The sequence below is a fragment of the Lepidochelys kempii genome, chromosome 7 (genome assembly GCF_965140265.1).
Source record: "Lepidochelys kempii isolate rLepKem1 chromosome 7, rLepKem1.hap2, whole genome shotgun sequence".
Lineage (NCBI taxonomy): Eukaryota > Metazoa > Chordata > Testudines > Cheloniidae > Lepidochelys > Lepidochelys kempii.
In genome coordinates, this window is record NC_133262.1 from 10,719,920 (window position 1) to 10,792,008 (window position 72,089).

General features: G+C 43.7%; 2 protein-coding genes and 1 non-coding gene across 3 annotated transcripts; 2 read left to right on the forward strand and 1 right to left on the reverse strand.

Moving 5' to 3' along the window:
* The first annotated feature begins 4,107 nt into the window (after positions 1 to 4,107).
* On the forward strand, positions 4,108 to 6,804 carry GPR27 (G protein-coupled receptor 27). The gene has a single exon (XM_073354810.1). It carries the CDS (start codon positions 4,860 to 4,862, stop codon positions 6,003 to 6,005), a length of 1,146 nt encoding a protein of 381 aa, XP_073210911.1. The 5' UTR covers positions 4,108 to 4,859; the 3' UTR covers positions 6,006 to 6,804.
* Positions 6,805 to 23,580: 16,776 nt separating this feature from the next.
* Positions 23,581 to 23,769, forward strand: LOC140915408 (U2 spliceosomal RNA). Its single transcript, XR_012160149.1, has one exon. It is a non-coding gene; the product is annotated as a U2 spliceosomal RNA (small nuclear RNA).
* Positions 23,770 to 25,967: 2,198 nt separating this feature from the next.
* On the reverse strand, positions 25,968 to 39,314 carry PROK2 (prokineticin 2). Its single transcript, XM_073354811.1, has 3 exons — positions 39,091 to 39,314; positions 32,217 to 32,342; positions 25,968 to 26,858 (listed from the first exon to the last, which is right to left on the reverse strand). Exons 1-3 carry the CDS (start codon positions 39,163 to 39,165, stop codon positions 26,733 to 26,735), a joined length of 327 nt encoding a protein of 108 aa, XP_073210912.1. The 5' UTR covers positions 39,166 to 39,314; the 3' UTR covers positions 25,968 to 26,732.
* Between the last annotated feature and the right edge of the window lie 32,775 nt (positions 39,315 to 72,089).

Below are 72,089 nucleotides of genomic sequence, written 5' to 3' on the forward strand. Positions count from 1 at the left end.
TGGACTGTAAATTCCTTGGGGGCAGTGACTGTCTTTTTGTTTTGTGTTTACATAGCGCCTAGCACAATGGGGCCCTGGTCCATGAACAAGGCTCCTATAATCTGAATCCTGCCCACTGTATCAGATGGGTTTAGATTATGGAAAAAGCTTCACCATCCCTGTCTAGCCTGGGCTGCTCTTTTCATGGATCAAGTCCTAGATATTTTCCTCTCAGAGTAGTTTCTGATAGAGTTTATTCTTTCAGTACGTCACTCCAGTTGCCCAATTATTTGTATTTCGGTAGTGTCTGAGAGCACTGGATAACTTCGCCAGTAAAGTTATCCCGGATTCCTGGGTGCTACCCGAATATAAATTATTCTTCTCTCTGAACTAATCCAGACAAGAAGCTGGAAATATCTGGGACATGTATTAAGGATCAAGCCAGATCATCTGCTGTCCTGGGAGGACACAACTGTGTGACTCAGGATGAGATATAAATTCTCAGGGCCAGAGTCTGTGCCAGTGGAGAGGCACCGCACAGAAAGCAAAACCCAGAAGAAGAGGAGACACAGGTAGCTTTTTAAGCCCTGATGACTGCTGTAATTCACACCAGCCCCCAACAGATGGCGCTACAGCCCAGACTCCCCTTACTGCTCTGTGCTACAGGCATGCTCTCTCCAACCCACAATCCACCCCCAACACCAGGGTAACGTATGGACTCTTACACCATGGAATTCTCCCCCAGCCCTCTGTGGCCCCTTTGCAGCCCCTATACACCGCTGGAGTGGCGTGTAGCAGTGAGGGCCAGAATCTCCCCCTCCATTTTGCCCAAAGAGAAAGTCCCACCCAATTCCTTCCCTGTCTCTCCTCTACCCACCACGTGCTTCATTCCAGGATCACTGAGCACTATGGGGATTCTGGACTGCAGTGCCACCCATAGGCATTGTTTGGAAGCTGGTGTAAATGACAGCAGCCATCAGGGCTGCTCTAACTCCATGTCAGCCCCTGCAGCCACCAGGCAGGGCTAAGATATCTTAAAAGCCACCTTTGTTTCCTCTTCCCCGAGCTGAGCCGTCTCTGCGGTGCCTTTCAGGAGGTGTGGTAAAGAATCTGGGCTTGAGAATTTACATCTCACCCTGTGTAAGGGGCAGCACGTAGCTGTGTCATCCCAGGAGCAGCAAAGGAAGGAATTGTTCCTCTGAGAACCATAATTCCTTTCCTGCCTCCCCCTTGCTCTGGGGGAGAGAGGCTAGCAGGTGTGTGGCATCCATTTACTCTTTAACCCTGAACCCAAGATTCAAGTAGCCTGCACAGACACCAGAGGTTTTAACTCCTTCTTACTCCCCTGCCTAGCCCTGTAGTTGCACTTGGGAAAATGTTTTGTTTATCTTCTGACAGCCTACACTTTGTTGTGCCAGAGTCCAATAGCTTAGCCCTTTGTTGTACTGTGGAAAATTAGGATATCAAGTGCCTTAACTCCCTCCTGGAAGGCACTGCTTCTGCTAACTTTGGAGCCAAGGAATGCAGGACCATTTAGGCTCTATAGGGGAGACTGCACACCATATACTCAAGTAAACTGCCTGCTGTACAAATATGAGAAATGCCTTGAAACCTGTGCAGAATACTAAATGACCCATAGGCACAGTAAAACTTCTGTGCAAATGAGAAACCCAACAGCTGAAAACAGCTTGGATGTATCGGTAATAAGCAAAACGCAGACTTAATTACCTGCATTTTGCTATCAGGGTTTCTCTGCTTGCCTAATGATAGCAATATATAAAAATACAAACCAGAACAAACCCACGGGTCAACAAAATCTATGTGATGAATTAGTGTAAATTGCCCCGGCCACTTCTTTGGGTGAGCTTAATCTCAGTTTCACCAATCATGGGATTTCAATGGAGTTAATCCAAATGTACAGTGATGTAACTGAGATCAGAATCTGATCCTCTGGCACTAAACCCAACAGTAAAATTTTAGGCAGAAAGTTCTATTCAAATAGATTATGTCTAGCCTAATATTTCAATTTTCTTGGGCTGGTATGAATGACTAACTATTTTCTATGGTTTTTGACAGCCTGAAGAAGAAATAATACTGAATAAAACTGAACTGTTTTAGTATTATTATTTAGTACTATTATAATATAATAGTATTACGTCCTATAATTTGTTTACACTTTTCAGGAAGACTTTGACAAAGGCCCTCACCAGAGGCCATTAATAAAACTACATAATGTTGTAATTATTTATATTAAAGTTGAACCTATAGGCCCCACCCGAGAACAGGGCTTCACTGTGATAGATGCTGTACGAACACAAAGTGAGAGAGAGAGTCCTGAAGCTTACATTAAATAGGTGAGACAGACAAAGGGTGGAAGAGGAAACAGAAGCACAGCAACTTGCCCTAGACTACACTGGCTCCCCAAGACAACACTAACCGAACTAGTACACATTTTATATCAATTGTCACCAACAGTTCAGTTGTAGCAGTGTACGCACATCTAAGGTGTGTTCACCACCTTGTCACAAAAAACTTTCTGTGACTATTCTGAGCTGGTGGATGGCTCCAAGGTTGCTGTAACTTAACTCTGGAGCTGAGCAGAACCCTAGACATGAAAACAGCAATCATCTAGGTGTTTTAACGCCACTTTTGCCCACCATTCCTGTCCCTCAGTTCCTGTGAACAGAACATTAGCCCCAAGTCTTTCAAAGAGCACTTGAGCCAGATTTCTGAATTCACTCCCATTACTAGGGAACAGCCTTTATTTTGTACCTCCATTTACCTATTTGCCACACAAACCTGCTGTAAATCTCACTGTTTTTTACCAGCCAATAAGTAATGATGGGCCCCATTCTGCCAGCCTTACTCTGGTAGAGCTGCAGTCACTGTCAAAGGTTCCATTGAAGCCAATGGGCTATCCATGGAGTAAGGTACTAATCCGTGTGTGTAACGCTAGCAAAAGCTAACTCAAGAATATTTTGCATGGATATGCTTTCATCTGAAATGGACACTTTATAAACTATATGTACATTAGGGATTACTTCACCCCTCTCTGACATGCAGCTATGTCTGGGGTGGAACCTGGAGGCTATTAACAGCCCACAGCTGTTAGGCCAAGAGGGGAAGCATTTTCTACTCAGTATTGTATTACTGGGAATGGGGATAGGCGGTGCCTCAATTGGAATTTGGCCAGGGCAGTGGGATTAGCATTCCTACACCCATGTTTCATTTCAAACATTATTTATTTTGGGCCAGATTTTGACATTCCTACATATTGAATAGTACCATATTCTTTGCATGGCCCCAGAGAAATCAATGGGGCTACCTGAGGAGTCAGATACTAATCAACATGTGCCAGGGCTGTGGAATCCAGACCTGTGGTTATTAATTGTATTTGTATACTTTCTTTAATGTTGCAAATGATTTCTGTCAGGAAGCCATGAAATCAAGGTTCCTGAAAGTATTAGCTATCATATTAAACAAATGTACCCCATGCTACTTTACATTTCAGGAACCATTCTTTTCCATAGTGTCCCTCATTTAGGATGACCAGACATCCCAATATTATCGGGCCCATCCTGATATTAGAGACTTTGTCTTATATAAGCAACTATTACCTGGCCCCCCCCAAAAGTGTCCCGATTTTTCACACTTGGTCTCCCAACCCTCATTCTGGGTCTTTCTGTCCCCACGTTTGAATTATGGCAGGCAGGCGCTCATTAGTAATCGATAAGGATCATGTTCCCTTGGGAGGAGAGGTAAAATCCACGCTGACGGGGACACCCTCTGAATTTAAGAGTGGGTGGGTGAGTGGATAGGGGGGAAAACGTCTCCCCCCTTTTCTCCCTAGAGATTTTACATGACAGCTGGTCCCTGCTGAAGGCAAAGGAGCGCCAGGGAGGGATAACCTCCCGCACCCCCAACAATTTATCCGCTGGCAGGGAGGGGCGCAGAAAGGTCCAAGCAGCAGGGTGAAGCCCCGCCAAGCCTTCACTCCCCACGCACAACTCAGGACACGACTCAGCTGCGCCAGGCGATAAGCGCCCCTAAAGAGACGAGGCCCATTTCACCCCCTCGTCAACGCCTTGCCCCACGCGTGGGTCCCCTCCCACCCCGCTGGCCTGATTGGGGCGGCGGCGCAAGGAGGGCGCGAGGGAGCGGACAGCTCCGCCGGCGGCTGGGGCGGGCGGGGAGCCCCCCTCCCGGTCCCTTGGCTTTCATGGCTCCCGCTCCTCTGCGCAGGCTCAGCCTGCCCCTAAACTTGGCTCCGGAGAAGCAGCTCGCCGGAAGTTGAGCCCGAGCCAGCCCCCCCAAAAGGTAGCGGCCGCTCTCGCCCCCCTCCAGCCCCAGCAGGTAGCGGCAGGTCGAGCCCCGTGGGTGGGACAAAAGACGAGGGAGCGGGGCCATGCAGCGGCAGCCTGCGGGAGCCGAGGCGCCCCCGCCCGCCGCAGCAGCCCCCGCCCGCCCCCGGCGGCGCTAGGAGGCCGCGGGAGTTGGATGTCCCCCGATGAGGATCCCGCCCCGCTGCAGCAGGGACACCGGCGGGGGGCCCCGGCGGGCGGAGGAGGCGAGGCGGGGGCAGCATGCCGGCGTGGGGGCGCCGCAGCCGCGCTCCGCACCCGCTCAGCCTGGCCTGCGCCTGAAGCCGCGGCGCCTGCCCAGCCGCGGGACCGATCGCGGAGCGAGGTGATGGGGCCGCAGCGCATCGCGGGGCGGGGGCTGGCAGGGAGGGATGCGGCCGCCGCCGCCGCCGCCTGGGTCCGGGGGGGCGCCGTGGGCAGCCCGGCCGGGCGGTGAGCGCTGGGACCGGAGCCCGTGAGCGAAGCCCGGAGGAGGAGGAGGAGGAGGAGGAGGGGAGGCGCCCACACCGCACCCGACCGATGGCGAACGCCAGCGAGCTCAGCAGCAGCAGCAGCCCGCACCTGCCCAGCCCCGGCGGCCTGCTCAGCGCCTCCGGCCTCAAGCTGGCCACGCTGGGCTTGATCCTGTGCGTCAGCCTGGCCGGCAACGTGCTCTTCGCCTGGCTGATCCTGCGGGACCGGCACTTGCACCGCGCCCCCTACTACCTGCTGCTGGACCTGTGCCTGGCCGACGCGCTGCGCTCGCTGGCCTGCTTCCCCTCCGTCATGCTGGCGGTGCGCAGCGGGGCGGGCGCCTGGCCCCACGGGCCGCTGAGCTGCAAGGTGCTGGCCTTCCTGGCCGTCCTCTTCTGCTTCCACGCCGCCTTCCTGCTCTTCTGCGTGGGGGTGACCCGCTACATGGCCATCGCCCACCACCGCTTCTACGCCAAGCGCATGACGGGCTGGACCTGCCTGGCCGTGGTGTGCATGGTCTGGACCCTGGCCATGGCCATGGCCTTCCCGCCCGTCTTCGACGTGGGCACCTACAAGTTCATCCGGGAGGAGGAGCAGTGCATCTTCGAGCACCGCTACGTCAAGGCCAACGACACGCTGGGCTTCATGCTCATGCTGGCGGCCGTCATCGCCGCCACCCACCTGGTCTACGTCAAGCTCCTCTTCTTCATCCACGGCCACCGCAAGATGAAGCCAGCCCAGCTAGTCCCAGCCATCAGCCAGAACTGGACTTTCCACGGGCCGGGAGCCACCGGCCAAGCTGCTGCCAACTGGACGGCTGGCTTTGGCAGGGGCCCCACCCCGCCCACACTGGTGGGCATCAGGCAGGCCACCCACAGCCAGATCAAGAGGCTGCTGGTGCTGGAGGAGTTCAAGATGGAGAAGAGGCTCTGCAAGATGTTCTACATGATCACCCTGCTCTTCCTGCTGCTCTGGTCCCCCTACATTGTGGCCTGCTACCTGCGGGTCTTCATCAAGGCCAGCACCATCCCCCAGGTCTACCTGACTGCTTCGGTGTGGATGACATTCGCTCAGGCTGGAGTCAACCCGATCCTGTGCTTCATCTTCAACAAGGAGCTCAGGGTCTGCTTCAGAGCCCACTTCCCTTGCTGCCAAAGCATACAGAGCACCCAGGGCACCATTCTTTGTGATCTCAAGAGCTTTGGGATTTAGGGTGGCTTTTCTTTTAATGAAAAAATAGATCATTTTCCATATTTCTGCATATGCACTCGAGTTCTGGTTCTGAGGAAATTCAAATCACCACCCTGCCCCCAAACTTTCAGCTGTAAGAAGCTATTTTGTTTATTTTTCTATACTCTGCATATGCTGTCTTCAAAACATAAGAGATTGCTGCCTATGGGCCACTTACATGAACAAAATACCCCAAACCTTAGGCTGTAAGAAGCAGTTTTATTTATTTGTCTTTGTGTAGTTTTTAAAAAACAAAACAGGGCTCCGAGTTTCTGGTCTTGCTTCTAACCTTTGTAGGTGTGACTGCACCTGATATGGATAAAATTCTGTTCCTGTCTGTTTTGATAAAGGCTTAACAATTTTATTCAAGATTTGATAAAGGCCAAGACAAAATTTTATACTAAAGTTATTTTTTGATGACCTCAAAGGGTGTTGTTTTATTATTTGTTTTGAAGTCAAGAAGAGGAAGTTCCTAATGTGTTCAGAAGCAGTGTTCAGTTTCTATGGGGAGCTGTTGGGTTGACATTCTCAAGTGATTTTAAGTATTGAAAGTAGTGATGTAATTTTTGCCTGAAATGCAAACACAGTGTAGAACTAATTTTAATTTTTCTTGTTGCACTGCTCATTTGGTAATATTTCAGAATTCTTTGTGAAATGTGCTTTTAAAATGAATATCAACTTTAAAAATGATCAATTATAGCAGTTTTTAAACTAGGTTGAATTCATATTTTACTGACTTTGTAGGAAGTTATCTACAAAACTGGGTCACATACTTGTACATTTTGACTGTTTTCTTTAATAAAATACTGAAACTTTATGAAATTAGAATGGCAATAGTGCTTTTTGACATAATTTGTGTGCATACAAAATTGCATGTCTCATGTCTGAGTATAATTCGCAGTTTAGGATATCATGGAGAAGTACAGAGTTCTCCTTTGCTGTTCAATCTCATTTTAGGTATTTATACCAATAAAAGTCACTAAAGTATTTTTAAAGAGACTTAAGTTCATGATGGGTGGCAGGTTTAAATAGCACAATTCTTTTTCTGTCTGCTAAAACTAATTACTATGTAAAAAATTGCTCTATTAATGATGGGAAAATTCTGGATAATTATGTATCACTAATTTTAGTAGGCGAAGGAGTTTAACACAGTTGCTTGGTTTAACATTGTGCTCATCTGTAGGCTCCACTTATCAGGAAGGTTATTTTGAATTATTAATGGGCTAGGCATTTTTATATTGTGGGTTATGCTGTAAAAGACTTACCTAAAGGTATTAACTGAGTTGCTGGGAATGGGATCATGAACCAACCTATCCTGTCCATGCCAGGAGTTAGCTTCTTCAGAGATATGTAGTTAAAAACATTTGTTTGGCAAGGAAGCTCTCTCTGATGTAAAATTTAGCAAACAGTAATATTTTCACTGTTTTATAACAAGTCACATACATGACAAATAAGGGACTTAATTTCTGCAAAGAAATTTCAGTGACTGCTGTAAGAGTATTTCCATAAACACTAGTCCAAAATTATTATACATCCCCTAGATGAGATATATCTGTCCTGAGTGTAAAGTTACTGCATAGATGTATTTGCTATATCTTAACAACTTGTAGTCTCTTCCATTAAGGTTAGGTGTGACAGTTAAATTAGAGGGCTGAGAAGACAGCCTCAGATTTGGATAATTTGGATACACCAAATTTTTGCTGTAACTCCGAGTCTAGAAAACTTGAGACAAGATTTCCTGAAGTATGTGGTACAGGCTTTAAGAGTTGAGCTTTCACTTCAGTAGTAATGTACAGAAAGCAGATGAAAAGGTTCAAAAACAGGAACATGAATTTAAATAATCAAAGTGGCTGGATTTTGCCAAAGTTTGAAAAAGGAGCCTGATAGCAACTTAAATAGTTCAAAGGTTTGAACTACAAAGTGAAACTTAATCGACAGTTACAGAATTGCAAGTGGAAATATATTGGGGTTTTTAGGGTTTTTTATGTTACAATTCTTACTCAGTTAAGGCTTATTCACAGAATAAGTTGTTCTTTTCAGTTGTATTCAGGTTTTACAGAGTAACACTGATGTTGGAAAATTTAAAAAAGTCTTGTAGAGATACAAGAATGTGACAACCGGGGATACCCTTTAAGGACACATTAACAGTCTGAAAATGCACATCCAAGTTCTCTTCCCTTTCCATACTAAGAGAAATAAGAAACACGGCATTTTTTTTTTCCCCCTCTAAGCTTGATTTAAAAAGCTTTTCTGGTGAGTGCGGAGCGGTGGGGAGAGGATGAAGAGACCGCTAAACATAGCTTCTAAACTCTTAGGGGGAAGATCTCTGCTTTTAAAAAAATATAGTGGTAAGATGCAGTTATTTAAAAGTGTTCTTGCCACTGCAAGAGCCAGATTTCACTTCTTGAAAGACTAGAGGCATGAACAGAAATCTATAGTCAACACTGGTAGAAATTAAAAATCACCTCCAGGAGAGTGGTGGTTCTATTAATATTTAGGAACTCAGACAGCAGCATCAGATCCTTCTGCTGTAAAGGACAATGTTGCTGTGTGACAGTCTCACTAAAACCAGAAAAGTTTCCACCTCAGTACATGAAATCCCATGTAGGGACAGTGAGCCTGATCCTGCACCCTTTGAAGATGATGGTGGTTTTGCTGCTGACTTCAATGACAGCGAAATCTGGCTGTGATATACTAAAAGGCTTGGATAAAACAAAAGAATGTCAACAAATACATAAGGCTGTTTAGTACTCCTTATTCTTGTAGGCAATTCCCAGTGCTATCTAAGGGAATTCTGACATGGACCAAGGGCAGAGTGTGGAAATGCTTAATATATTTCATTCTTAACCCACCTACACAAAAAATACTGAGCTGGATCTCAGTCATACAGCTGTAAGACCGGAGTGACTCCTCTGACTTCAATGGAGCTATTTTGGACTTACATCGTATTCCATAACAGAATATAATTTAGGTCCAGAAAATACAAAATTAAGCACCAAAGACTGACACAAATGAAGAAAGCTGTATTGTTCACAGTTCATGTATACCAACCAAACCGCCTTCACAAGTTATATTCGATTGGCAGAATCAGTCACTGCCCTAATTATACACAAAGCAATTTATCAGGAAGTAAAACAGAATAGCAAAAGAAATGTAAAAACAGTGAGATGAAGACTGTTCTTCCAGAGATGGTTATAAGGGTGAGAAAGTTACTAAAATCAAATGCACAAACCATCATATTCAGTAATAATTGTAATGAACACCTTCAAAGCACTTTACAATGTTAACTAACTAGTTTTCACATCGTTCCTAGGAAGTACTATCCCCAGCCTACATATGGGGTAACTGAGGGAGAGAGGTTAAGTGGCTTGACCAAGGTCACAGAAGGAGTAAGTGGCAGCAAAAGGACAACAATCTCAGATGGTATGCAAGAGTGGTAAGCGGGCTAACAACTGGATACCGTCCCTCTGAACAACCAGATGAGAGAAACATACATAAGGCAGCGTGGGTTAGTGGATATGGCACTGGACTGGAACTGAGGACCCTGGGTTTTATTTCTGATTCTGTCACTGGCCTGCTGGGTGACTTTGGACAAAAACCTTTCTCTGTCTGTACCTCAGTTTCCCCATCTATAAAATGGGGATAATTATGTTTACCCCGGTAAAGGTTCTTTGAGGTCTATGGGTGAAAGGCAGTAAATAAGAATTAGCTATTTGTATTACCTAGCCTCTTCTACCAAAAGAGGTATTCGGTTTCATGGCGTTAGTACTGCATTCACAACAGACATTTCAGAGGTCCTGCAAAGTAATTTAAGGGATTTGATGAATGGCAATGGGGCTGTGTTGACATACTGTTGCTTTCAAAGTTAATGTACTTAGGTAGGATTTGTATCTAGCATTCTTTACTTGATTAATATATACTGTATACAGTATATTAAAATAGCTTTCCTTTTCCAGGGAACATTATTGTTCAGTGTCACAGACAATACCAGCATCAGCTCATGGTAGCATCTTACTAGCCAAGCTCATATACTGTAGTATACCTTATTTTGCATACATTATGGCAGGTTAGTTAAACTTATTTGTTTATATTGGCAATAAATCCCTAACTTTGACGTATTTCATGCATTCTTTTCAGATACTCCCGGTGACATCCTCTCTGATGAAGTCAGTAGAAGTTTTGCCAATGACTTCAAGAGGGCCAGGATTTCACCCTCTGCATGTAAGCAAATAATTGGTCTGAAATCTAAACAAATACTGAGTATAAGGATCTCGGCTCTGCAAGACAAAGTGCGGTCTTGCCCTCAGAGGCCTGCAGTATTACTGTGCCGAGGGTCTGATGCTGTCAGAAAATGGCTGTACCAATGAGGAAAATGTTCTCTAGTAAAAAAGGGGGGAAAGTTTTGCCCTAGCTGTCATGCTGGGGAAGAGAGGCCCCCAGCCTTGTGTGGCCACATAAAGGCTGCCAGGTTTGCAAAGCTGGAGAAAGAGCAGGGGCTGTACAATCAGCACTCCCCTCAGGGCAGGGACTAGGAGGAGCAAAGTCTCTGTTTCCCCACTCCCAGGAAGCAGAGCTGGCCAGCTACAAAGGGAGAAAAAGATGCATCCCAGAAAGTGGGGAATAACTAACAAGAGGGCAGGAATTATGACTGAGTCAGTGCTTTCCTGAGGCTTTGCCTGCGTGCAGTGCAGTTTACATGAGACAAAGGGTTGAACCTACAGGCTGCTCAGACTTATGCTGGAGGATTGGCACAGCATACTCCTCTAGGATCACCGGTGTGCAAAAATGAGCTTCACACCACGCCCCTACTCTTCCCTCTCACACACCCCACCACTATGCATGCAGCTCAGGACCCGCTGTACTTACATTTAAAATCCTTCCACGGCTGGGGCCCCATCCCACAGCCAGTGCTTACCAAGAATTCCCACTGGAGCTTCTGACCACAGAAGTGGCCTCACGCCTTTGACAGTGGAATATTTTTGCCTTATAGAGCATAAATCTAAAATATCTCAGGATACTGTATTTGTTTAGATTTCAGCTCAGTTGGTAACAGAGGTGTATAATCCCACCTTAAAAACCCTTATTTAAAGTTGACAGCTCTGTTTCAAAATAAAATATCATCAATCTCACTAGGGCTCTAATTTCTAATCCTTCCCGCGCAAGCATACACAAAAATAGACTATTGTGATGCATAATCTGAGCCAGAAAGCTATGATGCTGGCACTGTTCAGAATGTCAAAGAATATAATGAAGCCCAGGAAAAATGAAACCTGTCTTAGCCACCACTCAAGGGAGTGACAAAAATCGGTTGCTCAGCAAAAGTGGTCTCTTAATAAAGATGGAATAGAATTGTACTCAGTGGGGGAAGCAGTAATTTTGAGTGGTCTCTTAAGACAGGCGGTTGCCTAATAAAGGTGATTACTGTACATTTAATAAAGATTACTAGATATGCAGCCAATCAAGCTAATTAAGTTTGAAAACAGCAGCCTCTAAGTGAGGCAAGTTGCCAGAGTGCAACACAGGTCAAAAGCTTGGTTTCATTATGTCATAGTGCACTTTTGGACCTTTACAAAGATTTTTCCTTCCGGAAGACTGGAGTCAGTGTATTTCTTTTATGAAGTCCCTCGGGCTAACTTTTTCAGAAGCAGTCACTGATTTTTGAGGACCCAACTTGGGCCTGGGTTTTTTTTTGTATGCTTTTTTTTTTTTTTAAAGAGGTAAGCATCTAAGACTCCAATTAAAGTCAGCCTCAGAAGAATCAGGCCCAAGGTGTCAAAATTGGAGCATCCATAATTAGAGAATGATTTTAAATATCTGTCTTGAAGTGCTTTGTTCAAAGCCATGGGGGAATTATTGTTTGAGACCATGTATTAAAACTCACTAGTTCCTGGCTCCCACTCATGCTCAAACCAGTCTTCTCTCACTGCTATTACACTAAAGGACTGAACTTTTCAAAAGTACTTAAGTCCCATTTTCAAAAGTGACCTCAGTTTTCAAGCTACTTTTGAAAATGGGACTTGGGTAATAATTTCAAAAGTACCAAAGACCTGCTCCTGTAGTCTTTGCTCACCTAGAATTGCCACTGACTTGGGGCCCAATTCCATAGCCCTCATATATTGAGTGATTCAGTAATCCTTACTCATACAACAGTCCAAGCTAAGGGTTGCAGAATTGGACCCTAAAAGTCTGATTTTCAGAGTCTGAGCAGATATCTGGGTGCTAAGCGCCTCTGAACATCAGGCCCTATGTGACCTTGTACAAGTCAATTAACCACCCCATGCCTCAGTTTCCCTATCTGTAATTATCTTTACCCATCTTTGTATAAAACAGCTACTGATGACAAGTACTACTTCTTATTATGGGTGAACAGTCCGTTACTATGCAGGATTTCATCAATTAACTATGGAAGTAAAGCTAAATAGTTTTTAATGTGCATTTTTCTGCACTCTATTTGTATGTAATGACCTCAGTACTTGGAGCTCCTTTGATTTTGTGGGTCAGGCACATTTGTACTGTGAAATTTTACTGGATATCTCTTGAAGCCAGCACTGCTCCCTTTGGTTCACACTTTTCACCTGTGTTGTGGCCAGGTTGATAACACTCAGCAGTTAGCGTGGGAAAGTTTTAAAATCGTCTTGTAAGGTTATGAGGAAGTTATGAAGTCCCAGCTGATCTTAGGCAGTCAGCATAGTACACTACAAGGAAGTGGAAATCTAGAGCCAGAAACCATTGGAACAAGCTGCCAAGGGAAGAGGTGGATTCTCCGTTTCTTGATGTTTTCATATCAAGACTGGGTGCCTCTCTGGAAGATCACTTATGTTTACCTAAGAGCCTATTGGACTCAGGACAGGAGCAACCTGGTGCAGTTATATGGGCTCAGTTAGACCAGATGACTGAGTGTTCCCTGCTGGCGTTAAAATCTATGAAAAAATGTCACAGGGCCAGATCCTCAGCATAGTCACTGGAGCTACACTGATTTGACCCAGCTGAGGATCAGGCCCATAGTTTTCATTTCCCATACTCATACAGTGAGGAAAGACCCATGATGATGGCCTCTCCCATCAAGTTTGACAGATGAGCTATGGTCACTTATTGTGGGTCCTGGGCTGGGGCCAAAGACCAATTTTGGAGCTGCAGCCCTGTCTGCAATTGCCAGAGGTGAAGACAATTGTTGATGAATGTGAGCTGCTTCCAGTTTTATGCCTCACAAGTCTCTCCTTCGTTGTGGCAATCTACAAAGTCCATCAGTACAATCTCAATCAGTACAAAGTACAATCTCAAAGTCCATCAGTCTCAGGTGATGGAGCTGCTGCCATCAGGTCTTGTCAGGGGCTCAAAGCTCCCAGGTGTTGAGATCAGCACTGCAAAACTGGAGGTTAGTCTTGAGAGTGTCTGTGGAGCATTTTCTTGGTCTGCCCCTAAAACAAGTTCCAGTCTCTAATTCTCCGACGGCAATAAATATAGGCAAAAAGAGAGCAAACCCCCTTTTTCCTCTTGAACCCACTGTCCTGGCTTCCAGGCATCTCTTTAAAGCCAACCAACCTGAGGAGAGGGAACAGATTCTTACTATGTTAATGTAATTAGCCTGTTTACGGTTAACAATGTCATCTTCCCTGACTAGCTGAATTATTAACAAGGCTCTGCTGTATTGCCTCTGCTCAGCCCAGCTAGGTCCACCACCTGCTATTTTGGTATTCTGCTTCCAAGGATGCACAAGACTTAAATTAAAGACAACTCTCCTCTCTCTCCAAAAGCACAAACAGATCTCCTATCGCAGGTGACAGAGGCTTATAAACATTCCCGTCTATATCTATTACATGGCCTAAAAGGGTAGACCAGGCGTAGAGGGCAAGGCTGGATGCTGCTGGCTCATAAGAGCTCCCCATTGAGATTTAGATGGCAATCCAGCAGGGGCCTTGTAATTTCCTGTAGTGATCTATTTCCTGAAGCCTTTCAGGAATTGCTCGGTCCCCATTTTGTCTCTCTTTTTACAGTGGTCCATAGGTGCTGGAACTAGGGGTGTGGCTGCACCCCATGGCTTGAAGTGGTTTCCAACATATACAAATTAAATGACTTTCAGCATCCCCACTGTACAAATTGTTCCAGCACCCTTGCAGTGGTCAGTGCCATCCACTCAAAGACACAGCAGAAGAGAATGCGCAGTGGCTTACTTTAAAAGAAGTGTGTTTTGGTGTTCTGATCTCTCACCCCAACGGAGAGAGAGTAAATTCCCAAACACGTAAGACAACCAAGAGACCATGAAAAAATAAATCTTGTTTTTTGTTTATAATTTGTTGCCATTTTTTAGAATCAGGAAACAACACTCTAGGGCCTGATCCTCTGCTGGTGTACATTGGTTGAAGTCACTGACGATCTGGCCCATTGTCTTTGGTTAGGTCAATAGTGAGACATGCTCCCCGGCCTGAAACCATGAGAAACACAGAGAAAAAGAATAAGAGGGACATCAACAAACATTAGTTCTCAAGGCATCGATAGCTCTGATTATGCAACGAATCACCCTCTCCTTTTTGCTAAGTTTTTAGAACACTTACTCATCTAGTATAAATATTACTGCTTTTGCTTCTTAGTCATTTTAACAAAAAAAATATCGTAAAAGAATTCCAAAGGGGAAAAATATGAAGGCAAAGATTTGAGGATTGAAGGCACGGTGCTTTCTGACACTGAGAGAAAGTGGAATGATTTAGCGGAGTATTACCTCACTCCATCAGACTATTCAATCTGTTCCCATCTGTCACCTCGCACTAGGAGGAGGAGGGTGGACGGGAAGCTGTTGAGCAGTTTGATAGAGTGAAGTAGATCAAGTGGGCTTCCCTCTCCCTGCATTAGGCCTGACATACTAGTGCTGAGCAATATTGCTGTACGCCTCCAGTGTATTACGTCACACTGGAAGGGTCAGAAGTAACAACCATCCCTCTCTATCCAGCACTAGTGAAACAGCCCCTGGAGTATGGTGTTCGGTTCTTTGCACCATATTATCAGAAAGACACAGCCCAAGTGGAATGAGTTCAGAGAAGAGCAGTCAAAAGGATCAGGGTCTGGACACACTGATCGATGAGAGCTTGATATGTACAGCTGAGCTAAACTTTGACTAAGGGGAGAGACTGTGGGTGTAAGTGCCAAGAGCTATAACTAGGAGCAATGGTATGAAATTAAGAAAGAAAAAAATGTAGGCTGAATATCATGGAAAAAAAAGAAAATCTTCCTGACAGCAATATCTATTAGGCTGCAAAATAGTCATTTCTCAAGGGAAGTTCTGGATGCTCAATCACTTGTTACGTTTAAAAGTCAGCAGGGACATAACTCTGAAGGAAATGGTCCCACTGTGGCCAAGAGAGGGACTGGATAATCTAACAAGTTGTTTCCCTCTCCAATCTCTATGGCACACGTTGGATCAAAATCTCTCCTGCCCTTGGGCTGCTTCCTTTGGTCAGACTGTAAGCTCTTCAAGGCGAGGACTGTCTCTTTACTACGTGTGTGTAGTGCACATAACACAAAGGAGCCCTGGTCTGGGCTGGAATCCCAAGGTGCCAATGTAATACACACAATGTAAAAATGAGTTTGATCCACAGCCCCCTGAAGTTAACGGCAGTTTTGTCATTGACTTTAATGGGCTTTGGATCAAGCTCTGCGGGTGAAATCCAGGCTCCACTGAAGCCCAGGAGAGTTTTGCCATTGACTTTAATAAGCCCAGGATTTCACCCTAAAAGCTTCACCCATGGGACAGAAGAAGTGAGAAAAAAAATTACTGATGTGGAGAAATCACTAGGAAAAAATAAGAGCGAGAGAGAGAGAATGCATGTAAGCAGTCACCAAAGGTTCCACCCCTGAGTTTGCCTTCCTGGTAGATTGTGCTAAAGACCTCAGATGCTCTATCTCAACACAGCAGTAAATTGAATATGGGTTTGATTCTACAATCATTAAAGTCAATGGCAGTTTTGTTTGCAAACTTTCTGTATGACCACGGGCAAGTTGTCTCTGTGCCTCACTTCCCCATCTGTGAAATGGGAATAAGACTGTCTTTCTCCCACTTCGTCTTGTCTAGTGAAACTGTAATCGTTTTGTAATCTTTTTGAGGCATTACAGAAATACAAATAGTAATAATTGGATTCCTAAGCATGTTAGTTTTTGTCATGTCGATGGTACCTTGCCTCCCTTTTCCATAGCGTCTGCCAAGTTTTCCGGATACCTTTTAGGGAATTTTCCCCCTACCCCATGTCTCCTTCAGCTATTTGAAGGTAATACTGTGATGCACTTAGAAGACTTAGAACAGACCTGGCTTTTCTTCCCTGTAGTTATAGGAATAGATAATACCCCTTTCATTTGTGAGTCTTTTAATGGTGCTCTCCACAATTTTTGTGTTAGAAGCCACCAGACCCCAACCAGAGCAGCAGTGCGTATATGTAGCTAGGCCTCGCACATTGTGTATTTTCAGTAGATGTGGTTATTTGGATCCAACACTGCCCCTCTATTTCCTTCATATTTGTTGCATAAAGATCACGAGACACAACATTTTCTATCTGTATTCATTCTGCAGCTTCCAAGAAAACTCATCATTGCCTTTCTACCATGAGGGCCATAGCTTGAATATTGCAAACTGAAGAACAAACAATAGAGATGTGCAGCATCTTGCAGGACCTACTCCACCAAGGCTGCCATCTTGGATTCCTTTCTCTGAGGAAAAGATCACTCATGTCTGTGTTTGGGAGATTTAATCGCTTCTTTTTGCATTTAAAATTCCTCCTCTTCTGCCAACTCCCCAACAGTCCTGCCGCTCCCTCCTTGTTACTGTAAGAACTGCAGTCTGTTCTCATGACATTGTGTCAGAATTTATCCACAGATAGATCTCTGACTGTGGAGTCTGGAGTCCAGAAAAAAACCCCAAAACAGACTCAGCCCTCCCACCCCATTAGATCTGCATGCTCCCAGAACAAAAAAAGGAGTGGCTATGGAAGCCAATGGGATCCCTTTTACAAGGCTATATCTATGTCTGCACCTTGTTCAGTCACAGCATTTAATAGATACATTTGTGCACTTTACAATTCAAACCACATGCAAGCCTTGGGCCAGTTTCTGTAGGATGCTATGGCTCCATTCTGGTGATGCACAGCGGCTGATGCATACCAGTGAATTGGGCATATATATTACATATGACCGCTTGCACATTATTGGCCTAATTCTGCATTGTGCAAGCACCCACAACTCCCATTGAGAAGGAACAGAGGAGTCACCCTGTGCTAGATGTGCATTAAAATCTTCCAGATTCCTGGGTCCATGTTACTGATTGATGATGATGACAATGCTACTCACTGAGTTCGGTAACTAGTTACGAAAACCTTTTTCTGTCCTTAAAAAGTCCTGCCACGCCTTGGGATTCTTCTAACGCCTGCTGGAAAACACATTATGCGTTGTCAAGATCAAACTCCTGAGACATCTTGTTTAAATCAAGGGATTCTGAACACCTTCTGTTTCTTTTAAACAGCCATCTGGGCAGCAATAATAAGATGTGGTGCTAAAGGGGGCCTGCGAACAAGGCCTTTAGTTTGAAGTCAGACTTGCTGGTATTGTACGTCATTAAGGTGCATTATGTTGGCAAGGCAAATTAGTAAAAAGCCTCTTATAAGATATTGTAATGGGGTCACACCCACCTCATGCAAGCGCCTCCCGGCCAGGTGTGTGTCTGCACCTCTCTCAGTCTGTAGCGACCCCTGTCGGTGGGTTCTCAGGTGGCTTCGGTGACTCAGCCCTCCGGCTGAGTCACACACAGTCTGTATGTGAAAACAACTCAAGCAGACCCCTTCTGGGGTATGAGTCCAACAGGGCCTTTCGGGTGTCCTCAACACGGACTTCAACTGTCGCCTTCCCTGGACTCTAGTCTTTAATTACTCCTGCTGTCTTTACACAATCCGAGCCCTGGTATGGGGCCAGGCCCCCAGGGCTTCCTCCCTGAAGCTGATATTTTCACCCCCTCTGTGCCTTTCACTGACCCCAGCTTTCCAGTTGAGTCAAGTTCAAGTCCCCTTTCGGTGTATCAGAGTCCAATAAAGTCCAGTACCACCGACTCTCTTGAGGGGTTTTCAGTCCCCTCTCTGAGTGCTAGGCCACTACCCTGTGGCTGGTGGGGGGAACCCAGGCTGCCCACTCTTTTGAGTCCCAGCCCAGGTCTGACCCAGTGGTGCCTAGGGCAGCTATCACTAGTAATGCCAAGGTCAGGGCAGGCTGCAAGAGTGAGAACAGATACTCCCAAGACTGGTGGGTAACACTGAAGTTAAATTCCCCAGCTAGTCACAAATTGTGTTCCTGATCCCCCACACTGGTTAATAAAAAAATCACACATCCCTCTTTTATTGCATTCCAGTTCTCTGGCTCCCAATCAGCACATAGATCCAGTACAGTGAGAAGTTATTTGAAACTCTGCGCACTATACAAAATGTCTACATTACCAGGTCAATATGAGTCTGGTTATTACCCAAAATATCGCGCTGCCAGCCAATCATAGAATCATAGACTATCAGGAAGGGACCTCAAGAGGTCATCTAGTCCAATCCCTTGCTCAAAGCAGGGCCAATCTCCAACTAAATCATCCCAGCCAGGGCTTTGTCAAGCCAGGCCTTAAAAACCTCTAAGGAAGGACATTCCACCACCTCTCTAGGTAACCCATTCCAGTGTTTCACGACTCTCCTAGTGAAAAAGTTTTTCCTAATATCCAACCTAAACCTCCCCCATGGCACTTGAGACCATTACCCCTTGTTCTATCATCTATTACCAGTGAGAACAGTCTAAATCCATCCTCTTTGGAACCCCCCTTCAGGTAGTTGAAAGCAGTTATCAAATCCCCCCCTCATTCTTCTCTTCTGTAGACTAAATAATCCCAGTTCCCTCAGCCTCTCCTCATGCAGAGCTAGTCCGTGCACAGTCCTCATCTCTGGATGGTCCCTGGCTCTGTTGCCCCATACCCACAGCTGCTCCCAGGATAGGTATACGTATTCACTGCAGAAGGAGCACTACAATGCACTTGCATTCTAGCTGGCAACAGCCCTCTGTGTAGTTCACTACCACCCTCGCTCACACACAAACACACACACACATTATTCCTAGCTCCGTAGCTATCATTATCCTGACAAATTCCTGCAGCTAGGAAGATTCTATGCATAGGCTTGTGAGCAGAAGCCATTGCAGAAACAGGGTGGACTACATAAATATGGGCTCATACCTTTCTGATGCTCCTCTGGAAAATCCCTCTGCACTCCTGTTGCTGAAACCTGTGGACTGGGTTTCTCATGGTCCTAATGCTCCCCTGTCTTAGACCTGTGCAGAATGAGTACAAAGTGGATGTAAGACTCTACCCAATCAGAATTCTCTATTGATGTACCCCAGTGGGAGTGTTTCACACCCACTTTCCCCAGGTGTAGATGGCTAAAGCAGGTGCAAGACAGTGGAGATGCAAACTCACTGGGCCAGATCCTTGTTCCCTATTCCCTCAACATCCTTTCCTCTGTGCCAGTAGCACACTGCCTGGGGAATTACACTAGCTATATGCTAATCTCCCTTGTGGTTAGCATAGGATGTGTGTGTCAGGGGCATAACTGATGGAAAGGGGGAATAGCTGGAGAGCTGCTGTGGACTACTGATCTGCTTGTGCAACAATGACTAGGGGCATATTGCACCTGGGTGCAACTTAGAGAAGCCACAAAGTTGCTCTGAATTGTTCCAGGGGTCACACTGGGTGCAGGATCAGGGCAGCTGCACCAAGATAGCATGTGACTGGGACATTCGAAGGGACCAAAAGGGAGTAAGGTGCCCAACTGCTCCTGACTTTCAGTGGGCACCTAACTCATTTAGGCCCCTTTGAAGATCCCAGCCTTTACCCTGCTGGGCCAGGTGCAGCACCAGTGCATCTGAGGACCTAGAACACATAGAGGTGGGGGAAGGCAGCATAGCGGTGAGACAGCTTGCATAATGGCAGATGTAATGGCAACTGAGAGGGGAAGTGGATAACTGTAGCAGTTATGAGTTATGTATGTAAATAGATGCTGTAGAGAGCCGGGATGTCAGTAACAAGAATATGTAAAGCTCAGAACAATATGCAAGTTAAGCAGTGAGGGCCAGGTTGTGACCCACTATATGTGCTTGGTCAGGAAAGTAAGGGAGTGAAAGGTGCCCTCTTACATTCTACTCCCTGAAATGGGCTATATCACAGCACATGGGGGAAGAGAAGTGAGGTTCCATATTTCACTCCCCTTCCCCTGATGTACCAGCTCAGTGGCAGGGGAAATAATCTACACAAAGCATGGGGCTGGCTCACATTGATCCCTTCTGGAGCAAAGCAAGTGGGGGAAGCAGGGAACAGACTGTGACCCTATAAGCCATGATCTGGTTTACTCCTGGAGCTGTGCAAGATGCCATAGATTTGCCAGTAGGTTTTGTCCAAAGAGAGGGAAATTGACATTCTAGCCCCACTAGATATTATCACACAGAGAGACATGGAATGGGAACACTATTCACAGCTGGAACCTGAGAAAGTAAGTACATTTCCCTAAGGGTAAATTCAGCAGAAGTCCTTCAACTCCTACCTAGCCTTTATAGAGCATGTTCTATCAGTTCTCATAATGCTACAACGGAGTAGCATCACCCCCGTTTTACAGATGGGTAAACTGAGGCACAGAGATTAAATGATTTGCACATACTCACCTAGCAGGTCAGTGACAGAACTGGGAATAGAACCCAGATCTCCAGAAGCCCAGTTGCGTGGGCTGTCCACCACAGACCATCCCCTCCTGCTTAGATAAAGGTGATCAAATCCAGGTCCTGTATATGCTATGATTCCACTGCCTTGGAATTCACCTCTTAATTTGCCCAAGAAGGCCCTTCTAAGCTCATCACTGCTATTACAATGAAAGTCAAACCATAAGACAATAGGACCTGGCCATTTTCAAGCTTTCAGTTAAGCTACAGAAGCCAAACACTAGAGTGCAAAATAAATAGACCACGTGTTTTTCTAAAAGTCAAGACTAGTTACCATTGACAAAGCATGTTTGAGGTTTTCCTCCTTCCCCTGTTAATGAACATACCCAAATCATAAACAAATGCACAGTCACACACAAAGACATGCTGTCAGAAGAATTAATTATCTATCACAGGGGAAGATGGGGGCCTTTCTTGCAGACACAGGCCTGGGAAGCAGATAGTCCTGGCCTAGAATTTTTACCCAATGTTACGTCAAGGCAAATAGTGTAGCATAAAAGTCTGAAGCAACGTCTTAATGGCAGGGCTGGCTACCCACTCTCCCATTTCCCCTGCTGACTAAATTTTGATATGGCCCTCAGGTAAAAAAAACAGCTAAAGAATAACAGGGATGGAATGCATCACCATGAACATTTTGAAATACTTCTTTTGGACCTGGCTCACCTGTTATAGCTGGTGTCAAATGAAGCAAAATTAAAGTGTGTCATGGTTTTGGGGTGAGAGGTGGTCCACTGCAGAGAGAAATTGAGGGAACTTTTCAGCTGTAGTTTATGCATGAAATATTAACGGGGACAGGTAAATGATGTTGACTAAGGCAGAGTTTAGAAAAGCATTTGAGTTGAATAAGCCATATCTTTATATACAACAGTCATTCTAAATGATTATTCCTGCCAAACCAACCTTCATTTAACATGTGAGAATTAACAAGGCTCAAGTGGCTAAAATCAGTGTTATGGTAATATTAACACAAAGTGAATATTCCATGGCATGGGAACATAGGCATTACTATACCAGACTGGTGATTCATTTAGTCCAGTTTCCTGTTGCTGACAATGAGCAGAACAAGATGCTTCACAGGAAGGTGCAAGAAATTCTGTTATGGATAATTATGGAATTAGACGCATCTTCCCAACCCCCTCCCACCCATAATTAGTAAGTGATTGGCTCTGAAACATGAGAGTTTAGAGCCCCTATACATTGCTACAACCTTATCTAATATAATTATGGATGGTCTCATTACCCGTATAAATCACTAATCCCATTGCAAGTTAATTGGCATGAGTTAACTACAGAGGTTGTTCTGCTTCTGTGTGATAAAATCTACTAGGATTGCTATCTGATGGGCAGATCTCTAGTAGTCTTTGTGTGGAATTGTCCACTCGCTCAGACTGATGCATAATGGGAGTGTTGGCTTCAGGTGAGCTAATTCTTATTTATGTGAGTGTACGATGAGATGCAGGCCCTGTGTCCTCTTGTGTGTTTTCACAGCTCTGCACACAGTATCACAGTATCAGTAAGAAATAATAGCCCAAGACTGCCTGGATATGTGCATAGACTACAGTATATTTTTGGGGTGCCAAGGACCTGATTCTTTTCTCATGAGTGTAAACTAGGGGTAACTCCACTGAGGTGACGGCATGCCATTGAAGTCAATGGAGTTACACCTGTGTAAAACTAGCATAAGAGAATGGAGACTCAGAGCCCAGATTTCTGAGGCATACTCTCATCTGCAGCCTTGGGCTCAGTTCCTTGACCTCATATGTATTGCCAAGAGCTTTACTGAGTTCAGTGGTGCTACTCTGACATCAGCAGGATTTGGCCTCTGGTTTCTGATTGTCCTAGAGTTAGCCTTTACACTGGCAGAATCAGGCCCATGAAGAGAAAAACAAAAACTAATCTGGTTATTGGATTTGAGCGGTTGTGCCCTTAGGGCTGTTGGCCTGAAGCTCACCAAATTATTCAAACCTGAATGGAGTCTGTTACAAAGATCCCGTCTATAAAGGCAGAGCAAATTAAGACCCTCGCAGACTTCAGGGTTGATTCTCCTCTGTGTTGCATAGTCATTTACACCTGCACCACATGGATGCAAAATGGTTCTAGAACAGTCCTGTTCTGATTGGGTAGCATCTTAACAAGTGCAAAGTAGGTGTAAGGTGGCTATACAAAATGCAAGCCAATGGAGAATGATGTGATATGGGATATGCCAGTGAGGTGTGATATGGGAATAATAGTTGATGCCATCAAATGACATCCTTAGCCAAGGCCATGAGTGCGCCCCTGCTGAATTCTCCCTTCTGCTGTCATGCTTTTGGGTGATACAACTGCGGGAAGACCGACTTTACTTGAGCTATGCTTGGACATTGCGTTTCCTAGAGTGGAGCTTTGATTTTCTGAATGAGCATGCTATGGCAATTATTTAATTAGGAGTGTCCTTGCTCTTGGATCCTCCCTTTACAGCTGGGAGTAGCTGATGTCTTGGAAATATGAGTCAGGGATTTTACTGTGGTGGAACATGCTAAGGGACTCTTCCACCTTCTGGCTGCACCAGTAATTCACAGATCTGTTTCTTGGCTTTGTGATAAAGGAAGTTTAAGCACTTGCTGATGTATCAAATGTTACCATCATTCTGTGCTTTGCTGACTCTACACCTAGCTCCTCTCAACTGGCATAGAGTTGAATATGCTGATTATGCACTATATGTATCTGATGACTTTAAAAACAAACTTTGTATTTGTGGATAATCTAAGCACTACACCCAGATGTACAGACACTCTTTTCTCAACCTGGGTATTATATAATTTTAACATTAGCTTAATAATAAATTTTTTAAATTTGTTCTTATCAATTTAATAGCTGATATGTCCTTTATTTGAGGACTGTATATTAAGTTGATTTTTGAAACTGGGGGTGGAATAGGAGCTTGCTCTGTCCACACCATGCATTGACCTGGTATTGCAGTGCGTCTGGGAACAGTGCATCTCCTTTTGGGGAGAATAATCTGGTTAGAAAAGCAGAAAGAGTTTCACTGTGAAGATGCTCGTTTTGTATGGTTTCTTCAAAATGGGAAAGTAACTCAAATACTTTCCTGATGGACTGTTTTTTTCTCTAAATGGACAACCTATTCTAAATTCTCAATTACTGAGGGACAATCTTCACTCATTGATATATTTTACTTTCTGCCACCAACTCTCTGTATAACTTTTTTCATGAGTGATGTACCCAAATGCACGGATGTTAAATATCTAAACTGTATTCTTAAATTCATTCACCTAAATTTGGGTTGTTGCTGATTATGCACTATATGTATCTGTTGATTTTAAAAACAAACTTTGCATTTGTGGATAATCTAAGCACTATACCCAGATGTTCAGACACTCTTTTCTCAACCTATGTATTATGGGAGTGTTGATTTTTTAACATTAGCTTTAATAAAAATTTTTAATCTGTTCTTATTTTTAAAAAAAGGTATAAATGTCTCCTTAACCCTTTGTACCAGGGTCAATAAGAGGTGATTGCCAGTCAGGGAAAGGTTTACTAAGTACTATTAACCACTTTTTAAAGGCAGTTTTACCTCTTACACTCATGGTTTATGTGAAATGCTGCCAATGTCTACGTTCTGTCCTTTGATTAGCTCCAGAGTGACCAAAACAATTATTTGTTTCCCCTGCCATATGTTTATTGTAGGCTGATGCTTCTGGATTACCTCCTGAAATCTAGAAAATCACTCATCTCCGAAGTTGTAGCGTAGCCCCACTTAGGTGCATCACATTAAATCATGCATCAACTGTACATGAAAACATGAAAGCTGAGTCAAAATCATTTATCAAAGAGCAACAAAACAGTGGTGTGTTTTTCAATGCACAGGTCATCAAGCCCCTGCCCTTGCTATACACATTACAGTGGGACTGAATTGAAGGCAGAAGTCCTGTCTTGACTTGCAAGACCGATCTGGAAACAAATAGGACAGCTGTACAGCTGGGGTGACTAACACGTTGCAGACATCTTGATGGGTCTGAAGTGACGCGGGGTGGCCACACAACCAGACCCCCCCTAATCTACTCCAACACTTTATGCAAATGAGGCAGGCGGAGCATTCTGTTTTGCAGGGGTGGGAATCCTGTACCAGCTGACCCAACCCCACTGTAAGGAGAACAGGAGGGTGGTATAAAGTAGAGCTCTCAGCTACACCTAGTATTCCACTGGGCAGGGCTGGCCTTACCATGAGGCAAACGAAGGTGGCCGCCTCAGGTGCCAGACTGGGGGGGGGGGGCGGCGCCACTAGGACCCAGAGTTTCAAAGTTTTGACCCAAGCAAGGCGGCATGGGGGCATCCTTTGAGCTCCCCACCTCAGGTGCCAAAATGTTGTGGGCCAGCCCTGCCACTGGGAGCTTCCAAAGGGGAAAAACTAACTTGTACTGGTGTCAGGCAGTTTTTGAATCGGGGAGATGCAACCGGCTCTCAGTGGCTCCCCTTTCTCCATTCCATCCAAGCTTCACACAGAAGAAATGGAGGCGCATCAAGACCACAGTGTTCCTCTCCTGGGGGTCCATGACAATGCATGGAAAGGTATTTGTTGAAGAGGCTAAGGTATTTCCCATCCCCTCTAACTTTCATACACCAGAACACAACTCCACAGACTTGTCTCAGAACAGAGGAGCAGCAGAAAAGGAACTGATGGTTGGAAGATGAACGGCTCCCTTTTTCTCCTTCTGTGTCTGTATACACCACTGGTAGTAGGCCAGTGTGAAGAACTCACACAAACTATAGTAATTCTTACCATAGCCATTGACAAGTTACATGTGTTTCATAAAAATCACACTCTCCATACATCTGACAAGCTTAAGAAGACCCTTGGGGGCACGTGCCTAGCAAATGCCTTGATGTTAGTGCCAAGAAAATTCCCCATTATTCAAGTCACATCAGCTAAGAATCTGCTGGAAACTTGCGTTAGGGAGCTCTTAGCATACGAACCGTGGAGTTTCCTTAGAAATATATAAAAGTGTGTACTCTTTTATAGACCTACTTTTAGGGAACTTTGCTAATTTTGGTCTGTGATATTTGTAATAGCAGTTTACATGGAATAAAAATTGAAGACCAAAGTGACAAAAATAATGCTATAATATTAAAATAAATCAAATGATATAGTGCCATTATTCTGATACAGAATTTTTACACAGCAATATTAATACATGCACATGACAAGAAGTCAGGTGGCCCATTAGAATAGATTTTAGGGTTTCTTTTTAAATAGAAACTACATTTTAATACATTGTTTCAGATGAGGAGCACGTTTTACGGCAGATTAAGTAACAAGTCTTTCTTCTCTTTGAACACTGAAACAACATACAGAATTCTCTGAACACTTTTTACACTTAGATGCTTTGGTTTAATGGGACAGTTTAAAAGCTACACCTATTGGTTAAACTGTTAATGTCGTGATGCACCTAACCTACAAATACTATAATAATTACAATAAAGGTACCAAATATACACTTCTTTTGCAGTCATCTTATGCTTTGCTCTATACTCCTGTACAACACCCCCTCCCCCCTCCACACACATCACATTTTGAATCAAGCTTATTCAAGTATAAAAATATTGGCCAAGAGTTACCAAGCGACTTGTGATTTTGGATGCTTCCATTTCTGGGCCCTGTAGTTGGGACATTTTTAAAGGGGCATGATTTCCAGAAAGTGCTATGAAATTGCCTATCACTCCCCTTTAAGATATCTCAGTTTGGGTGTCCAAAAATGGAAGCATCCGGCATCATTAGACCCTTTTGAAAATCTTGGCCATAACACCACAGTATCTCAATGTTTGTTTTCAACGTTTACGAGGCAAGAAAGTATGTTAAAGCATTTCCTCTGGCAAATAACTTGTTCATCACAATAACAAGGGAAAATGTAAATACATGAAGTAGCTGTTTATGGTGAAGAACCATTCCTGCTAAAAAAAGACATCTTCGTTTCTGAACTCTGGTAAACATTTGAATCTGCTAGGAGATATCCGTAGGCAGGCCAAGTTAGGCAGACATGGGCAGGTGTGATGCATTCTTCTCCCAAGAAACGGGACCTGGAAGCAAGTATTGAAAAGGTCAGAAGTGACGAGAGGAAGCGGCGTCAGCAGCAGGTAGCGATAGTACGCATTGGTATGCTGAAATGGAGGCAGTGACATGAGGTCATCTTTTCCTCCAATTTTATAAATATGTCTATTGTAAAAATGCATTAATCTTAGTTATCAGGTCCCTGTTTTTCCATCTGTACTTCACACTGGTATCGGCATGCAGTGAGCTAGATGGATAGCTCACTTCATGACTCTTTTTGCTCTGTACTGCCATTACAAAGCAGCATAACTGGCCACAAGAAGATCACCCCACTGGAGAAGAATTACCTGGTGGCATACAGAGCACATAATGGCTTGTATGTGTCACCCCTGCTCCTGCCCCCACTGTTCCCTGTGCCCAGCAATTCCTGGCTTCCATAATGGCTTGTGGGCCTTAACAGTGCTCTCAGTTGTGTCCAGAGAACAGCTGGGTCAGGATTGGAGGAGTTCAATGGAAACTTAAAAGCCAGCTTTGTGCACCATTTCAAGTTGTGCTGTGCTTTTCTTGGTGTGTATATCTATATTACATATCGACAAAAACCCTGGATTAAAAGAAGGTTGCTTGTGCCAACTTAACTCAGTTCCCTTGTGCATATGCATTATGATACAGTCTTTGGTTACATGATAACAGGATCCCTGCCTTGTTCAGATCTAGCAAGTATCTACTGAGCATGTGTGAAACACTATTTTTCTAAGGCTTGCAATTTGGCCAAATTTGGGCATATTTTCATGGGGACAGCAAAAGGCACATCCCTGAGACAAAAGCCCTGCTCATAAGCCTGGGGACACTTAGCTTTCCAAGAAAAGGTTACTATATATATATATTTTTTAACAAAACATTTTTTCCCAGACTTATTCTTGGAAACAGCTGAAACATTTTGGCTGAAACCTTCCAAAAACCTCAGCCTGAGGCAGACACCTGGCATGGGAAATTTCAGCCCAAATAGTTAAAGTTTGACAAAGCTACAAGCAATTGAAAACAGGGTCTTACAATAGGAAGTGTCAGGCAATGTTAATCATAGGCAGTGCTACCAAGCTTGCCTATAATACAGACCTGTAGATTTAGAACATAGGACCATCTTTTCCTTCCAGTTCTATTATTTCACAAAATTAAATGAAAATAATTTGACTCTTCTGCCATAAAGCTCAAATATGTCCGTTGCATAAATTACAATCTAATATTTCTATTATAGTAGTGCTCAGAGGGCTGTACACATACATATGAAGACATTGGGGGATGATTCTCCTCTTACTTACACCAGTTTTATCTTAGGGTAACTCCTAACTTATTTATATCAGTGGGAAAGGAGATTCAGATCCAGCGCCTGTGTCCCAAAGAGCCTGCAGCCTAAGAAATCCTGTGATGTGTCTCTTGTGTGTTACAGAAAAAAGTTTGTCTTGCAATTGTTCTCTGCTATGGCCTAGAGGTATATGTGAAAAAGAATGGGATTAATTTAAATTTAGAGCTACTGAAACTCCCCAAAAGGCACGATACAAACGTATTCCTCTGTCTAAAAACTGAGGAACTCTCAAAACAGGTACTTACCATGTGATACTCTCACCACAGCCATACTATCCAGAACCTAACCATGGGCCCAATTCCACAAGTGCAATCTCCAGTGAAATCAAAGGGAATTTCATTTCCACATAGGATAGATTCAAACCCAAGGAAATCAACACTTATATCCTTGCATGCTTGTCACTAAAACTGCACATTGCACTTGGCCAATAAGGACAGAGGCAAGTGGAATGTGACCGAGTAGCTAAAAAAAAATATTAAAAAGTTTAAAAAACACATACAAAGCAGCTTAAAGGCACCTGTCTTGGTGGCAGTCAGTGACTGCAGAGAGGGCAATGTTCACCCTGAACTGTAGTGGTCTCCCCCCATTTGACACTCAATCCCAAGCAATTTAAGCGTCCTGAGGGGTCCTCACAATTTCAAGGCCTAACCAAGCAACGTCTGTCAAGGAGCCCCCAGTGGGGGGAAGACCCCCAGCTAGCAAAGAGCCAGCATAGATGGCTCCCATGCCTCCCTGATGCCGACTGAGGAGAGAGGGAGGGTGGCTGGAGTGCACTGCTCTCAGACTATGCCCAGTTGGCATATGGTCCGGGGAGCTTTTGCCAGGCAGCACAAGTTAGAGCAGGCCCTGTCCTAACCAGAGCTGGGGCAGAGAATCAGGGAGCCATAACTGTCATCTGCTTCCCTTTCCCCCCCTTTATTAGGCTGCCTCGTGTCGGGGACTGGAGCCACCCTTTGCTAGGCACTTCCCTAAGCTAGGCAGAGCCAGCTTTTTCCCACAGCTCAGTAAGGAAGCAGGCAATGGACCAGCAACTCTCTCCTCCCTCCCCCCTGCAACAGAGCAGGCAGGCAGCAGGGGAACTGCTTACCAGCTGCAGCTGGGAAGGAAGAATAGCTGCTCAGAGCACAACTGGCTCACACCAGAGCGGCTGCAAGAGCAGTGGGATGCAGTTGGGAAGGCGGCGCCCACTGCTGCCTCCTCCAAGCCATGGGCCTGATTCAAACACTTCCATTTCAAAAAATTACAAGGGGCAGCTCAGGGAGCACGTTTTCCATCCACAATCACGACATTTTCCACCTAATACAATTGACCCGAAGGGCCACAATTTAGTGGGAAGGGCCACAGATTGCACAGCACACCAGAATGCATCCGATGAAGTGAGCCGTAGCTCGCGAAAGCTCATGCTCCAATAAATTGGTTAGTCTCTAAGGTGCCACAAGTCCTCCTTTTCAGATTGCACAGCATTGCCCTAGATAGATGATGATTGATGCACTACAAAGGGGGAGGGAGAGAGAGAGAGATCTGACAGGACAAAAATTCATCTTCACAGTCACAGGGTGCATATTTGGGTGCATCCTTAGTGAAACAACAGTTTAAACCTTTTGCTGTATAATATGTATAGAAATAATATTTTATCCATGAAAAAGTGTGCGGGGGTGTGTGTGGGGAGGTTAGTGCTTAATTTGGGAGGAAGGGCTGCCCAGTGATTAGATCAATAGCATAGTATTTAGGAGACCTGGGTTCCAGTTCCTGTTTTACCACAGACTGCCTGTGCGATCTTGGGCAAATCAGTCTCTCTGTTCCCCACCTGTAACATGGGGATAACAGCACTGCCCTACCTCCCAGGGGTGTTGTGAGGCTAAATATAACAAAGATTGTGAGGTGCTCAGACACTACGCAAATGGGGGATGGACTTTAGATAGAAACTAAGGCCTGGTCTGCGCTAAAAAGTTACATCAACCCAGCTACGTCACTCAGGGGTGTGAAAAATCCACATCCCTGAAAGAGGTATTTAAATTGACTTAATCTCCCGTGTAGACAGCACTAGGGCAATAGAAGACTTCTTCCATCAATGAAGTTACTGCCTCTTTGGAGGTGGATTAACTACAGCCATGGGAGAACCCCTCCCGTCGCTGTATTGAGCGTCTACACTGAAGCGTGGACATCGTCTAAGGAATAGTTTTCTGCAGCAAGTGAAATGCTTTTAGTGGTCTCAGAACAGTTGCTAGCAGTCAGGAGTCCACCACACAAACTCATCACGTGTTATTTAAAACAGGTGATAGTTTCTGCCCAAGTGGGCACGAAGGCTAATCTTTCGTGTAGACTAAATTGCCTTGCAATGTAGGTTAGTCTTTGCAGAGCGTGTTTAAATTCAATGGCAAAACAGCGTGGAAAAGTATAAACTGAAGGTGTGTGGTTTGTACCTGACCTGCAGGCAAATGAAATGTTTCAATATCAACACTACTTGTCTCTCAATCCTCACGCACAAAATATTTGAAGGAGAGGAAAGAAACCTTGAGAAACACCTCCACCACTTTATCTTTGAAAATATTTAAATTTCACAGAGTACAGTAAGTCAACTTTGCTTTCTATCGGTCAAGTACAGTAGCCTGGTCAAGAGCATGAGTTTAAAATTAACCTTGTAAAAGTTTTAAACTTCAGTGACTTTAACTGTAAACTGGATCTGGATATTCCTCTTTATTAACTGTACTACTGTGTACAGTCAGCTAAAGAATATAGTGGACATTATAAATTATTGTAATAATAATAAACTCATTGAACAATTAGGTCCTGATTCTCATTTACAGTGAGGCTTCCTTACATCCCCCTGTTAATATAAAGGGGCCTTAAAGTGGGAGTAAATGACATTACTTAGTGCAATCTGGTTCCTAATACCTTACTGGAAGATTTAAGGATATATTTTTAGTTAGACTGAAACCTGTATTTCCCTTCAGAAAATGAATTGCAGAAACAAAGTTGTGAAGTTGTGCCTACAATCAGCTAGTAAGAGATGCAAGTAATTTGTACTGCACTCACAGATCTGAAATTAATATCTTCCACACATGGCTACTGTTAGGTCACATATTTTCTTCGGCATGACTTTCAAGATCACCAAGATTTTAAATTATGGTTTCAAACCTGTTGGTAAAACCACTTTCAAATGAATATATGGTTCTGATTCCATACTATGTCAATTTCTCTTCCACCAACTTCAATAAAAGGACTACACCCTAACAAAGTTTAGCTCAATATATATAGTTGAAAGTAGTATTCTGGGTTACGTGGATGCTGTTGACTATGCTTGGAAAAGACTCAGATCATGCTATTAGATTTGCAAGTAAGGTTAACCATTGTGACAAGATATTCCAATGTGGCTTGTACAGTATAGAAAAAAAAGTCTGTCAGAGCTAGATGTTCAGTCATGTTTTTGAGCATCAGTTTAATAACGGTAGCCTTTCATGAGAGTTCTCAAATGCAGTTTTTACTTTTTTGGAAACCAATATCTTTTTAACTGGCTTTTTGTGGCATCAGTGGATCTTTAAGAGTAAGAGCACAACTGGCATTGATGTGGAATATCACATCCAATGAATATACCAGGTGCCTACTGATGTTGTTATTATTTGTGTGGATACTGTAGTTCTTACTCACTAGAATAGTTTCACTGAAGTTACTGGCACTTACTTGTATTATCAAGGACTACTTGCATGAGGAAGTGCATCAAGGGTTGGGCCCTGGAACTGTAAAATACTGTTTCTATCAAATAATGCAAAAGAAAAACATACAGTACTTTTGACCTTGGGTTTTCTTCAGAATAATTTTGACAGTAATATATTTCTTTACGTATGTTCCTTCAATGTTGTTTCCATAAAGAAGCAAACTGCTGGGTATTGTAACCAACACTACGGATCCCTACACTTTTACCACGTATAATTTTTTTATTCAATTTGACTTACAGCAAAATATATTCACATTTATTTCTGCCTTGTCAGTTTCAGTATCATAAGAACCGCCATTAGTACATACTAACTTTATTACTCAAAGGATGACATTCTTCTCCCAAGTCGCCCATTGGCGTGCACATTCGGAGACTGCGGATCCAGAGACTAACAGCGCAGCACATGCCACCCCCACACTGTAGATCCCTGTCGCAAGCCTGAAGTTTAATAAACAGATAAACAGTATTAGGCAAACAAAAGCACTCCAAAAATAGCACAGTCCACTGCTTTTTGCAAATGTCTGAGTTACACTTTTATGTGGGAACCTTACGATACATTGAAAAGATTGCAAGCTACGATGGCTCATTTAACATTTATAACAACAGAATCTAGACTTGTATGTTTAAACAAGCCATGACTATGTAGGGGGTCTGGATCAGGGCTGAAGGATCAACTCTGCCACCAGCTACCCCCTCACATGTATATGTGAGGGGTAAAACTGGAATTAGTCTACAGCCCCCATTCAAGAAAGCTTCCCAAAAATGCTGTCCTGAATAGTGATGGACTTAAGCATATGCTGATGTTCTTTCCAGTTCATGGCCTGAGGTATTTGACTAAGTGTAAAAGGAGTAAAGTGTGCCAAACTGATAAGTGGCCCTGTCTTGAAGAGAAGCTAATGCTGAGAAATTCATAAATGAATTTAAAGATTTTTGAATCACTTTTCCTTCTAGATTCTAATTCTAGTATTTTATGGTTGAGTGCCTTTGCAAATGTAAGACCGTATTATACTTTTATCACAAAAGTCCTCTTGGAACTAGGTAAAATAAAAGCTTAATCAGAGATGTTATGATTATTATCTAGACCATATTCTGCATCTAAATTAAAAGGGGTTTTTAGTATCTAAGATGGTGGCTTGGCACAAACAGTCCACACCCAGACAGGTGCTGATGTGAGATGTAGAAGGACGTGCTGTCCATTGTAAATTTCAACCATTGGTTTAAGACATACTTGTATAAACACAAAATGAACTAGGAATTGCTTTGTGCATTTTGAAAACCAAAAATTTAAGAGCAAGTGAAACACTGGGGTCAGAAGTGTATTACTACACATGTTTATTCCTGTTAAAATACATTTTAAACCCCCCCCCAAAGGTTATAAGGATTTTAATTATACCATTATAGGGGCAAATCCCATTCAACTTGCTCAAGTGAGGAGTCTCACTGAAGTAAATGGGCCTCATCACATAACTAAGGTAAGCTGAATCTGACCTCTTTTTTTCCTTTCCGCCTCCCCCTAGTCTCTCCCCCGCCCCCCAGTATCTGACAGCAGGACTGACAGGCAAAAAAGGGTTCTGATCAATTGTCTCCAACAGGCAAACTGAGAAAAGGATGCATAAGGAATCTTAATTGATCTGAGGGAGACATTACCGTCTATTGAAACAAACTCTCATTTTAGAAATAAGGGCTTAAGTATCTTATACTGGGATTTACATGATAAATGCCATTCTGTGTACTCCCCCAGGTAAATATTATGCCATTTCAAACAGCAGAACTCACATCAAAATACATATTTACTGAACAGACAGTAACTTAGAAAAAGCTCTTGGGGCTAGGGACAAGCAATGAAATAGATTATGTAACCAGAATGTGTAGCACTCACAGTAAGATATATATTTAATAAATTCAACAGCTATTACAAACAAGCCTAAATACATACTTACCCAAAAGAGTAATCTGACTCTAAAATTGCTGTTAGAACCTCTCAGGTAGATAATGTTTGTTTTCTAACCTTTCATAAACAACAAAATAAATCTACTGGTCAAATTCTGCACTGGTGACACTGGGGTAAAGGTACAGTAACACCTCTGATTCAAAATAACTTCTTTTGGCTTTACAATTGGGTTTAGCCATGGTGCAGCCACATGCAAAAATTTTGAGGAGGACAGAGTAGTCTGAGAACCCATTGGGTTTACATCCCCACTGAGTGCACATAAACAAGACAATTAAAAAAGGGGGGGGGCTTCCTCTTTGTTCTCTTGTTGTCCTGTCTCTGGAATTTGGTCCTTGTTTTTTGTATACAAAATTAGGTTATTAAGTCTGTCACTTGAGGCGGGAGAGGGAAGGTGCTTACACTACAACTGCACAGAATCAAGTTTTAATTAGCCCGGCATCTCTGGGTGCTTATCAGACCCATCTTGTGCTGGTGCATTTTGAATTAATCAAACGCATGCAAGTTTACAGCGTCCATTCCCCCGGTCTTGTGAATGCTGTACAGCTCGCAGTGTCTTCTCAGAAAGTAGGGAAACTCATGCTATGGTGATCTAAAATCTGCTCCAACTATCATGCTACTCTTTATGGGTCATATTCTGGCACCCATGCTCACCCTGAGTAGTACCTTACTCCCCAAGGAGTCCCATTCATTTCAGTGGGACTACTGGCAGAGTGAGGTGCTACTCAGTGACAGTAAGGATGAACCTAGCCCTGAAAGAACACTGAATACATTCTAAATAATAATGACATTTAAGACATTGTGCTAGTCAATATTCCTTTTCAACCTGGTCTTCAGCTATTTACTCTGGAACCCATTTAAGGTTTTCCCTCTAAGAATTAAATTACATTATCCCAAATCCTAGAAAAACGGATGGCCCCGCCATTCATTTTTTAGCTCCCCACTTTCTCTTACCTCCAACCTTTAACTTATACCAATATTCCCCATATTTGGGGCAGAACACCGTGGTTACTTAATGACATTCCTGCTCCTCAGTCCATGTTCAAATAAATTCTTGTGGAAAACCCTGGTAACTTTCTGTACGCTTTATTTGCGATTTAGTGTCTGATCCAAAGCCCATTTTGATTAATGGAAAGACCATCCTTGACTTCAATAGGCTTTGGATCAAGATCTTAAATCAGAGATGCCAAACCTATGGGAAAAAAAAATCACAGAAATTGGGCTTGTTTTTGGCTTAATTAGCTTGTTGGCTAGAGTTTGGCTTGTCGCTTGTTGCTTCTTTTTTTTTTTTTTTTTTGATTGGCTCCTGGCAAGAAGGGGCAAGGGGGGAAGAGAGTCGGGGTGCACAGCGGGCCCCCCACAGTCCCAGAGTGCATACCAGGGGGGATCTAGTCACAGAGTGTTGGGGTTCTTAGGGATTGGCTTGTTTTAAAATGGGATTATTTTGATTTTTGTTTTCTTGTGATAGTGGGGGTGCTTGCTTACTTACTGCGTGAAAGTTGACAACTGTGCCTTAAATCTGCACAAGGAGTAGTATTCACAGTGCTCATGCATGCTGAGTGAACACTAAAAAGAAAAACTAACAAAGCATTCACCTAGTGTATGAGTATTTCACATACGCAAAAGTACATGGTAAAGGGATTAGTAAAAATACACTTCAGTTTCAAGCAAATAGTATTTTATAATTCTAATACACTTTTCTGTTTCAATCCATTTACTCCCTGTCTACTATTCTGTTCTTCACTATTAGCTTTTTTACTGTTTTTTTTTAATGTTTTAAAGGTGTAGCTAAGATTTTATTGGCAAATATTTAAACTGGACCTACAGTGTATCTGGAAATATTCTTAATGTAAAGAAATCTTCAAATTCTCAAATATTTCAAAACTCCTTCACAGTTTCTCATGTGCAAGTAAATTGGTTCAGAACCAGTCTTCCCATTGATTAGACCAGAACCTCAGAGAACAATGAAATATCTGTTGCCATGAATACAATTTCTAAATGAAAAAAGAAAAGGAGTACTTGTGGCACCTTAGAGACTAACCAATTTATTTGAGCATAAACTTTCGTGAGCTACAGCTCACTTATGCTCAAATAAATTGGTTAGTCTCTAAGGTGCCACAAGCACTCCTTTTCTTTTTGCGGATACAGACCAACAGACTACTCTGAAACCTGTCAATTTCTGAATGGTTACATTATGTACTGAAAATACACTTTAAGATGTCCAAAGAATGTAAATGCTTAACTATTAATCTAAAGCAAACCTTGAAAAAGAACAGTTTTTACTTTAAAATAATCTAACAACTTTTATTTAAACAATGAACATATTAGAAAAATTGTATTTTTCACTCCCAAAAGTGTATTCTAATAAAAAATAGCAGCGAACAATTCGCTATCAACTCATGGCCAGTTCAGGAAAGGAAGTGGGGAAAAAAGGAGAGAGAAAGAGATACAGCAAAGCATTGTTTTCTGAACCTTTTAAAGCAGGTGCATTTCATCGGGTGAAACCAATAGAATAATCTCAAAATGTAAATAATAAAGGAAATAATAAAGGACCACTCAAAATAATAAAGGAAATTAAGGCTGTACAAACATTAGACATTTTTAACATCAATATCTAAATTGGGCACTAGGAGACAAGTTATAGGGGGAAATTAATGGACAGTAGAGTTTTAAAAACTCTAAATACATTAACACACAATAAACTTGCTCTTAAATAACCACTCAAGGGATGAATAAAAATTGGTTTCTTAACGGAGGTAGTCTTTAACGCTAATTCTCTTAAGTATGATTGAGGATAAGTTTGAGAGATCTTTTAGGGAAAATAGGATGTTAAATGATCAAGTTTCACTGCATAATAAAAGTTTAAACTGAAAAGTACTGTGGCTAATTCTTTCAAGGGTCAGGCAGTCTACAAATCTCAGGTATAACTTCAAGGGGGAAACTGACAGCTTTCAATCCATCTGCTGGAAATGAGCTAAAGAGCTGAAAGGAGGTGGATTTTCTTGTGAGAAAAGTGGAGTCTTGTGGTAAGTTACGGAAGAAGAAAAGCAGAATCAAATGGGGGCATTCGCTACTACTGGAAATCGGGCTCCAGCCCCTGCTTTTCATTTTAACCAGTTACAAATAAAATGTCAGTTGTAACTAGTGCGAACTGTCTCCCCAGGACCAATCTGTCTGGGCTAAGACTATCATCTCCATCCTGCAGGCTTCCGTGGGAGATCTGTGTGAGGCAGGACCGCAGGGTGGGACCCTGGGCCTGGACAAAGCTTGGGAGTGAAGATCAAACCAAGGGCAGGGATTTTCACTCCCTGCCTGATGCAGGCCAGGCGCGGGCAACTCTGCATTGAGAAAGGCCAGAGAGTGTGCAATAAAACCCGGCCAGACAGGGGCAGAAAGGAACTTGAGGGGGAACAGAGTAAGCGCTGAGCTAGCTACCGGATGGAGCAGATGCTGGCAGAACGCAGTATGGGCAAGCTAGGCACCCAGCACCCACACGATGTAACAGGAGAGACCCCATTACCTCCACAGCCCCCCAGGACATGGGACCATTCACCCCCATAGAAACCCCCAAACACTAGGGACCACTGATCCCCAAACATCCCCACAGACCCCCAGGACCTCGGACCGCCCCCCCCCAGAAACCCCCAACCATCCCCACAAGTATCCTCAGTACCTGGGACTATTAATGTCCACAGAGACCCTCCCCCAGCACGTGGGACAGTACATCCCATAGGAACCTCAAACCACCCTGCAGAGACCTCCAGTACCTGGGACCACTGGCACCCCCCCAAACCTACTAGGACCACTCACCCCCCCAGACACCCCCAGCACCTGGGACCATGAACCTCCCACCCCCCCAGAGACCCTCAGCACCTGGGAACACTCACCCCCCAAAAAAACCCCAGCACCTGGGACCACTCACCTCCCCCTCCCCAGAGACCCCCAGCACCTGGGACCACTCACCCCCCAGAGACCCCCCAGCACCTGGGACCACTGGCACTCCCCCAAACCCACTAGGACCACTCACCCCCCCAGAGACCCTCAGCACCTGGGACCACTCACCTCCCACTCCCCAGAGACACCCAGCACCTGGGACCACTCATCTTCCCAGAGACCCCCAGCACCTGGGACCACTGACCCCCCCAGAGACCACTCACCCCCCAGAGACCCCCAGCACCTGAGACCACTCATCCGCCCCAAGACCCCCAACACCTCGGACCACTCACCCCCCCAGAGATCACTCACCCCCCGAGACCCCCAGCACCTCAGACCACTCACCCCCCAGAGACCCCCAACACCTTGGACCACTCACCCCCCCCAGAGACCCCCAACACCTCGGACCACTCACCCCCCCCAGAGACCCCCAACACCTCGGACCACTCACCCCCCCCAGAGACCACTCACCCCCAGAGACCCCCAACAACTCGGACCACTCACCCCCCCCAGAGACCCCCAACACCTCGGACCACTCACCCCCCCCAGAGACCACTCACCCCCAGAGACCCCCAGCACCTCAGACCACTCACCCCCCCGAGACGCCCAACACCTCGGACCACTCACCCCCCCCCAGAGACCACTCACCCCCCGAGACCCCCAGCACCTCAGACCACTCACCCCCCAGAGACCCCCAGCACCTCAGACCACTCACCCCCCCGAGACGCCCAACACCTCGGACCACTCACCCCCCCCCAGAGACCACTCACCCCCCGAGACCCCCAGCACCTCAGACCACTCACCCCCCCGAGACGCCCAACACCTCGGACCACTCACCCCCCCCAGAGACCACTCACCCCCCGAGACCCCCAGCACCTGGGACCACTCACCCCCCGAGACCCCCAGCACCTCGGACCACTCACCCCCCCCCCCCAGAGACCACTCACCCCCAGAGACCCCCAGCACCTGGGACCACTCACCCCCCCCAGAGACCACTCACCCCCCCGAGACCCCCAGCACCTGGGACCACTCACCCCCCGAGACCCCCAGCACCTCGGACCACTCACCCCCCCCCAGAGACCACTCACCCCCCCAGAGACCCCCAACACCTCGGACCACTCACCCCCCCAGAGACCCCCGGCACCTGGGACCACTCACCCCCTTGCCCCCCGTCCCAGCCCTGCCCCGCGGCGCGCCGGGAGAGCCGGGCGGCGGAGGGGCGCTCCCCCGCGGCGCCGGGGGCTGGGAAGTGAGCGTGGCGCTGGGCGGGCTGCCACGTCCCCCCGGGCTCCCCGCGCCTCTCACCCCGGTGATGACCGCGGCGTCCCCCGCGGAGAGCAGCAGCGGCAGGAGCAGCGGCAGGAGGGGGGCGCAGCGCATGGTGCCCGGTGCCCGGCAGCGCGGGGGCTGCGCCGGGAGCGGGGGTCCGCCCCGAAGGCAGCAGCGGCAGCAGCTGGAGGAGCAGAGCCCGGAGCTCGGGCCGCTCCCGCCGTTATAAAGCTCGGGGCTGCCATTCAAAGGCAGCGTGAGTCACCCACCCGCCCCGGCAGCGCCGCCGGGAGAGCCGGGGGGAGGGGGGGGCACTCCCACCCACTCACCCACCCACGGGGGGCAGCGACACACCCACCCACGGGGGGGGGATAGAGAGAGGCACACCCACCCCCCCATGGGGCAGGGGGAGTGACACACCCACCCACTCACTGGGGGAGCAACACACTCATAGGGAGGCAGGGGGAGCGGTGCACTGGTACAGAGCCGGTCACGAAGTGACACGCTTGGGGACACGTGAAACCGACACACAGGTTGATGCGGAGTCACACAGGTGCTGATGAGAGAATGGTGTAGTGGGGGGACACGGGGCAATGCCCGCAGAGTGCCACGGCGCAGAAAGAGAGGCATGAAGGCCAACCCACTGGGCTACACGTACAGTGACCAGAGGCACCCACAAGGGGACAGATGCAAACACAGGGACACACACACGGGCATAGAGGCACACGTGTGTTAAATGTGATGGCTAATGGCTAGTCCACCTAGAAGAAAAAGAGCCTGGTATCAGTTCAGCGGCCTGTTTTTTGTAGGGGAAGGTCCAGCATTCTACCCAGCTGGTAGCATGTGTGTATGTGTGGAGGGGAGGGAATATCTAGGCACAAGATATTCCTTCAGGGAGGCCCCGGGCAATACACACCCAGTTGGGTCCTATCTGTGATTTGCCATTTGTAGTAACTGGAGCTGCCCAGGTGCTGACTTGCATGTCCAAGTTTTGCCAGTGTCAGTGCAGCTATAGGGAGGACTCTCACATACCCTCCCTCTCGCTCAAGCGTTTTTCTGAAACAACAATGTTTCGGGATTGTTTCTTGAATGCATTCATCTTATCTCCACTATGTCTACACTACCACTTATGCTGGTGTAAGTTATGTTGCGAATGGGGTGTGAATAAGCCACCCCCTGTGCTACATAAGTTACACCAACCTAAGTGCTGGTGTACACAGTGCTATGTTGGTAGGAGAGCTTCTCCCGCAGACATAGCTGCTGCCACTCCTTGAGGGTAGATTAATTAAGTTGACTTAGAGTCGGCTTAGAGTGTCTACACTAGAGAGCTTAAAGTGGCACAGCTAACTATTCTAATAGCAACTCAGGAGCCTTAGGGAAGCACCCTCTCTCTCTCACTCACACTGTCCCCCTTTTTTCCCTCCTCTCTCTCCATTTTCCTTCCCTCTTTCCCTGCCCCTTTTCCTCACTTTTGTCCCATTGCTTCCTCCCTCGCTACCCCACTCTTCTCTCTTCTACACCTTTTCTGCCTCTATGTCCCCACTTACCTCAGGTTCTCTATTGTTCTCTTTCCCCATTCTCTCCCCGACCCCTTGCCCTCTCCCTTTGTATTCCCGTTTCCCTCTTGCACATAGGGCTTTGTTCTTTCAGATTTCTCAGACTCTCCCTTTGCAAACAGGAAGGCTGATCCATTGCTACACCCACCTTTGCATGATTCTTAAAGCAGTCATTCTTTGACTGCAGTGATTTTAAATGCATTGAGGTGGAACATATAACACATTTACTGTTTCAATGTAATCTGGTATAGTTCAATTCTGGTCAGGATCTGTCAAATCAATTTGTTGGACTGTGTCCCCTAAGGGGGTCAGTCTGGCAGCGTTTTCATTATAAACTTAGGTGGCTTTTTGCTGTTTGGTTTCAGAGTAGCAGCCGTGTTAGTCTGTGTTCGCAAAAAGAAAAGGAGTACTTGTGGCACCTTACACTAACCAAATTATTTGAGCATAAGCTTTCGTGAGCGACAGCTCACTTCATTGGATGCATTCAGTGGAAAATACTGAATGCATCCAATGAAGTGAGCTGTTGCTCACGAAAGCTTATGCTCAAATAATTTGGTTAGTCTCTAAGGTGCCACTAGTACTCCTTTGCTTTTAAATTGTTCTTGGAATAAGACTTTATTTACTGAGACCATATTTGTCCTCCATGCATTTTTATGACCAAGTTATAAACACCAAAAAGAAAATTGTGGTCAGCCATTTTTGAACTTCAACAAAACGTTGTAAATCATTGGGCCAGTTCTTCAGCTGATGTAAATGTGCACAGCTCCACTGAAATTAGGGCCAGTTTGCACCAACTGAAGATCTGGCCCATTATTTTTGGTATCCTAGAAACTTAAAACTGCCTGATTTAATGAATGAATTACTATTTTCTTAGTTCAGATGTCCAGCATTTGGACAGTCAGACTAGCAATTTGAACACCAAATCTGTTGAGCCTTCCAAAACCCAACAAACTCCAGATCAATTCAAGAGGGGAGAAGGGAAGAATTTTATCATGTCTTATGTGGAGTCAGTAATTTCTTTTAAAATATTTTCATTTACAATTTGGTGTGAATTTTATTGCTCTGTGAAAGGTTCCCAGTTACCAGCCCTAAAGGTTGATATTATATCCATGGAACAGGTACTCATCCATCCCACGCTACCCTATAATGTCCCTCCAACTATGATCTTCTGGGAACACATCTAGGAGTAAGAGGATAGTTTAAGGCCATTCATTCCTTGGCCTTTTAGCTGAGACTGCTGACAAGAATGCTAATTAGTGCCACATTTGATGGGGACACATATCCAATGAGAAATGGAGTGAAATCATGCCACTCATTTCAGATAGGACATTAAGCAGCTATGATACATTACCAACTTTTGGTTGGTACTGACTTGTGTTGGATCTGGATTGATGATCTAGAGGTGAAAGGCTCTATATACACCATTTCAAATTCCCTCCACCAGTAATTTCTTGAGAGTGCAAATTAAGAACTATTTTGTCTGAAGAAATGAACTCAGTGCAAAACTATATGGGGTTTTAGTTCATTACAAAACCATAATTTTTAATCAAATTAAATTAAAATTTAGTGCCTTTCAAAGTAAAAGTATTTACTATTTTATTACTAGTATTTAGTCAACTTTCCAAGGAAGAGTGCCTGGACACCTGTTGACTTCAATGGACCTTGGATCAGGCCCATAGTGGCTAGCATTTTATCTTTGCAAACCTCTGGACAGATTTGCTGGTTCCTTTCCTTGTCCGTGTCTAACCTCACAGTCAGTATTGTCCTGATGTTTTACAGTAGAGAAAAAAGTACCTGCAGCATACTTATTTCTCTCTTTCTCTCCCCCTCTCTTTTTCTTTTAAACCAAATATCTGCTTATCCTGTAATTTCTTTGCATTGTCCTCTAACTACTAACATCAGGAAACAGTATCATTTTACAGCACCAATCAACCTTAAATGAAGTAAAATTTATAGAAAATGTTAATAAAAGAATATGTTTCCACATCACCCATCTCACAAAGCATGTCAGAACTTCAGAGTCCTTTTATTTCTTAAAATTAGTCTTGAAGAATAGCCTTGTACTAGTTCCTATTGTTTTAAGCATTCTGGATGGCCCTCAGTCAGCACCCCTGGAACATGTGGTATTTCTTACAGTAGTGGTGTCAGAGGGCATGGCTCCTTTCTCTCCTTCTTTCTGCAGAAACTGGATGGACTCCAGTGGTTGTGCCTTCACCATATTCTTTTATTTTAAGTTCCCTCCACCATTTCTACAGCAATCCCCATGCAACAGCCTATTTACAGTGCCGACGACACTTTTGGCCCTCTCCCTAGGACCTGAGGGGAACAGAGGTCTCTCTCCCTAAAGGCCTCCATGTTACTGAGCTCAACTAGTCAGTCAGTCTATCCACCCTCTCTCTCTTTTCCCCACCATTGGGGCTTCCTTCCTGCCTCTTTATCAGTTTTAGGCTGATGAGGTAATTGGCTCCTTAGATCATCCAGCCAGCTAGCCTGATTTTTCTCAGGGGGAAATAATTAACGTCTGAGTGATCAGAGTCCATGCTCATCTGTTCCCACCCTGCACTCTGTTACAAGTGGATTCTCAGCTTGAGAAATAACACAAATACCGCCATAGTGTCCTTAGCAAAGTAGCTCTCTGTGCTCTTTCCTTCTGCCCTGAGTAGCAGTGCTGAGATCTAGGAACAAAACAACTGTACTTTATTCATCAGACTTTGCAATATGTCCATGTTTCCCAAGTCAAACAGGATGATGATCAAAATGGATTTATTTCTCATTCCTCCTCAGAGATAACTTTTCAATTGACTATTTGCAGAGTAAAAGGATATCAGAATCTAGCCCTTCAGCACTATTGTGTCTTCAATATTAACATTCCAAACTTCTGCTAGACCCTTCGTTATGATAAAACCTATTGCATCCACTCCTTCTATACCAGGAAACACAATACTATTGAGCTGTCGACCCCGGTCTCTGATAGGCCCAGAATGCCATCATCCACTTATGACACTTTTGAACAAACACCTTCATACTTTTTCCCCCATGCTGCCCCTCACACTTGGGAGGTGCTCCCCATAAAGCTACCCCATTATTCTCCTTCAAAACATGCAACTTTCTCCTTTGCCATGAGGCCTACAAAAACTTGACTGTGGTTAGGCTGCTGGTGTCCTGAGATCACTGCCTATTATGTTGATCAATATTGTCTCATTGTTTCCTTGTACTCCCTGTCTGTCTCTCTCCATTTGTTGTCTCATAGAATGTAAGCTCTTTGCGGGGTAAGGACAGCCTTACTTTTTTTTTTTTGTTCTGGGTTTGTACAACACCTAGCACAGTGGGGTCCTGGTCCATGATTAGAGCTTCTAAGTGCTACAGTAATACAAATAAATAAAAAAGTGCCTGTAGAATTATACCCTTGCCTTGTTTCTGGTCAGTTCGCCCTCCCCTCATAGTAGAAGTGTGTGATTATATATCTGTATGTATCTCAGATTAGAATCCTGATTTTTTTTAAAGCAAGTCACTTTAGATTAAAATGATTCCTTTACAACCGTTCCTTTCAATCTGCTGACTTCAAGCACTTGAGGTAAGTGGGATTAACATGCTACAGTATAATGCTATAGTTTGATCCACTTGCAGACACATGCTACATGCATTCAAGTTGGGAGTTTCAAAGAGGCCTCAAGGTACCCAACTTCCTAATGCCTTTAGAGTCCTTTGAAATTCTAGCCAGAAGGCCATGATACTGCCGTGACTTATCTTTTTATTTAACCCTGCTTGCATTTTACATCACCCTCCTCAATCCATTAAACGGCAGCTTTTTTAATCACACAAACTCTAATACCAGAATTGGGAATACCATCCTAAATTAATAATAATACTTTTAAATGTGATACAATAAGTTATTGTTTGTCTAAGAGATCTCAATTGCTTTTAGAAACCTAAGTGAAACCCTTATTTTTAGATTTTCCATGCAGTTAGTAACTGTCTTTTTTAAAATTCCTCTATAAACTTCAGTCTTAGTGAAAGCTAATTGCCTATGAGTAGGCACTCTAATTATTTGGTCTATTCAAGTGATAATGTGCAGCAAAGTTTACAGATTTTTAAAGAATAAGAATACGAATATATCTGTTATCTAAAAAGACCATTTTCTCATTAAAGAAATAAGTAAATGCATATAATACAATACAAGACACGAACATTAACTTTTTGTCCTGAAAGCTCTGTTAATACCTAATGTGTCTTATTTGTTTAATCTCTCTTAGTACACAACAAAAGGTCTGAATTCATCAAAGCTTAGTCCAAGTTCTGTGAGTTCTAGACAACAGGAAGAATAGTCATGTAAATCAGATGCTTATAGGGATTAGTGTAGGGTTATGAACAAAGTCACTAGAATATTATGTACATTTCTCTAGCATTGCATATAAGACATTTTTCCCCTGAAAGAAAAATGGTCAGCTGATCTTAGCAACTGAAACAGCTGCCAACCAGGGAGCTCAGAGATGGCCCACTGAGGCAAAGATACACTCACCCTAGGCAGTTTGGGGTGTAGAAAGTCATCCTAGTGGAACATTCCTTGAAATGCAGAACAGTGGAGATATACTGTATTGCTACAGCCTATGCCCTCTTGCTTCAGCACTTTGGAGCCTTGCATTTTCTCTGCATCTGTATGATGAATCAGTAGAGCTGGCTGAAAAATGGGGTGGGATTTTTTGGTGAAAATTTAGGAAAAAATCGTTTGTTTTTGCTGACATTTTCTGTGGAAAAATGTAACATTTCATCTAAATATTTTGGCTGAAAACCAAAATATTTAATTTCAAACTGGCTCCAGGGTGCCTCACAGGAATTGTAGGTCAGGTCTTATATTCCCATTGAGCTCTTTGGGCTGGACCTTCTAACTCAATAATACCCAGACCTGAATGGTTCAGGAGCCAAATTAGCGATCAACATTACACAAAAGAGTCACAGTAGTGTGAATTCATTGTTTCATTTAGTATAGTACTATTCATATTCAGTATGATGGGAAATATTTAGTGTGTGTGTATTTAGATAGATAGATAGATAGATAGATAGATAGATGTGTTGTTCTCACAGCAAATAAGTTAATAACTTAGTGCAAGTTGATAACTTCATTGGTTATTAACATATTAAAGGCATCCTGATTGGTTAATAATTATATCACACAGTGTTTGAGTATTGTGTGCTGTAAAGAGCTGCAGGAGACACATTAAAGAGTCACTTGTGGCTTGTGAGCTGCAGTCTGAGTATCACTGCTCTAACTGGACTACATCACCCATTAGGTACCACGGCCAGGAACACCTATGACGCACCCTTTCCCCTCACCAAGACAGCAGCAAGTGTTGCATCATGGGAAATGTAGTCCAATCTGAGGTCTTAGTATATGGTGGAGAATGGGAGCATAAGGCAGTCAAACTACAATACCCATGAAGCACCATGGTACCATTTTGAATTTAAATATTTTTGGACAAAATATTTCAATATTTTCTGATTAAATATTGAAACTTTCTGCAAAAAGCAGGCACTTCTTGTGAAAAATGTAGTTGAAAACCCAATTTTCCATTAAAAAAAAGTTTCAGCAGAAAATGTTGAACCAGCCCCAGAGCAGAGGGTGATAAAAATAGCAAATTCTTGTGACTTTGCTTGACAGGAGCCAGCAGAAAAACCTACTACGTATATAAAGAACCTGGGAAAACATCTTTTATTCATCCACAAACTCTACAGTAGAGAGTATAGGTTGTGTTAATTAATCACAGTAAAGTTGGCCTTTCATGGTTATTTGGAAGAAAGGCTGTAAAACATGCGGAAACTAAGTTCTGGTGCTATGATGAGTGAAAAAGTTCAGATCTTTGGTGTAGCTAAGCCTCCAGACCTTGATTCAGCCATCCACTTATATTCAGCAAAGGATTTAAGCATATGGTTTACCTTTAGGCATATTCTTACATCCCATTGACGAATCCACATGGCTTAAGTGCTTTGGATGTATAGGAATGGAATTAGAACATTGTCAAATGATTTGCTGATTTATGACCTCAGAAGCTGAGAAACTCATTCAGACCTCTTGAATCTGCAAAATTAAGTTGACTTTCCTGGGGACTTCTCAGTTCTAGTTTTTTCCAGGGTAGCCAGAAACATGATGAGAGACAGTATTATGGAAATAGGGCCCCAGATATACATTTACTTTGAAGATGAAAGTAAAACTAAAAAATAGAGACTGGAGTCTTATTTGTTCAGGACAGTTTATCTGTAAATATATATAACACTTATAAAATGTTTCTAGCCCTCATAGTTGTAGAGAAAAGCTTGAAAACAGGAACCCTAAAGGCTCAACATGAGAAGGCAAATAAAGTGAAAAAATTTCTTTAAAAATATCAAGATTTTAAATCCAGTTGCATGATTTGGGGGGGAGGGGGGCCGAACTAATAATTTTTGTCTGCTTGGATTTGGCAATACTCAACAAACTAAATGCTATAGATAAAAAACCGATCAGCATTCTCGGATACACTCTACCTGTAGATGTGTGACACAAAGGTTTAAGTGGGAGCTGCACTCACGTAGCCAGGGACGGAATCTGTCATATGATAATAGCAAAGATTCCAAGAGACCGTCACTTTCTTCCAACAGTGAACTAAGAACTTTGTTAGACAGTATTAACCTCATACCGTTAATTTTCCACTCCCACTCTGCTTCACTGTAGAGCTTCTGCCTAGGACCTTCCTACACAAATCATTGTAGTTCCTCCCCCACCCCACCTTTTGTATATATAATCGTTAACAAGACTTCATATCTAATAATGCATTATAGATCGAAGTGCCTCATCACAGTCACCATTTGCCACGCCTCATCATCGTCTAGTCTTGAGGAAGGTTCTATCCATGCAATTCACTTGGATTATCAAATTCTGAAGACGGAGACTCCTGATTTATCTGAAATATGGGATTTATTTAGTCCGGCAATGATTCAAAGCCCAGCAAACTATTCATACTAAGCTAAATCCTGGAGTCTTTACTCAATTTTCATTCATTGCTTATGTAATCCTGTGTGTGTTATGTGTCCTCCTCTGTGCCTGAACCATAGAGATCATGGGTCTATTACAGCTCTGAGATGGATCCGGACTCTTTAGTTGTAGAGATTCATGTTTCTAGCTCCACAGGTTGTCTCTTCAATTCCCTGTATTGGCCATTACACAAGTAAAACTCCAGCTAAAGTCAATGGGCAGACTGGTGCTTTGCCCCTTCTGCCCTTAACGAAGCCAAAGGGCCATATTCTGATAAACCTCTATTGACTATAAAGGGAGTTTTCACCTGAGTAAGGACTCCATGATATGTCTCAATAGGAACTCTGCTAGGGTTTGTCTACACATGAAAATTAATCCAGGATAAAATAGGGTGTGAATTTAAAGCAGAATAAGAGTGCCTTATTCCAAATTAGTTTAATCTACTTTCAAAGAAAGAAAGAGTGTATCCACACACTGAGTTAATTCGGAATAGCCCCCCATGTAGACAAGTCCTAAGTAAGAACTTCAGGGCTTTGCTCATGACATGTAATGACAAATACTTTAGGACTAGTAGGAAGACTGTTTTCTTATGTAGTTTATTTTATTTTGGATTCACAAAGGACCTTGAACTTTTCTCAACAATTCAATGTTTTCATTATCTAGAAACAGGTAATGAATAGAAATCAGCCTTTTTTCTCCCCCATTAAGATGAACTTCAGTATATCCTGATCTTCCTTAGTGTGTTCCATTTTATCAAGGCCTTGTCAACAGTATAGGGACAAATAAACATATTCCATCATGAATGCAATTGGAAGGCGATCATGCATAAATGTGACCCATAACCTTGACTCATACAAGCAACACAAAATATTGTATAACATTTCTAAAGAACCTCTGAATTTCTTCACAATGTATGAAAGCTTTAAATATCATTTCTAGATATTCCTCATGTAGGTGTGTCCTTGGAACGGAAGGACATTTATTTATGACAGGACACTCTTCATTTTCTATCAAGCAAGGTGGGAGCTAAGGTGTAAAGAATTTAACAAGGGTGGAACACTCAATGATGTTATTTTAGTTTACTATAAATATTTGGTTTGTGTGTATTCATATATTGACAAGGAAGTTAAAGTTCATGTAGCAATGCTACACAGCATTTGAGATGCTGATATGATACAAGGGCATGTCTCACATTTACCTCTAACTGCCTTCCAACTGCATTCTGAGTTGCTCATGCAAACTGAATTTGTATGCAAAACTGATAGCTAAGCATCTATCTACTCAGTTTGCATAGAAGCATGGGTGTCCAGATGCGACACTTTAAACAGACAAGCAGGTAGCGTATGCAGTGTTGTTGTAGCTGATTTGGTCCCAGGATATTAGAGACAAGGTGGGCGAGGTAACATCTTTTATCGGACCAACTTCTGTTGGTGAGAGAGACAAGCTTTCAAAGAACTATTCTTCTGAAGAAGACCTGACAAAGAGTTCTGTGTAGCTCAAAAGCTTGTCTCTCTCACCCACAGAAGCTGGTCCAATAAAATATATTACCTCACCCACCTTGTTTCTTTAAGAAGGTAGTGTGTCCACCAGTGTAGCAAAAAACTAACAAAAAAGCACAACTGTATGGAAAATGCAGGAAAGTGATTGTTAGTAAGGTACCACTCTCTATTTACGATTCAAAATGATTCATTGTCTTGATTATTACTAGACTATGTGATGAAGTGTGTCCTCTTTTGACTTGACAGAGAGGATAGGACATTAGGCACCAAATAAAGGATGTCTCAAAATAAGAAAATCAAAGATTCACCAATTTTAGGATGACAAGGGCCCATTGGAATCGTTTACTCTGACCATCTACATAACACAGGCCATACATTTCACCCAGTAAATCCTGCATTTAGCCCAACATCTTGGGCTTGAACATCTTTTAGAGACATCCCATCTTGATTTAAAGACTAAGCAATGAAGAATTTATCAATTCCCATGGTAAGCTATTCCAATTGTTAGTTACCCTCACTGTTAAAAATTCTTATTTCCAGTTTGGATTTTGCTGATTTCAACTTGTGGCTACTGGATATTACTATGCCTTTGTCTGCTAGATCAGGGAGCCCTCTAGCAGTAGAAATCTTCTGTGTAGGTAATTATAAGCTGAGAACAAGTCACCTCAACCTTCTCTTCGATCAATTAAAATAGATTCGAGCTCCTTTAGTCTCTCATTGTAAGGAATATTTTTCTAGACCTCAATCATTCTTGTAGCTCTTCTTTGAACCCTCACCAATGTTTTAACTAACTTTTTAAAATGTAGACACCAAAACTGGAGCATTGTTCCCGTAGTGCTCTCACTAGTGCAATATATAGAGGAAACATCACATCCCTGTTCTTGCTAGGTATTCCTAAAGCCCCCAGAAAATTCTTTTATTTATATATATATATAAAAAACTTTTCATTTTATTTTTCTGAGATTTCTTGTTATTTTGTTTTATCTGTTACCTCTCTCCCCTCAGGTGTCAAATCCTGCCCCTGAGGTGTGTGTGGGAGACCCTGGGGCATGGGGTGTGTGTCAAGTTTTGCACCCCCCAGGGGGTGTATGGGGCAGTGTACAACAGGGTGCAGCCCTGGTGCAGGGTCAGATTCTTTCCCTAGGGTGTGGGAGGTCCTGGGGGGCGGGTTGCAAAGCGAGTCTTCCCCCTGCAGCAATGGCTTCTGTTCTGTGGGGCTGGGCCTGGCTCCCCTCTCCAGGTGCTGTGACTTGGCACACTGGGTTGCAGGACCACTCAGGGTTGGCCCGGCCACCCCTCTGTCATGGTGATGATGAGGGGGGAGGCCAGGCCAAATTTGAGCCAGCGGCGTTGTGACCTGGCACACACTCCAGCATCTTCCATTCCCCACTACTTGGCCAATACTGGTTCCCTGCACAGCCCTTTCCATGCTGTGCTGCTGCTCTGTAATGTTTGGTACCCCAGTAGAAACAGAGAGAAGGCATAAGCAGAAGGGTCTTACCCTTTTTCTGGTCTCCCTTTGCCTTCAGCATCTATCTGCAGCCTTGTTTCCCTTTGTATCTCTGTCTGCTTTCTCTCTCTCCCACTTTCCTTTCATGCTTTCGTTTCTCTCCTCCTCTTTCCCCTGAACTCTGTGCCTCTTCTCTTCTCCCTTGGGCCGAGCAGCAGTAACTGCCATTGCTAGCATGCCAGGTTGCTGAGGTGCCTCTGGGGCTGGGAGCAATACTGTGTTCCTTTTTCACTTACACATGAAGATCTGCTCAGAAAGGTGAAAAATTCCAAGGAAACGGCACATTAGCAAAAGCACACACCCCCAAAAAAGCCTTGTGGGGACACCTGCAAAACGTTTCACCTTGTCAGAGCCATCTCCAATGTGCAAACTTTGCCTAATTTTCTCCTAAATACAGACTTAAAAAATAGTAACATATCTCTAGTGACTTATGTCTCAAAGAATCCCAAAGCCCCTCACAAGCCACAGATACACGAATGACTAACTGCCACTGACATGCACCCAATTCTGGGGTGACACGTCACAGCTATTTAACTTCACACAATAACACTGCCCAACAGTTTAGGACAGGAAGTGAAACACTGTCTTCAATTCAGAGTGTAGTGGGGGTTTTAAAATAAAGGATGCAGAACATAAATAGCTAACATGGAATTTGGCTGATATCCTGAGGCTAATACTCCTACTCTTAGGACAAGAGCTAGAAGATCTTCAATGACCACAAAAGGTCAGTATCTCAGCTTTACAACAGAACATCAGAGTTACGAACACCAGAGTTACAAACTGGCCCATCAACCACACTCCACATTTGGAACCAGAAGTATGCAATCAGGCAGAAGCAGAGACAAAAATAGCAGCAAATACAGTACAGTACTGTGTTAAACGTAAACTCCTAAAAAAATAAAGGGAACGTTTTAAAAAAAAAAAAAAGATTTGAGAAGGTAAAGAAACAGTTTCTGTGCTTGTTTCATATAAATTCAGATGGTTAAAAGCAGCATTTTTCTTCTTCAGAGTAAAGTTTTGAAGCTGTATTTAGTCAATGTTCAGTTGTAAACTTTCGAAAGAACCATACTGTTTTGTTCAGAGTTACGAACATTTCAGAGTTACGAACAGTCTCCCTTCCCGAGGTGTTTGTAACTCGGAGGTTCTCCTGCATCACTCCCCTCAATGATGGAACCTCTGGCAGCACAGGACCAAAGCTACAGGACGGGGGTTAGTCAATTCTAAGAGGAAGCATTTGTAAAGAGGAAACATTCTGAAGAACAGTTTTTTGTCCTCCTGCTTCTCTCATTTTTTCCCTACTTTCCAGCCATCTCTTTCAGCTGCTCTGCATTTCATGAGCTACTACAGCCATGACACTTAGTTATTCAACCCTAAAATCCAAAATAAAATTTTAATTCCAGGATAGCAAATACACATTTCTCCTTCTTACCAGAAAGACTAAATGAAAGGGGGGGAAAAAGAAGTTCACTGCTGCTAGCTCTGTTAGTCTTCTGCACAACCAAGATAGCTGTTGGAGGCTGCATTTTGGGTCTCAGGCAGGGAGGGCAGAGAACAAGGAGGCAGACAGAGGAAGTTTCATGGCGGTTGGAAGAGGAAACTGAAGAAAACAAATTGTTGATAGTGTGGAAAGCTAACAACACGGCACTGGCCCCTCTTCAGTGCATCTGGTAGCACCTGGGGAGGTCAGCACTGAAGCAGCTCTATCACGAAAACCCACTTTAATTCCTCGCATGAATTCCTCTTGATCCTGGCCCCTCGGTGCTACTAGGTGCATGAAGAATGCCCCTCCGCATTAATACTGCACAGGCTGCACCTTTAAAGGGGCATAAGATAAAACTGCAAGGGAAGTCAAACAGAACAGAAGATGGAAATCAATTAGACACGTTCTAAAACTTATGGATGGGCACAAGAGGTGTTTTTAATTGATTCAAACTGAATAGTGCAGAGGGGGGTTTCCTGGTGAATTTTACTACAATCAAGAGACTGGGGTTTGAGCTTGTGCTACTGGAAGCAAAGGAAATTACAAACAAGGTAATTCACAGTGCGTGTCTGTTTCTTGGCATGCCTGCAAGGTCGGTAAGGGAAAGGACAGAGGGAATCTTCTCTGATGCAGCTGCCCCAGGAAAGACAAGTTATGCCTTCTATCCACCTAGCCATGCCTCTTTGCAGGAGGAAATGCCTTTTCTCATCCTTCTCCCCTAAGTCCTCCAGAGGCATTGTGCCTGCAGAGGGCAGAGGCCCTGCACTGACTTAACGCCTTCCACTAGGACCATCTTGGCTGCATAAACACAGGCCTGCCCCACCTATGTGAGTCCTCAGCATTTAGGTGCTCAGATACAGGCAGATAGTTCAGCTGTACAATCCGTGTTCCCCTTTCCCTGACTACTGCCAAAACCTGAAAGCGCTACCAAGAACATGCCATGTGACATTTCACACTGCACCATTCCTATAAAGCCGACTTCTCCTGTTACCATAGAAGCCTGTCTACCTGGGAACACAATTTCACATACAAACCTTTGCCCAAGGGTAACAAGGCTGGAGTGAATGGCAGAATAAAACCTTACTGTATTTTCTCGTTGCCTTGACAATATGCTTGTACTCAAAGAAATCTATTGTAACCCTCATGCTACAGTAAGCCTTGTTGATAAAGCCTGCTGGAAACATGACAAGTAACTACACTTGCCCAAGCCAGCTGTCACACACACAGTAAGCTCATCATTAAGATAAAGTACATTGCAGGATGGATCGGCTACATGCCAGAGAAAGATTTTGCAGCATTAGAGTCTAAGGGTCAGATTTTCCAAAGTGCTTAGCATCCAACGTGCACCCTATGCACTGAGCTCTTTTGAAAATCTGGCCCTAAAATACAGCAATAAATAAGGATTTATGAACTCCTAAGATAGTCTCTGAATGGAACCTGATCCAAAGCCCAGTGATGCTCATGGAAAGACGCCTGTTGATTTCAAAAAGGCTTTGGAACATCTTGGATTTACAACTTTCCTCTTGTGCCATACGGAGTCACAACAGATTGCTGCTCACAGAAACCTGTAGTTGCTGTTTCCCAGACGGTTGGTTCTCTTTCCCTGTTTATTACCTCACATCATGGCACATTTGATTTAAGAATTCCCCAATGACCAATACATTTCATTATGAGGACAGCAGCTTTCAGCATAATCAGACAGTGAGAAATCAGTTAAGCATAATTCCCTAAAACCAATCCCTTAGGTATTCTCTGGAGTACAGTCCCATTCTCTAAGGGGAGCCCTCTCTTTGATAACTGACATAATTGCACAGTCCATAAACGGCAGGTCGGCTTGCTCATGATCACGTCAAAATGACCATCGTTCAGTGAGGCTCTCCATGAACAATTTGGGAGCAATTGCTCGGTGAAGCACAGAGAAATCTGTCAGAGGCTTTACTAAATGTAGCGTCACTGAAACTCTGGCTTTTTCAAATCTGTATGATACCTGGAGAATCCACAGCTGTGCATGAAATTTAGGAGAAAGGTCAAGTATTTATGGGCTTCCTCATCTCCAGGGTCATAGAATAGTTACAGCACTATTGATTAGTGTGGAATCTAGTGGAAATCGAAAAATGTCACAAGAAAGATATGCTTAATAGTGTTTATTTGTCCCGTCTTTTAAGACTGCAAGCTTTTTGGGGCAGAGACCATCTTCTATTCTATGTTTGTAGAGTGTTTAGCACAACAGAGCCCCACACTCACATGGGGCCTGTAGGGTCTACCAAAATACAAATAATAAATAATAGTAATATCACCTCAGACCATTGCTCCATCCAGCCCAGTACCCTTCCTCCAGTAGTGGCCAATACCTGATGCTTCAGAGGAAGGTGGCTTATATGGACTGTATGTTCAGTGGGACAGGGACTGTGCATTCTTCTGTGTTTGAAAAGTGCCTAGCAAATTCTGGGCCCAATGCAATCTAAATAAATAATAAGAAGAAACAACTGTGGAAAGCTATGCGTAGGGATCAGGAGAAAAGCCTTTCTTTAGTCTTGCAACAGCTCATTTATGCATGTGGCAGGTCATCTTGTATGAAGGCTAATGTGCCTTGTCTTAGCATGCAGACCCCATGGAGGCACAATGATGAACATAAATACCTAGACCTGTAGATGGTCAGAAAAACAGAAAGGCAGATACTGTTAATGGTTCATTATCCAGCTCTGTTCTAAACTGGGCCATAGCACCTAACTTCCAGTGGCAGTGAAGATTGCCTATGTGCTAAATGTGAAGTAATATTTCCTTTACTTTATCCTAAATTCCCTGGTGGTGACCAAGAAGGGTTGATCAATTTTCACTAGACCACAGAGAACCTTCAATACCTCACTCAAATCTATTCTATTCTGGTTCCCCCTGCACCCACCAGCACAGCATCTAAGTGCCTAAATATTTCTCCTTTTCAAGTTCAGCAATCATAGATATCACCGTCTCTTCTCATTTCATCAATCTGCCTGAGACAACACATTTATCAGAAGGGGCTTTGTGTTTTATCAGCTTAATGTCAAGTGACTATTACCTTTGATAGCCAATGATGCGCAGTACATCCATTTAATCAACTTTCTGATAAATGGCTTGTCTATATAATTAGGATAATTGCCCAGGAACAGATTGAGGAGTACGCATGGGTTATGCATTTCAGGGGAGAAATTGAACTTCTGGTGCTGTATGCTGCCCAGGTGTCCCTTTGGCTAGCTCTTTGATTATGGGTCAGTATGAAGAGCTGTTTGACGGCGAGAAGAGGAGTCTGAGGAAAGATTTCATTCAGGATGGGGTCCCCACTGAGTTTAATGATAGCCCATATGGATTCCAGTCTGGGGTGACAGGTGTAGCTTCAGCTCAAGTAATGGATTCTGTGATGCAAAGTGCCTGAAGTCAATGTAACTTGGGCTGGAGCTGTTGTGAACTGCAGTGAAGAAGCAATAAAAAAAAAAGAAACAGCTTTTATTCTGACCATCGAGCTTAAGTCTGCCCTTGCTGCAAATAAAAGGCAAACTTTAAACAGAAAAACAATAAAAGGGAAGGATTCAAAATATCACATAAACTTGGCTGTCAGTGGAATAAAAGCATTAAAAAAAAAATCAAACTCCTAGTTCCTTTTTACAGGCCAGAGTAATTTCAGCACCAGCTATTTAAACTCAACGCAACTAACAGATGAAACTTAAAGTAGCCCTAAGGCACTGGAGTAGATTGGGTCCAACTCTGTCATAGCAATTAGAGAGGGGTGGGAAACTGCTTTCCCATCCAATGAGAATTGAAAGTGAGAGACAGACACATACCAAACCTGCCCCAGGATTTGAGAGACACAGGTTCAAATTCCTGCTCTTAATCAGGCTATTCTGGGGTGGGATTCTCTCTCTGGTTTTCACCAGAAATCTCATCCTGGACCTGAGAACCTTTCGCAATAAAAGTTGAATCAAAACTGACCCTTTTCCCACCAAATTATTTGGTTTTGATGAATCAGCATTTTCTGATGGAAAAACCACTCTGTGGACAAATCCCTGACCAGCTCTATTAATAATTATCTGGGGAAAGTTAACAGAATTGCATTCTCTGTGACTGTTGCCTCTTATCTTCATGAGTCATAACCAGCAAATCCAATTGCTCTCTGTCGACAGCCCGTTTTACAACTGCCAATATCCATAGCTACACCTTTGGATCTACACTGGTAATAGATACAGGAAAAAGTTCTTATTCCCAGCTTCAATTCTTCCCTGATGGTTGACTTCAGTCCCAAAAGTTAGCATGCATCTGTTTTGTGCGCACAAACAGACAGGCTGGAAATTGAGAAAAAATAAAGTATTCAAACTAGATTTGATAATTAATTTGATTCAACTTTCCTTTCCAACGGGCATCAGATACTGTGAAATAAAACTTAAAGTAACACCAATGAACTGTTGATAAGGCACGAGTTAGAGCTGAAATTCATTTTTAAAGCAGATATTATGCTTAAACTGTAATGCATTGTGTTTCACTTGAGGCGGTGCAGTCTAGCGGCAACCTGAAGCCAGGAAATCTCAGTTCTAATACTGACTGGCTGTGTTTGGCTGGGAGTAAGTCCCTAAGTTCTCGCTGCCTCAGTCCTTGTGGTATTTTCAGTGATGACGGCGGCGGGTTTTAAGATAATTTAACCAACAGCAAGAAATCACTTTTAGGGTACATCTACACTGCAAACCAAAGGAGAGATTGTAGCAGGGGGAAGGTGTCCCTGTGCTAGCTGTACGCTAAGTAGCATGGGTAATAACAGTTTAGATGTGGTGGCACGGGCTTACACTGGTTGCTAGCCCATGTGTATGTCCCCAGGCTCTCTGGAGAGCTTGTACTGTTGTTGCTAAGCCACCATGTCTACCCTGCTTTTGATACCAATGCCAGTTAGGTGAAAACTAGCCTGGGTAGGCACATCTATGCTATAGTCACATCTTCACCCGCAGTGTAGACAGACCCATAAAGAAAACAGAGCACTGATGCTGCTGTCATCTAGCCTGGCTGTGTTCTCGGTCCGAGTCCCTGCAACTCGTTCCCATCTACCTGTGGGTGAGAGTCTCTATGAATCAACAGTCAATGTAATGCTGCAGAGGGTTCTGGAGAATGTGTATAACTTTACACTTTCTGCCGACTATTAACCCGTGACGACACGGTCGCCATCCGTAGCTGAGATGGTAATGCCCCTCCATTTACTGAGGATGTTCCAAGCATTAACTAGTTCATGCTTTAAAATCCTTTGAACATTAAATGCATTACATAAAACCTCATTGTCACACTTCTGCTTGAATCACAAAGAAATGCTGAAAATATAAACAAGTAATATATATCATTAAAATCTCTGATTTAACATTTTGCCATGCAGTATAAAACAAAATTGAAGTAATTTCAGTTCAAATATATTTTAACTGTAAGCTTAATTTTTAGCCATGATTTTTAAATAGCTACATAATACATGCATGTTCATACCTATGTATTAAATAGGTCACTATATGTGACATAAATAATTAGACGTTTACTGTAGCAAAACTATAAAATATTGTAATTGGTCATTGCATACTTAACAAGAGACAGGAAAACCCTGTGCTCATATTCAAAATGCCTCTGGTGAGAAGAGATCATTGGGAAAATGGCAAATTGGAGATGCATACAGTACATGTGCTGCTCTCTGACTTCCCTGTCATGTTTGCTCAGTTTATTAGCAAAAACCATATTTTTGCCGCGCTCCTTACTTCAAATTTAATTTACTTCAGGAGACTCAGACACGCAGTGTGTCTTGCTCTTTATAGATCACAATTTGGTACCAATCATTCTGAAGTAAGAGCTCCCTTTCTATTACCAGGTCGGTGATGATAATTCCATATGATGAGACCGGAACTAAGAAGAACAGCATGTTACCATCATCGCAGGCTAAACCTATTCCATTAGTTAACTCAGACTGGTGCAAAGATATTCAGTACAAAGATCCTTTCGGTGTAAAGAAAGCCTCCGATGTGTTTGAATAAGACATATGTAAGAAAGATGGGGTATAAAACAAACCTCAGCTAAGCAACCGCTTAACTGATCATCGGTACCACCTTTCTTAGGGTTTTAATTTCGATTGTGTCACTAAAAAAAAAAAAGATCTCAAGAGTTGAAATTAGTTTTATAGAGTTCATTAAATATCCTTAATAGCAATTAATACTATAGGATATAAGAAGGCAAAAACAGTATTAGACCACAATTTGGTACAAACTAGAAAGTTGGTTGATATAAGCACTCAGGTCTTCAGAATCAAATCACAGAACCACAATAGGATACAACACTTATGTACCGTCAGGTGGCAAAATATGTGGATGATACAAAACTACTCACGATAGTTAAGTTCCAGGCAGAATGCGAAGAGCTACAGAGGGATCTCTCCAAACTGGGTGACTGGGCAACAAAATGGCAGATGAAATTCAGTGTTGATAAATGCGAAGTAAAGAACATTGAAAAACATAATCCCAACTGTACATCAAAAATGATGGGGTCTAAATTAGCTGTTACCACTCAAGAAAGATCTTGGAGTCATTGTGGATAGCTCCCTGAAAACATCCAATCAATGTGCAGCGGCAGTCAAAAAAGCAAACAGAATGTTGGGAACCCTTAAGAAAGGGATAGATAATAAGACTGAAAATATCTTATTGCCTCCATGGTACACCCACATCTTGAATACTACGTGCAGATGTGGTTGCCCTATCTCAAACAAGACATATTGGAATTGGAAAAGGTTCAGAAAAGGACAACAAAAATGATTAGGGGTATAGAATGGCTTCTGTATGAGGGGAGATTAATAAGACTAGGACTTTTCAGTTTGGAAAAGAGGTGACTAAGGGGGTATATTAATATGACTGAAATTATATAAAGGTCTATAAAATTATGAGTGGTGTGGAGAAACTAAATAAGGAAGTGTTATTTACTCCTCATAACACAAGAACTAGGGGTCATCAAATGAAATTAATAGGCAGCAGGTTTAAAAACAAACAAAAGGAAGGATTTTTCCACACAAAATACAGTCAACTTGTGGAACTCCTTGCCAGAGGATGTTGTGAAGGCCAAGATGATAACAGGGTTCAAAAAAGAACTAGATAAATTCATGGAGATTAGAGCCATCAATGGGCAGGATGGGCAGGGATGGTGTCCCTAGCCTCTGTTTGTCAGAAGCTGGGAATGGGTGACAGGGGATGGATCACTTGGTAATTTCCTGTTCTGCTTATTCCCTCTGGGGCACCTGGCATTGGCCACTGTCGGAACACGGGATCCTGGGTTAGATGGATCTTTGGTCTGACCCAGTCTGGCCGTTCTTATGTTCTTACACTGCAGCCGACCACAGAGATGGACTTAGATGCTGCCAGCCGAGAAGATGTCTGAGATGGGCCTTACAGTAGGAAGTGACCCAGTGAATGTATTACAAACTGATGCCTGAACCTTTACCTGGGAATTTCCCAGCTTCATAGGGCCCTAAGTCAGAACCCAATGGAGTAAGGTGGGCCTGGGTTCCCCTACCCTCCATCCCGCATTTGCCACTAGGTGTGGCTACTGCAGGGCTACAGCCATAGATCGACTGTTTGCTCTGTCCCGCCCAGGGGCTACAGTTGGATTGTTGGCTTCACCTGCCCAGAGGTGAAGAGACCCTCAACTGCTATTGCCTGCCCCAGTCAGGAAGTTCGGGAGACATAGACAGAGTGTTTACTGGGCCCCGCCAAGGGCCCTGAATCCCCCTAACTGCAATTTCTTGACCAACCCAGAGTCCCAATGACCGTGTGATGAGGTGTACCAAGCTGGCACTGTGGTAATGGGGGCAGCCCTGCTCGACATGCAGGAACCTTTCATTTGAAGATCCCAAAGTACTTTACAAAGGTGGCAATTAGGTCAACTGAGACACAGAAAAGTCAAAATCCTGATCCAAATCCCAGTGAAGTCAGTGGGAGTTTCCCTATGGACTTCGACAACTTTAAGGGCCAGGCCGTCAGAGACTTGTTCAAGGTGCCGCATCAAGCCATTGGCCATGCTAGCAATAAACTGAGCTCAGTTTTCAGACTCCCAGTCCTATGCTTCAATCATTAGCCCATTTTTCCTCCCATTGAAGGGAAATAGAAGAAAGGTGAAATGAGAAGCGGTGATTCCGTAATTGTTATTCTAGAATAAGCCCCATTAACTATTATATATTTAAGAAAGATGATAGAAGAGAAAGGATATTACATGGGTAAGTGAACTATAAAGCTGACAATACACCACACCTTTAGGAGCTCTGATTATTAACCATTTACAAGAGTGTACATAGTGCTGCGTTAAACCTAGGACAAGACACAAACCCTGCCCCAAGGAACTGGCAATTGAACCAAGGGGAAGACAGTGATTTTCCTGAGGAAGAGAACTGAGAGGCACTGGGGAGGTGCAGTGTGCTGGGGAAGGATTGACTCTGATGTTTCCTCCCTGTTTCAAAATACTCCCCACTCTCCACCTGCCCATCCTTGCTGATGAGAGGGAGGGAGGCATAGTGGTCCCGTAACACCTGCTCTCCTCTGCATGTTACATACCCCCCTGTATATAAAAACCCATAGTCAATGGATTCAGAAGCATCTGACAGATCTCAACATGTATCTGTAAGTGGGGAACCATCACTGAATGGTGGTGTTTCTAGCGGGGTCCCCCAGGGATCTGCTCTCAGTTCAGCGCTATCCTATATCATGATCGGCAATCTAGAAGAAAATAGAAAACCCTGGTAAAGCTCGTAGATGAAACAAAAACAGATGGAAGGGTAAATAGTAAGAACAGGTCAGTCACATTGAGTAATATGGATCACTTGGTAAGTTGGGCACAATCAAATGTGCATTTTAAGACAGCCAAATACAAAAATATTTTTTCCAATAGTATCTGTCAGCTGTAGTTGTAGATAAGCCACTGGCCATTATCTGCCAGTGGGGAGATATGATAAAGAGGCCACCATGATTCTTGGCTCTATACACAGAGAAATAGAGAGTAGGAATAGGGTTGTGGTATTACTTCTGCTTTCAGCAGGTGCAAGCCCACGGCTCAAATACTGTGTCCAGTCCTGGTGTCCACACAAGGTTGTTGAAAAGCTGGAAAGGGTTCAGAAAAGAACTCCAAGAATGACTCAAGGCCTGGAAAACTTGCCTTACAGGGAGAAACTAGAAGAGCCAAACCTCCATCTCACCAAAGGAATGGTACTAAGATGAGTACGGGGATCACAACCTAACCCTAGATTTTAGATCTGACACAATGAATGAGGGTGATGAATGGTAGGGAGGGGATGGGTGAGAATGGACATGGGGTTATCACCACGAGGTGACTCAGCTTAGGCGGGTGCACATATTGTGGGTTTAAGTACGAAACCATCATTAACTCATTTCCTGCGGGCCTTGTGGAAGAATGCCTTGAGAGCTACAGATGAACAACGCTATATAGGCCTGCCCCAAAGCCCACTGAAGTCAATGGAAAGACCCCCACTGACTTCAACCGGCTTGGGATCAGGGCCTGGTAGCGCTAGATCTATAAAGGAGGGATTTGAACACAGAGAGTGCAGCTGTTTGCAGAACAGGATTTGGAGGGTATGAAGAGAGGCATGGAAACAGTTAGGAGAAGTGAACAAAGAGCACAATCCTGAAAGGGGATGAGCTTTTCTGAGTGCAGAGGATCCTTGAGGACCTTTGACTTTAACATTTCACATCCTTGAGCAAGATTTGCAGCTCTGGCTGCCAGAGATCCCTCATCCATATGATCACCACCTGTTCTCATCTTAATAACCTGAATCTCTGCGCCTGAAGAGCAAACAGCATCCCAGGGCTTGTAGTGTAATTGACAGCTACACTCTCTGGGTCCACTGAGACAAACAACTACGTAGCAGCAATGTCCTGACTGTAATACTGTGGGCCACGTTACCCTTGCACAGGAGTCATCCCTCCACCCCATGCTGATGTGTGTGGGGAATACACTGTAGGGGGCCAACTTTCCCCCAGCCCACAAAGGGCCCAGTGCCACCCCTAAAGTCTCTTTCCAGACACAGTTTTATTGGTCAAACTCGGCAAAAGGACCACAAAACCAGTCCACCCCGGGCTACAATTCCCAGGGAATTTTCTCTCTCAGACCCTCTTGCTTCATTGCTCTTTTAGCTGAGCATTGTCTACCAGGCTCTCTCCCTGGAGGTCCTGTTTCCTCAGCACATTCCCATTTCCTCCCCTCCCAGGGGACTCAGTATTCGTCTCCCTCTCCTGCTTCTGCCACTTCCTTACTGACAGCATGGTCTTTATAGCCCCACATGCTGCTCGGTCTCTTAACTGGCAAAATTGGGAGCACCTCTTCTGGCACAGGGGACCCGTCTGTCCCTGCTTCACATAAAGGGACCAGCCACCCTGTGACACACATGCAATGTCCTAATAATTATTTCTTTACCACCTCGCCTCCTGTAGAAGAAGCCAGGGGCTCCACCCCGTTGGCAAGGAGTGTCTGCACAGAGGCCTCTCCACTCTGCCCAGCATTTCTCTTGGATCTATGGGCTGCCTGGCTCCTGCGGGTGGCATACTTTCAGGGGCTCCCCCCGCTGCAGCTGAAAACAGAACCCACCAGAAGGGGACAGTGCTGTTTCCACATTACTGGAGCAAGCAGTACAGATTGATATAGTCTCAAGCTGTATTAACGTGCATTGGGAGCCCCTCTGGGTTAGGAAGAGCATCCCATCAGCTCCTGTAGAGTCGGGAAATTGTGGAACTTTCACAGGGCTGGTATGTTGTAGTGATGGAACTTCCTATTCCGTGGCAACACGCTCCACTTCAAAGGCCCGATCCTGCACCTGTTGACTCCAATGGGAGCAGGATGGCGTCCCAATTGTAGACTTGGAAGCAAGCATGAGTCCCCATAGTTTTATTATTCCACAGCCTGGAGTGCGTCACTGCTGTTACAAAATGGAAATTACCTAAATAAATAAAAATCAGACCTGTGCATTTACTCAGAATTATGATGTGTCAAGTATCATAGGAAGAATAGATTGGGAAGGAAATTTTAAAATCATTCTGACATGTAGTTATACAAATAAGCTATTGAAAGTACAGTCTAAGGCATTATATTTAGCAAGAAGCACGTAGTGCTTTTATGCTTCTTCCCTTTATAATAAAACCAACCCATAAGGAAGAATTACACTAATGAAATTAGTCTAAAAGTGACAAATTTAATAATAAATAATGGCCATTATCTATAAAAATATGAAAAACCATTTTCAAAATCATTAGCTCTAATCACAAATGAATTTTGCAGTGTTTCTTGATATTTTGCACCTTTGTAATGAACCCTGATAAATTCATGGGACTACATGTTAAATAAAGAGATAGAAAGGTCTAATTTGCTGCTTCATTAAACCAGCTTATTTCCAGGCACCTTGCATATTGCTTTGAATTTCGTATCTCTGAAAGCAGAGACAATGGAACTATTCGTCTCTAATGTAGTGTGGCACACAATTAGGGGCTCAAAAGGATGTGAATCTCTTTCCATCAGAGATACACACTGAAATTATTTTATTACCAAAGACTGTCAGCGTTACATATCTCCAACAGCTATGGAGACACCTGACTGGCATGTTTAAATTTGTGCTAAGCATTGCTAAAGCAGTAATTTGGAACTTCTTGTTTCACAGCGTTATTCCTTACAAAGTGCAGCATGTAGGCCTCGAAAGGGCACAGTGCACTTCAGAAACTTCTGGGTGGGGTTCAACACCATTGCTAATTTGCAAGCCGTTTGAAAATTGAAGCCAGTGTGGGACTTAAGCATGTGTGCTGTCCTGGGTCAGGGGCCTTAGTCTTTACAGGATGGGAGCGTAACACTATTAAAGAGAGCTCTGTGTTTTTACTGCAACTTTATTTGTTCAAACCACAAACTCGGAGGTGGGGGGGGGAGGATGCTAATCCTAAAGGGCCCAATCTTACAACCTGTACTTACACAAGAGTTCCTTAGACACGCATGGCCCCTCAGCGGAAGGGTGGCAGAATCACAGCCTGAATTTTTACCAGGTATGTCGATCCAAATCCTGCCCTGTAATGTGACCATGCAGAGGTTCTGCTGGTCGTAACACGAGGGCAGAATTCATTCTGCTGTCCTTGAGAGTGGCTCTGTTGAGATTCTGAACAATATCAAAATGAAATGACAGAGATTTAGGGCCAGGGTCTGTCTTCAGATGTACACGTATTGGGAGGTAGGAATTATATACACGCATCACAGAGTAGAACTTTGTCAGAGCCTTCAGTGTTCTCTAACCCAGGGATTGCAGTAGTTTTTGGTAGGTGAGAAGAATATATATATTTTCCCATGATTATTCTCAAGGTAAAGGGCCTGATCCAACTCTTAATGGCGTCAAAGTGAGACAGTGAATTTTTTACCTGTACTGGTAACTTTTCATGACAGTTTTGCAAGGCTCTTTTCAAATACACCTGGGGCAGTAACTATGTTATATGACCTTTTCCCTATGCTGTTAATTTCCAGGTAAATGAATGGGATTGCAGAACCAGTCTCTTTAATGAGATACGAGGTAGCTCTATAAGGAACTTCTTACGCAAGATTCTTTATTACATGACCCTTCTGATAGAGGGGGAGGGTATGTCTACACCAGAAACACTACAGTGGCACAGCAGCATGCTGCAGCACTTCCGTATAGACACCACGGTGATGGAAAGAGTTCTCCCATTGCTATAGTTAGTCCACCTCTTCAAGAGGCGGTAGCTAGGCTGATGGAAGAATACTGCCGTCAACTTAGCACAGTCTACACAGGACTTAACTAAGAGCTTGTCTACATTACCCGCTGGATCAACAGGCAGCGATTGGTCCAGCAGGGTGTGGGGGGGTGGAGTTTGATTTATCGCATCTAGTCTAGACATGATAAATCGACCGCCGAGCACTCTCCCATCAACTCCGGTACTCCATCAGGGTGAGAGGCACAGGCGGAGTCGACAGGAGAGCATCAGCCGTTGACTTACCCCAGTGAAGACACCACGGTAAGTAGATTTAAGTACATCGACTTCAGCTAGGTTACTCACTTAGCTGAAGTTGCATAACTTAGATCGACTCCCTGCCCCGCCCCGCCCCCCCCCACCAGTTTAGACCAGGCCTCAGTCTCCCAGGGATATGAATTTTTCACACTCCTGAGCAACGTAGCTGGATCCACCAAACTTTCTGGTGTAGGCCAGCCCTGAGTACAACTGAAATGCAAAGTCCTCTATTGACCCTTCCTTGCCATGATCTTTCAGGCTGGTCTATGCTAGAAAATTAGGTTGACCCAGCTGTGTCTCTCAGCGGTGAGAAAAACCTCACACCCCTGAGAGACATAATTAAGCTGACCTAAACCCCAGTGTAGACACTGCTGAGTCAACAGAAGAATTCTCCTGCTACTGCCTCTCAGAGAGGTGGATTTATTGCGGTGACGGAAGCACTCCTAGAAAGTGTCTACAGCGATACAGCTGCAGCTGCGCCTCTCTAGCCTTTGTAGTGTAGCCCTAGCATTAGTAAATGACTTCCAAGTGCCTGAAAACCTCCCACCAGGGAAAATAAAGCAGGGATCTAAAGGAGATTTGCAAGGTTGAGTGTACTGGTGGTACACAGCCCAACTCTGCCCTTTTGGAGATAGATGTATTGAAATGCATGTAAATGTGGTGGATCTGTGCACCATCAGATCTTGTATTCTGCCCTGGGATTTTCACGGACATGTATGTATCTAACTGAGGTTGCGTTATCAAATCTGCACATCTGCCATACATGATTAGTGCTTAAGCTACACCCATTTACATACATAGGTGTCTATTTAAGCTTGCTCATGGTTACCATATAAGTAGCTAACACAACGGGCTTTTTAGTTCTATCTTTTTCAGATATAAACGAGACAGACCAGTATAGTGGCCTGTATAGGAGATCAGATGAGATGATCTAATGGTCCCTTCTGGCTTTAAAAATCTAGGAAGCGGAGAATAGTAACTGTGATCAGCTTCTTGTGAAGCATAAACAGTCTTTGGCTATTTGAACTGCAGAATCCAAACTGCTGTGCCAGCATATGGGAAACCCGGAGCTCCAATACATTTTATAGCTGCACAATGCAAAAAAACCCTAGTACATTAGGCCTGAGAATTTAAACTCACAGGTCAGGACATTCAGAATAATGGTTCTCACAACATCCATAACTCAGCCCCTTGCACATATGTAGCATGCTTTAGTGGAGATGTAGTGAAATTTATGTCTTACTATATATGTGTAAGGGGCAGAGTTATGGGTTTTGGGGGAGCCATAACTTTCTATTTCCTGACTTTTGTGCACTGATTCTTTAAGAAATGGAAAGAAGATAAAGGCCCATTTTGTACTATGGTGAATGTTCCTCTTTCTTCCTGTTTTCCTTTCCCTTTCCACATGCCCTCTGCTTCCTCACACACACACGCACAGTAGTTACCATTGAATAAAACAAGCAACCAGTAAGCTCTTTGGGGCAGGGACTCTTTTCTTTGCTAATGTACATTGCCTGGCGCAAGGCGGCCACATTGCACTACTGCAGTATAAATAATTGGTCACACTTATATTAAAGTGCCACTGATAAATAACTGTAAAGGCTTAATGATTGATAGATGTTTTATTTAATTTTTAATTGAACATTCGAGTCTCCAACAGGTTGCGTGTGACCTTGTTTTGTAATGAGCTGCAACACCTTTGACTTATGTACTTATGGTCATCCATAACATAACTACTCATGTCTGGAACATGCTTATAACAATTTATTTATTAACTCTTTATATATGGAAACTAATATAAAGTGTGAGTAGTGTGAAAAAATAATTAGTAATAGTGTGCCAATGGTTACCACACTGCAGCAGTGGAGATCCCACGATCAGTATTATTTGAGGCAGAGGGTAATTTAGGTGAATGTTGATATTTTGCTGGTGACTGCTGCAGGGTGCTGAAACGGATTTTTATTGGCCCACAGCTGGGCAGACTGTTACCAGTACCAGTGAAAATTTGGATTCAATTTGCTCAATGCGCAGCAGTTTGAGAAAGAACCACACAAGCAGTAAAAAGTTAAATACATCTCCCTAATAAGCCTCAATTCCCCAAGCATAATCCCTCAGTAACTATGTTGCCTGTCCACAGTATCCTGATTGGCAAACAAAGCAGGTATAGCTACCAGTTCTAGATGGAGATTTTTCTTTTCCCCCCCTCAAGTACTTGGTCTGTCAAATGTCCCCCGAAGCAGGGTCCTGGTTACCCTGAGGCCCTCTGGTTCAAAAGTCCTACAAAAGTCCCTCGTAGCAGGGTCTTGCCTACACTGAGACCCTCTGTCTTACAGCATCACCAACCTCTTTAGATGTTAATTGGGGAACTAACTAATTAACTAACTCCGCTTCACATTTATACCTTTTGTTTTCAAAGGAATCACATGTCCCAGAAATATGCCCTGTGGGTGTTTCATTACTGTTTTTTTCTAATTAATATTTTAGAAGGGGGCTGCAAAGAGACACAAACCAAAGATCAGTTGACGTTTACCTTCTTATCAATTATGCACTTGAGCTCTTAGTGTGATGTCATCCAAAAGGGTCATTTTGACCAGGGGCAGCCTGTTCCAAGCTCACTGATGGCGTCTTTCTGCGGTCTTTTTCTTGGTGAGCTGGCCGCTGGCTAATATGACCAAAGTTTTATGTTAAAACACATATACAGATAAAGCCTCTAATCGCTGTCAGTATATTTCCACACCAACTGTATAATGCTAAAAAACCCTGCTCCCAAAATTGTCTAGCAAATACAGATGTACCAAGCCATACCAAACTCATGTTCATTCATATCAGTTACAGTAATTCATCATAATGATTTGGCACCGTCCCAACATAGGGGAGACATGTACCCACTTTCAAAGAATGTTTTCACTTTTGTGTCTCTCCCTGACACAAATAAGTATTTCAGGTATGGCCCAATGGGTGTTATAATTAAGGCAGCGAGTTTGTCACGGAGGTCATGGATTCCGTGACTTCTGTAGTGGTTGGTGTGCCTGGCCTGGGGGCTGCCTGAGTTGTTCAGGCAACCCTGGGCCAGTTGCACTGGCCACTGCTGGGGCAGTCTCAGGCCCCCACAGGCCCTCTCCCCCTGCCCAGCAGCAGCAGGAGTTTGGGTGTGGGAGGGGGCTTGGGGTTGGGGCACGGGACGGGGTGAGGCAGGCTCTGGGCGGTGCTTACCTTTGCGGGGGGAGAGGGGCTCTCTGGAAGTAGAGACATTCCTCCACCCTCAGCTCCTAGGCGGAGATGTGGCCAGGCAGCTCTGCAGGCACTGCCCCTGCAGCTCCCATTGGCTGTGGTTCCTGTCCAACGGGAGCTGCAGAGCTGGTGCTCTGGGTGGAGTCAGCGTGCAGAGCTGCCTTGCCACGCCTCCACCTAGGATCTGAGCAAGTGGGATGTTACCACTTCCAGGGAGGCATGGAGCCAGGTTGGGTGCCTGCCAGCCTTGCCAACACCTCCCCCAGCACCCACAGTACCCCCAGACCACCCCCCTCTATGCCTGAGCAGCAACGGCGCCCCCTGGGTCATGCCACCGCCCCCAAGATTTATTCAGGGGTATATAGTAGAAGTCATGGACAGGTCACGGGCCATGAATTTCTGTTTACTGCCCGTGACCTGTCCATGACTTTTACTAAAAATACCCATGACTAAAACATAGCCTTAGTTATAATAATGGAAGGACCAGGACCTTCACCACAGCTCACGGAAACGTACGGTGAGCTTCACATTGACTTCAGGGAGCTTCGGATCAGGCCCCAAATCACTCCATCTTTTTGGCTCCCCCTGCTGCCTGTCCATGTTTTCCTCAATTACCCAGATAACATGGATTGCATTCAATGGCAGCAGAAATAGTAAGATATATGATTAAATGCTTTAATATATGTAGCTATTCAGAGAATAAGTAGCAATAATATTATAAACCTAATAATACATGATATTTTAACATTCAATAGAATACCATTGAGATGTTTCTGGTTGTAGTGCAACCAATATTTCTCCTTCTAAATTTCAGTTTCTTCATTTATTTGAAGGAAAAAAAACAAAACAAACCAACCTGATATTCTACTACTCTGCCTTTCATATTTTTGTAAACAGTAGTGATTAAAAATATTTGTTTGATTTGGTCTCCTGAAACATTACGTTATTTTCAACTTCAATCAGGGTGCATTTCTGATATACTTCAGATGCTTTGAATGAGCAAAGATGCAAGGAAATGTATTACATTCGAGAAAATCTTACAACTGGTAAATGTCTTTTCAAATAAGTTATAATGATATTTCAAGGGCAGTTTAAACCTATTCATTTTCCATATTCTCATTACCATTCTTAGCAACAGGCCTAAGTTCCTCAATTCCTGTGTAGTTCTGTTAATCTCTCTCCACACTGTTCAATTTCCTTACAACTATTCAGCTGATTTATTATTTCCCTTCTGTATTTTAACTGCATTGTAACCCCATAAATTTGTTTCACTCTCTCAGCTTCAATACTCAAGGTCATTAATACCCCGAAAATATCCTTTGCTTATATCACAACCTTAAATATGCTCTTTCTTGCCCAGTGGCTTGCTACATAATTACCAGTGGCAAGATCATCTTGTTTTTATAGTTTTATGATTAAAGGAGATAAAAATTAACCAAATTGAGTGAAATGTAAAAAGACACATGAAACATATGTGACAGTGTTGTTGCTATTTAACTCACAGTAACGCTATACAGAGATCCAAAATTATTTTTTCTTGGAATGTTGCTTAAGAGAGGGCTACAGTAAAATTAATGCTTGGTTTGGGATTGGATGCTGCATAAAACATGGGCAGAATTTTTTCAAGCATATGGATGTGCAATATCTAATGCAAATGTGCAGGCCCACCCTACATGCATGCTCTGCTGGAACCTTTCTATTCCCCTGTGGTGCTGTATGGAATCTGGGGGACACTTGAGGATATTTTGAATACAAATATTGTAAAATTGTAATGAGTTATGCCAGATATGCCATGTAAGGTATCTGCAAAAATGATATAACTTGCCAGATATGATCTCATAATACAAAGGTGACACAAACACGTAAATAAGTTATATATATGTATGTATGTCTGTATTTCAAACTTGTGCTATACTTTTGGGTGTCAACCCCAGACTGTTTGGGTGTCAGCTCTTCCTAGCCTGCTTGATGGCCCATTAAGGACCATCAGCTATACAACTGACTCATTGAGAGAAGGCAGATATACCTTATGACTCAGCAAGGCACGCAGGGGCATGTTTATGGACAGAACTCTAAGGCCTCCAAGCCATGCGCTGAGCAGCTATTTGTTTGAAACAAAGGAAACACAGGCTGCATGGCAAGAGACTATAAAAGGCAGCTGCATCTTCTCCATTTTGTCTTCAGTCATGCTTCTTACCTCTGGAGGAACTTTGCTACAAACTGAAGCTCTGAACAAAGGCCTAAATGAGCCATCCAAGCTATGGTTTATTATAAAGAAAAAAAGAAAGAACAAAAGGAGAGATGTTAAATGGTAAAACAGTCACATACATACAAAGACTTCAAAGTCCATTTATCACCACTACTGCTAGGAACCTGATAAATGAACTTTGAAGTCTTTGTATGTATGTGACTGTTTTACCATTTAACATCTCTCCTGTTCTTTTTTCTTTATAATAAACCTTCAGTTTTAGATACTAAAGGATTGGCTGGCAGTGTGATATTTTGGGTAAGATCCAAACCTATACTGACCTGGTAACGTGGCTGACCTTTTGGGGGTATATGTGAGTGGAGTTTAAAATAACTTCTTGCTGTACGAGACCTAGGTGCTGATTCGGAGCCAGAGACTGGAATGCAATAAAGGGGGCTGTGTGATTTCTTTTTATGTTTCTTGATAACCAGTGTGGGGGGATGAGAAGTACAGTTTGTGACTGGTTGGGAGGTTTAACTTCAGTGTTACCCACCAGTCTTGGGAGTATCTGCTTTCCCTTTTGCAGCCTGTCCTGATCTTGGCATTTCCAGTGAGAGCTGCCCTGGGCACCATGGATCACACCCCTTATTCTGGCTCCAGCTGAGTTGGGGATTGGTCCTGCTTTGAGCAGGGGGTTGGACTAGATGACCTCCTGAGGTCCCTTCCAACCCTGACATTCTATGATTCTATGAGGGCTGGTTCAGCTTCCATATCTTAGACCATTCTACCAGCCTCAGATCACAGGAGCCTATGCTCCTTTCACCCCTCTTCCATCCCCAACACCCTGGAAGAGAGGAGAAGTAGGTGATGTAGAACTGGTTACACTGGTTCTGTGTGTCCACCTATGCCAGATCCCCTGCTGGGCTCTCTTTTCTTACCCAGTTCTCAGACTGCTCCTACTTTTGCCAGATTCCAGAGAGCTCAAAATCTTCCTTGAATAGACCCCTTTAAAGGATTTCTGACACCTTTGCCCTCTTGGTCATGAGAGTCCAGACGGAGACATGTAGTGAATCTGTTGCTTAGCTGCTTAGAAAGGGAGAGTGGGTCAAGCAAACAAGGCCCTGGATTGGGAATTGGGATAGCTAGGTTCTATTCCCAGTTCTGCCACTGACCTGCTGTGTGATCCTAGGCAAAGAGGTCAGCATGAGACTCTCCCTGACTAGGTGTTTGTACAGAACCTAGCTCAACAAGGGCCCTATCTTGATTTGAGAAAGTGTCATTCAAGCTGTCTTCTGACTATGCCAGAAAGAAGCAAAACAGGAAAGCTGTTTGTCTTTTTGTTAAATAAACTTGGCAAGAAAAGTTTGGAGAAAATACTTCCGTTGTATCAAAAGGGAAAAAGCAAGATATGTATGAGAGAGCAGGGCTGAACATGGGATGTGCAGGGCAATAAGCTTATGTCTATCTAATAGATTTTTAAAAGTGTTTTTTGTGAATTTAGCACCCTTGAATGCAACCAGCATATTTATATGCTAGG

Coding starts and splice junctions, on each gene's coding strand:
- GPR27 (XM_073354810.1), top strand. CDS start 4,860: ATGGCGAACGCCAGCGAGCTCAGCAGCAGCAGCAGCCCGCACCTGCCC.
- PROK2 (XM_073354811.1), bottom strand. CDS start 39,165: ATGCGCTGCGCCCCCCTCCTGCCGCTGCTCCTGCCGCTGCTGCTCTCC. Junction 32,343..39,090: donor ACGCCGCGGTCATCACCGGG/GTGAGAGGCGCG, acceptor ATTAAACTTCAG/GCTTGCGACAGGGATCTACA. Junction 26,859..32,216: donor GTCATCCTTTGAGTAATAAA/GTTAGTATGTAC, acceptor ACTTGCTTCCAG/GTCCCGTTTCTTGGGAGAAG.